The following is a 71,049-nucleotide window of genomic DNA, read 5'->3' as shown; positions in this document are numbered from 1 at the left end:
TTTGTTGCTGAGGGGTATGAAAAAAAATACCCCCCCGAACAACAAAAGTTTTACTGATGAAAAGCACAGGTGTGGACAGCACCTCGGCAGCGGGAGCTGCACTCCCAGCGAAAAAGCTGCCGCCCCTCGTTGGGGATGGCTTTATTTTGTCACGGGGAGAGTGCTTGCCCCCCACCCTCAGATTGCTACGGCCGTCAATGGAATTTGGGGAGAGACAACAGAATATAGGATTAACCCTATAAACAAGTTTTCATAAACTTTACAGCACCTCGTGCACTACTGGGGCTATAGAACAAAACACCCCCTTTCCCCCCCATATCTGAGCATTGTCCTTGTAGGGCCGAGTCCCTCCTGGCTGCCTGCACACAAGGTTTGGACACAGCTAACTTGGGAAATCGCTCCCTGGTGGTGATGTGTATAGTTATTTAATCTGCACATTTTCACTGGTCCGGGGCAGAGAAATGGACAGAACTCGTGCCTTCTGTTTGGCACCATGCCCTGCCCTCACTCCAGTTAGTGCTTTGGCTCAAGACCTTTGCAGAAGGAGAATTTTGCCCTACAAGCGGGTGACTGTCTAGCTCTAACTGTCTAGCTCTGAATTAGCCAGGCTGGGGAGCTCAGCTGCTGGAAAGTCCCCACAGTGAGAGTGTTACACTGAGAAACAGGAGCTACAGAATTCAGGATGTGATAGCAAACGGCAGCAGCCCTGGCAACAAAGCTCAGCAGCGACCCCTTGAAGAGAAGGAAAGAGATGACAGCCCTGGAAATCCACCCTGCTCGCAGACCAGGTGTTAGCTCCTCACCTCTGCTGTGGGGTGCAAGACTAGATAAAAGGGGCTCTAAGAGGATGTCTACACTGAAATTTGAGTCTGTCTACACTGTAATTAGACACCTGCAGCTGGCCCGTGCCAGATAATTCAGGCTCATAGGGCTTAGACTAAGGGGCTGTTTAACCGCAGTGTAGACATTAGGGCTCCTGGGCTCTAGGACCCTCCCACCTTGCAGGGTCCTAGAGCCTGGGCTCCTGCCTGAGCCCAAACATCTACAGCACAATTAAACAGCCCCAACTCAGCTGGCACGGGCCAGCTGCAGGTGTCGAATTGCAGTGTACACATAGCCTAAGAGACCACTAGGATGAGGAGCAGCAGCTGGGAGGGGAACAGAAGTGGCTGGAAGGCTAGTAAGACTATTTACTAATGTTTTAACTATAACGAAGCTCGGGTCGGCCCTGAGAGGGGTTTAGAAGCATCCAACTGCTACAGCTGTATCAGAGACTTTGTGGCAGGTGGAAAGTGCCCAGTCACGCTGGCAGCTGAAATCACCGTTCACGCTGAGGATATTTCACTCACACCTGCTTATTTGCTCGTGCTCATTAGCTGTGCTGGGTGATAAGACCCGTCCCTGCCGGGACTGATTTACCTGGTTCTGTTCAGAACTGCGCTGGAGGAGCTGGTGTGTCTTACGAGCAAATTCTACCTTCCCTCTATTACCTTGTTATTCCAGTATAGCCTATAATCAAGAACCAGTGTGTGTGTTTGTAACAATCTGCATTTAATAACCCGTGTAATTAGACAAGCTTTATTCGATGACGGGTGTATCCACACTCAGTATGTTCTAGTCCATTCCCTGTGTGTTCCTGTATTCCAAGTTTTTATTAAATCATGTAGCGGTAGTTTTATAGTTTAATAAAAACGGATTTGATCTGGATCAGGCATTTGTGTCTGTCTTTTCCAGACCTCATTCTAACACCAAACCACCAGGAAGGATGACCCCAGACCTCAATCAACCCTTCCCCCGTTCTGGAGTTTTTTGATTATTACCGTGTTGATTACCATGATTTCTTAACATCAGAAATGATTTCTTCTGAGGTGACAGAACCGTCAGGGCTGATAAAGGAATGAATCCCACATTGTGCCAAGCCTCTGTCCCAGCTAGCTACAGCTGCCTCTCCCCTCAGGTCACTACCTAAAGATCAGTGTCACATGTTTGAGCCTCAGAGAGACACAGTGGGTGAGGGAATATCGTTTCCTGTACCACCTTCTGGAGAAGGCATCGTGCACTGGCCTGCAGATTCCTCAGGCACAGCTCAGTCCCTTGGTGCATCTGGCTCAGGCCTGTCCCCGCACACTCCTGTTTGCAGGCCCCTCCTAAGCAGCCCCCTGCCCTGGCAATCACTGCACCCCTGCCTGCAACAGGCTGTTTCCAGCTAGCAATCCTTCCCTCCCCGCTCCTAAGCCGCCCAGCCTGGCTCCACAGCCGGTTCCCAGACAGCTGCCTCTGGCCTGCAGCTCCTGATCTCACACAGCCTCTGGCCCCCCCGAGCCAGGGCCCTGCTGCCCTCCGGCAGACCTGGCCTCCCTTTGCCGTGGGTTACGGAGCCCCGGGCGGGCTGGAGGTTGTGCTGCTGGTTACCGGCGCCCAGTAAGGAGCCGGCAGGTTTCTAACAGGGGCCTTTCGGGGAAGCCGCTCTGCCCCCATTTGTTTGTGAGCATTTCAGGCCATAAATACAAAATGGAACAGGGGATCGCTTTATCCTCCCCTGAGCTTAGGGAACTGCCTTTCTGTTCCTCTCCATCTGCCCCCATCTCCTGGCCCCACCTGCCCCCCACCGCCATATTTACATCCCTATCCCATATTCCCCTGCACTCTGCTGTCTCCCTCTTGCCCCCATCTCCCACCAAACTCCCCATTTCCTGCCCAGTTTCCAGACATGGAGCACAGGGCCCTGAGGGCAGCCTGGCTTCAGTCCCACTGGGAACACGGGCAGAGAGAGGCCATCTTTATTCGGGCCAGCCTCCCGGGCACCTGCTGTAAAGAACCATCTTGACTGAGTCAGCCTGTGGCTCGCGCCCCGTGGGAATCATGGGAGACAGACATTCTGAGCAAGGCGAGACCTGTGCAAGGTTGATGCCAACGACCACGAGAGCCTTAAAAATCAAATAAACTGTTCAACAGCCGCATAGCAACACTGAGCAGCCATGTTGGAAGGAGAATCCTGAAACCAAGTGAAATTGCAGGGGAGAGGGGTGTGACAAAGTGGGAATTTTGGTAATATTTTTTATGATTCCTTTGTGTGCCTCAGTTTACCTCTGAGCTTTGCATTGCTGTGCATGGAGTGTAAAGTGTTAAATAGCTGCGCTTGAGGCAGAGCAGGGGACATGAGGTGTGTGTGTCACCCCAATGGCGAGCAGCCAAGAGGAAGGAGGTTTTCCCCACCTCTCTGCAAGGAAGCAGAGCCAAGGCCCCTGTCATAAATATAAAGGGAAGGGTAAACACCTTTAAAATCCCTTCTGGCCAGAGGATAAACCCTTTCATCTGTAGAGGCTTAAGAAGCTAGGATAACCTCGCTGGCACCTGACCACAATGACCAATGAGGAGACAAGATACTTTCAAAAGCTACTTTCAAAAGCGGGAGGGAGAAAACAAAGCTCTCTTTGTCTGTGTGATGCTTTTGCCAGGGACAGAACAGGAATGGAGTCTTAGAACTTAGTAAGTAATCTAGCTAGATATGCGTTAGGTTATGATTTCTTTAAATGGCTGAGAAAATAAGCTGTGCTGAATGGAATGGATATTGCTGTCTGTGTGTCTTTTTGTAACTCAAGGTTTTGCCTAGAGGGATTCTCTATGTTTTGAAACTAATTACCCTGTAAGGTATTCACCATCCTGATTTTACAGAGGTGATTCTTTTTTACTGTTTCTTCTATTAAAATTCTTCTTTTCAAGAACTGAATGCTTTTTTCATTGTTCTTAAGATCCAAGGGTTTGGGTCTGTGGTCACCTTTGCAAATTGGTGAGGATTTTTACCAAACCTGCCCCAGGAAGTGGGGTGCAAGGGTTGGGAGGATTTTAGGGGGAAAGACATTTCCAAACAACGCTTTCCTAATAAAATAAACCCGGATAAACATTTGGTGGCAGTGGAAGTCCAAGGGCAAAGGGTAAAATAGTTTTTACCTGGGGGAAGTTTTAACCTAAGCTGGTAAAAGTAAGCTTAGGAGGTTTTCATGTAGGTCCCCACATCTGTACCCTAGAGCTCAGAGTGGGGAAGGAACCTTGACAGCCCCAGATGGAGAACAAAGGGGAGATGGGTTCATAGCTGACCTTTGGGGAGATACATGCATACGTGGGACTAGGGACACAGGGGCAGAGACAGGGAAAGAGCCAAGATGGCTTCGACGGCAGCATGACTCAGGAGAGCTCTGGCCAGTCTGAATCCATCTTAACCCCTGTCTCTCTGCTACCTAAGAATTCCAGAATGGGTGGGGACAGTGACCAATAAATTCTTACCGTGTTTGAAAAGGCTGGGGAAGAGCCAGAGGATGTGAAATCGAACAGGGCTTTGCTGATGAGAGGCTTAGAGGCTGCTTCCCCAGGCTTGCTCAGGACAGAACCCAGCATTAATCACTGGAAAGTGAAACACGCCCAGGGAAACATCACAGCGCTCCAGAGACCCACAGTGACTGTGGAGGGGCCGCAGACAACCCCTGAGCCCAAGGGAAAGGTGCCAACGGCCCCGACAAGCAACCCCAGCCAGAAATCCCTTTCGGCCTCTGACCGCAGGGGGGCTGTGGCCGCCAGCACCGAGCCGGTGAAACGCCCGCGAGCCCACGCTGCCGAGCGGCCGTTCACGTGCACCGAGTGCGGAAAGAGCTTCCAGCACCGGGGAAACCTCATCACTCACCTGCGGGTGCACACGGGCGAGAAGCCCTTCACCTGCACCGAGTGCGGCAAGAGCTTCAGCCAGAAGGGCGACCTGATGCGGCACCAGCGCATCCACACGGGCGAGAAGCCCTTCGAATGCAACGTGTGTGGGAAGAGCTTCTGCTCCAAGCAGACCTTCATCCTGCACCAGCGCATCCACACCGGGGAGAAGCCCTTCTCCTGCACCGAGTGCGGCAAGTGCTTCAACCGCAAGGCCAACTTCATCACCCACCAGAAGATCCACCGCGGGGAGCGCCCCTTCGTCTGCGCCGAGTGCGGCAAGGGCTTCTGCGCCAAGAAGACCTTCATCCTGCACCAGAAGATCCACATCGGGGACCGGCCCTTTGGCTGCTCCGAGTGCGGCAAGAGCTTCAGCCGCAACGGGGATCTGACCCGGCACCAGCGCATCCACACTGGGGAGCGGCCCTTCGCCTGCGCCGACTGCGGCAAGTGCTTCAGCCACAACGGGGAGCTGATCAAGCACCAGCGCATCCACACCGGGGAGAAGCCCTTCACCTGCACCGAGTGCGGCAAGAGCTTCAACCGCAAGGGCACCCTTATCACCCACCAGCGCATCCACACCGGGGAGCGCCCCTTCGTCTGCGCCGAGTGCGGCAAGACCTTCAACCTGAAGACCACGCTGATGAAGCACAAGCGGATCCACACGGGGGAGCGGCCCTTCACCTGCGTGGAGTGTGGCAAGAGCTTCAAGTACAAGGGCAACCTGCGGACCCACCACCTCACCCACACGGTGGAGCGGGTCTACCCCTGCACCGAGTGCGGGAAGATCTTCAGCCACAAGAAGGAGCTGACGGTGCACCAGGCCGTCCACACGGAGGAGAGACTCTTGTCCTGCTACGGAGACGGGGAGTCGTTCAACCCCTTCCTCCAGATGCACCCGCTTCTGCTGTCTGTGCCCCAAGCCAAATGCCTCTGGAAGCCTTAACGCAGTGTACATAAGGAGGGAGTTAGAGACATGCTACGTCCCCTGAGCAGGAGCAGAGGAGGAGCAATGCTGTAATTTAGGATTTGGACATGCCGTGGTGCTGATGAAATAACAGGCTCCCTGGCACAAGGAGCTCCCAGGCTGAAGGCCTGCGCTGACGAACCAACCGTGCATCCCTAAGGAAAACACAACTGCACATTCCCTGCACAACGCAGCTCGAATTCCAATGAAAACAAGGGCCCGAGTCTTGCCCTGAAGGATGCCAACACTGTAGTACTAATCCCATTTGCTGGGTTGGACGTAACCCCCAGAGGTGCTAGAGAACGTCTGGCAGGAGGGACGGGAGATTTCTGGGAAGGGATCTGGCTTATGGAGCAGCGCTTGGAGGGCGTTGGGAATGACATGGCCCGGGTTGACCGATGTGGGGTCTTCATCTTACTACTGAAAGGAGCGGAGGGTGCTAGCAGGACTCTCCTGCCCGTTCCTGTGTGGAGCAAACACGGGAGCGTCGTGCTCATTGGGATAGTTCTGGCGAAGACCAGTGGTTTCTCAGGGCGGGGGGTGCTGTGCTGTGTGGTGTTGTTAGGTCAGGCCCAGTGGGTACTGGGGGGCGGGCGAGACTTTGCTACTGCGCTGTAGTTATGGCTTATGCCAGCAGCTCCTCAGTGGAGCTACTGGACAGACCTGACGGACAGCGCCTGTTCCAGCCGGGCCGGTGACAGTCTGGGAAATGAAAGAAAACCTCAGTCGAGTGTGGACTTGAGGACTCCAGGTGCAATGCCCTGGAGCAATAATTACTGTAGTGCTCTTTCCTCTCTGTTCTCTTACTGACTATTTACCCACCAGGAGTGTGCGCCGGGCTTCACAACTGCGTACGGCCTGATCCCTGACCTGAGAAGTGACCATCTCACTGAGACCACCTAGAGGTCTGACAGAGATTCACAGAGTCCTAGGGCTGGGAGGGACCTCAGGAGGTCGTCTAGTCCCGTCCCCTGCACTCCCAGCAGGACTAAGTATTATCTAGACCATCCCTGGCAGGTGTTTGTCCAACCTGCTCTTAAAACCCTCCAGTGACAGAGACTGGTTAGAGCTGGAAAAGACCGATTGGTCATTTTGCCCATTCCTAGCCAATGCAGGGTCGGGCTCTACTCTGTATTTTCTAGGAATATGTCCAGCCTGTTAACCCTCTCCAGCGATGGGTCGCCCCTCGCTCCCTTGTGAGGTCCGTGCACAGTCTAATAGACACTGACTACTTCTCATCTTGTGTGAAAGGGACTTGGGTTTAGTTGCTAGTTTGTAGTTAGGCAAAGGGTCATTTTAACGTTAAAATTTGTCGTTCTCCGTGTGGATAGCCTAGAATCCTAGTTGTTAGATTTGGAAAAGAACTAATAAGTCTTCTAATAAACTCTAGTACTTCTCCCTGGCACTGCACGCCTGTTCCCTCCAGTGCTTGGTCCGTCTAACTGTACGTGTCCCAAACTCTGGGGTGTCACCTCTCTGGGGGGGTGGTTCCACAGCCTGAAACGTCTCCCCCTTAGGAAGTTTTTTTCTGACATTCAGCTTTAATCCTTGATTTCGTCCAGTCATCCCCACCTTGAATTACTGTAAAATTCTCTCTCCCGTGCCCGCCCCCCCGTGTTTCCCACGGATTGTTATCGGGTCCCGTCAGGTCACTGCTCAGTGAAGCTGGACCTACTTGTCTCTTTTGCTCATTCCTCACCAGTCAATCCCTTGTGCCCCCAGATCACATTGTGGCTGTTCTCTGAACGGGCCATCGGTATTTTTCCAGCTCTCCTGAGGAGCCCTGAACAGCATGCCGTCTCCAGTGGGGTTATCCCAAGGCAGAGAGATGGGGGCTGTCACCCCTTTGCTCCGTTACACAAAGCCTCTGTGTATTGGCCTTTTCAGGTGCCAGGATGGACTGGAAGCTCCTGTCTAATCTGCTGCTGTCCACTGTCTTCCCCCAGGTCCCGATCAGTGTTTCCTGCTTCCTGGATTCTTTCCTTCCCACTGACTCTCTGCAGGGCAGATGCTGCTTCCCTAATAACATGCTCTTACTGCCTCTGCTAGGTGATTCGTGAAGAAATGGCATAAATCAGGAGCTCCCAGTAACACAGCCGTGGCACCCGCTGAGCACCTGCTCCCAGCTCCGTCCCGTGGCCTGTTGTTATTACTCTTGGCTAACACGTCTGCAGCCAGCGTTCAGTCCGTGGGATGGTCTCTGCTGACGCTGGGTCAGCCGGGACAGTACGTTTTGATGAGATGCTCTGTCAAGTGCTTTACTCACAACCAAGTGCGTCTTATCTCGCGCTTTCCCTCCACCCGCTAACTGTCCGAACAAGCAATCCGGGCACTGCCTTCTGCTGCTCCCTGCCCCAGGCACCTTCTGGGGGCGGGAACGAAGACACCCTGGCTCTCCCTGCTCCAGCCTGTGCTGTGCTGTGCTTTTCCCACCGTGGCCGAGAGGGGCTCGGGGCTGGAGTGCTTGAGAAAACGGAGCGTCCGTGGGGTTGGTCTGCCAGGTTCCGGATGAAGAACTGACCGAGAACCACAGCAAGTAGGAGGGGATGGGATGTGGAGACAGAGTCCCCTGTTGGGTCCACTCTTCCCCCACCCCCAAACCCAAATCCCTCTGTTGTTAAAGGAGCCCGGGGGGCAGGCGCTATGCGAACATTTCACGATCCAGCCATTTCACATCAACTTGTGATTTACAGACACCGCGTGAAGGGCGTTGGTTTGGGCCAAGTGAGTGACTGGGGGAAAATGGCAGCCAAAGGGACTGGCCGGAGTCAGGGTGGAATGATTGGTGCGTTGGTCCAGGAGACCAAAATCCCCCATGGGGGAAAGGAGAACAAGGGGGATTTCTATAGGGCTGAAGTGGTGTCTAGGCCTGGTCTGGCTCTGTATCGGGTTGTGCTCACCACCCACGGTGCCTCCTACCGGTTGCTATGGGAATTCGCTCTGTCCAGCAGGGCACCCTCCTCTTGTAGTGTCTCACTCCCGTCACTGCTTCTCCACCATCTCCGCTGTCTGGGACTCCCGAACTGTGGCGTCCTCTTCAGGGCACGGCCCTCCGGCTGTGCCCCAACTCCGTTGTCTCCCCGCTTCCAGGGAGCCCGCAGTCCTTTGCCCAGCTTCTCGCCGCAATGGACTAGAGCGCCTAGTCCAGCCCCTTGCTCAGGGGCAAACTGCAGTCCTTTGGCCGGCCACTTCCCTCAGCGGCCAGTGGGGCAAAAGGGGGCGCCCAGGCCTGCCCACTACTCTGGGCCCCAACCCACGGACCCTCTCGCTGGCAGCTGCTCATGGCCTCTCCTTCCCCTCTGCCGCTACCTGCTTTCCCTGGGCCACTTCTCCATAGCCCCAGCACCTACTCGGCCCCTGTGTCAAGGACGCGGTCTGGGAGCCAGCCGGGCTGGAGCTCCACTTGCTCCCCCGACCCTGCCCAGCACGGCTCTGTCGCACGCACTTCTCTCTATGGGCAGCCAGGCCCACTCCCTCAAGCTCCAGGAGAGACTGAGCTCCTCGCTGCCCTGCAGCCCTTCTTATAGGACCCAGCCTGGCCCTGATTGGCTGCTTCTAAGCCTTCCTCTGGTTGGCTGGGTTCTGCACAGCCACTCCAAGGGCTGCTATTAACCCTTTGCCAGCCAGTGAGGGGCTGCTGCCCCGTCACAGGCTCCTCTGCACAGGGTGAATTTCACCCCTCACTAAATCATATTTTCAGGACCCTTCTTTTCTAGCGGGTGCTGAGAGCCGGGGTCCAATAGTTAAAGTCTCTGAAATAATTTGCTAGGAAGCAGCTTGTTCCCATCTCCCTTGTGAAAGGAATTTCCTCTGGTCCCAGCTCAGGGTACCCCACAAATGCCTTCAAAGTTATTCACCCAGCTAAACTGAGGACGAGTTAGCAAGGGGTGAAACTCCTCTTTGCAGATGCTGCCATCGCTAAAGGAGTTTTGGCTGCTAGAATCTCATCTGTGACTCAGAGTCTGAAGAGAGGTTGGATGACGATAAACCAGGCAGGAGCTGTGGGTCTGGACCTGCCAGATTTATAAAGGGAGTGGCTAGTTCTTTACTAATATGGTTATTTTGTTGCCTATTGACTCATTTATTTGTAACTTCCTTTTGGGCTGTTTGGACAGAATTCTTCACTGACCTCTTCTGCATGACCTTGCTAGCGATAGAAAGCAAATTAATCGGTGTGTGTGGTGTATATTCTGCAAATGTATTTGTATGTAAAATTACTCTTCTGCCATTGGTTATTGGTCTCCAATCCTGGGCTTTCTGGTGTCAAATGGGAAAATTCCCCTTGGGGTCAGGACAGGGCCCACTGATGGTATTTATAATTCTTATGCAAAAATCTTCCCCTCTGACGATTCTTATTGTGACAATAGGGTCACTGTGCTGAGAGGTTGTGTAGCCTAGAACAGTGGTTCTCAAACTTATTTGATTGGGCAGATCATTTATGAAGATATGGAACAAAACCGGCCCCAGGACTGACCCTTGGGGCACTCCACTTGATACCGGCTGCCAACTAGACATGGAGCCATTGATCACTACCCGTTGAGCCCGACAATCTAGCCAGCTTTCTATCCACCTTATAGTCCATTCCTCCAGCCCATACTTCTTTAACTTGCTGGCAAGAATACTGTGGGAGACCGTGTCAAAAGCTTTGCTAAAGTCAAGGAACAACACGTCCACTGCTTTCCCTTCATCCACAGAACCAGTTATCTCGTCATAGAAGGCAATTAGATTAGTCAGGCATGACTTGCCCTTGGTGAATCCATGCTGACTGTTCCTGATCACTTTCCTCTCCTTTAAGTGCTTCAGGATTGATTCCTTGAGGACCTGCTCCATGATTTTTCCGGGGACTGAGGTGAGGCTGACTGGCCTGTAGTTCCCAGGATCCTCCTTCTTCCCTTTTTTAAAGATGGGCACTACATTAGCCTTTTTCCAGTCATCCGGGACGTCCCCCGTTCGCCACGAGTTTTCAAAGATAATGGCCAGTGGCTCTGCAATCACAGCCGCCAATTCCTTCAGCACTCTGGGATGCAACTCGTCCGGCCCCATGGACTTGTGTACGTCCAGCTTTTCTAAATAGTCCCTAACCACCTCTTTCTCCACAGAGGGCTGGCCATCTCCTCCCCATGCTGTGATGCCCAGCGCAGCAGTCTGGGAGCTGACCTTGTTCGTGAAGACAGAGGTTATCGTCAGTCTCTCACAATGCCGTCTTTCCTCTCTAGCTCACTAGGAAACTTTTTTCCCTCCCTTCCTCTCCGGTGTGGGGCGGCTACAGTGACCCTGCTGCCGCGCCCTGCAGGCTGGCTTGCTGGGCTCCTGCTCCAGCTGGGCAGGATGTGGCGCCCACCAGCTCTGCTCTCGGCCCCCAGGAGCGTAGAAGGCTCACACGCAAGTCCCTCCACCGGTGCCCGGTGAGCTCCCAAGAGCAGTCTAAGGTTTTGAGCCTAATCAAGGCTCCCCCATGAGAGCTGCGCTCCCCGGGGACAAGGCAGATGGCAAGGCCTGTGAGCGCTGGGGATAAAGCGTCTCAGCGGCGGGGACCCGGCTGTGGCACACGCTCAGAGAGGAGCCCCGGAGAATCCCGAGTCTGACCAGCTTCAGCTAACGCTGTAAAATCTTCTCCTTCAGAAAGCCCCTTGCACTGTAAGACCAGCACTCACAGCACTGGCCCCGCATGCTGCCCCCAGCCCCCAGCCAGAAAAGGAAATTAATAAAATCTAACATCCCCGCCCAGAGGTTTTACCCCAAAAAGGGAGAAATGTCGGAGACGCCATGAAACCCACCAGGGACTTTGCTATTGATCGTGTGTGGAAGGTGCTCAGATACAGCGGGGATGGGCAGCAGCATAGAACCATGACATCAATACACAGAGTAATGCTCGCAACCTCCGGCCCTGTTTTATGCTCCTGTGGCTTTAAAAATTAAAAATATTTTAAAAGGCGGCTTGTGAATGTTCCAATTTCAGGCACATGATGGCGCTGCCCCTCCCAGCTGCCTTCTCGCAGCACAGCACTCATAAGGGAGGGGACTACAGAGGTCCTGGTTTGGGCCCCGCTCAGACAGGAGGTCTGTGAGCGTCAGTCCCTGTAAAAAGAAAAGGAGGACTTGTGGCACCTTAGAGACTAACCAATTTATTAGAGCATAAGCTTTCGTGAGCTACAGCTCACTTCTTCAGATGCATATCGTGGAAACTGCAGCAGGCTTTATATATACACAGAGAATATGAAACAATACCTATTCCCACCCCACTGTCCTGCTGGTAATAGCTTATCTAAAGTGATTTCCAGCACAAATCCAGGTTTTTTCACCCTCCACCCCCCCACACAAATTCACTCTCCTGCTGGTGATAGCCCATCCAAAGTGATAACTCTTTACACAATGTGCATGACAATTAAGCTGGGCTATTTCCTGCATAAATCCAGGTTCTCACATCCCCCCCACCCCCATACACACACAAACTCACTCTCCTGCTGGTAATAGCTCATCCAAACTGACCACTCTTCAAGTTAAAATCCAAGTTAAACCAGAACATCTGGGGGGGGGGGGGTAGGAAAAAACAAGAGGAAACAGGCTACCTTGCATAATGACTTAGCCACTCCAAGTCTCTATTTAAGCCTAAATTAATAGTATCCAATTTGCAAATGAATTCCAATTCAGCAGTTTCTCGCTGGAGTCTGGATTTGAAGTTTTTTTGTTTTAAGATAGCGACCTTCATGTCTGTGATCGCGTGACCAGAGAGATTGAAGTGTTCTCCGACTGGTTTATGAATGTTATAATTCTTGACATCTGATTTGTGTCCATTTATTCTTTTACGTAGAGACTGTCCAGTTTGACCAATGTACATGGCAGAGGGGCATTGCTGGCACATGATGGCATATATCACATTGGTGGATGTGCAGGTGAACGAGCCTCTGATAGTGTGGCTGATGTTATTAGGCCCTGTGATGGTGTCCCCTGAATAGATATGTGGGCACAGTTGGCAACGGGCTTTGTTGCAAGGATAAGTTCCTGGGTTAGTGGTTCTGTTGTGTGGTATGTGGTTGTTGGTGAGTATTTGCTTCAGGTTGCGGGGCTGTCTGTAGGCAAGGACTGGCCTGTCTCCCAAGATTTGTGAGAGTGTTGGGTCATCCTTTAGGATAGGTTGTAGATCCTTAATAATGCGTTGGAGGGGTTTTAGTTGGGGGCTGAAGGTGACGGCTAGTGGCGTTCTGTTATTTTCTTTGTTAGGCCTGTCCTGTAGTAGGTAACTTCTGGGAACTCTTCTGGCTCTATCAATCTGTTTCTTTACTTCTGCAGGTGGGTATTGTAGTTGTAAGAAAGCTTGACAGAGATCTTGTAGGTGTTTGTCTCTGTCTGAGGGGTTGGAGCAAATGCGGTTGTATCGCAGAGCTTGGCTGTAGACGATGGATCGTGTGGTGTGGTCAGGGTGAAAGCTGGAGGCATGCAGGTAGGAATAGCGGTCAGTAGGTTTCCGGTATAGGGTGGTGTTTATGTGACCATTGTTTATTAGCACTGTAGTGTCCAGGAAGTGGATCTCTTGTGTGGACTGGACCAGGCTGAGGTTGGTGGTGGGATGGAAATTGTTGAAATCATGGTGGAATTCCTCAAGGGCTTCTTTTCCATGGGTCCAGATGATGAAGATGTCATCAATATAGCGCAAGTAGAGTAGGGGCTTTAGGGGACGAGAGCTGAGGAAGCGTTGTTCTAAATCAGCCATAAAAATGTTGGCATACTGTGGGGCCATGCGGGTACCCATAGCAGTGCCGCTGATCTGAAGGTATACATTGTCCCCAAATGTGAAGTAGTTATGGGTAAGGACAAAGTCACAAAGTTCAGCCACCAGGTTAGCCGTGACATTATCGGGGATAGACAGAGACAAACACCTACAAGATCTCTGTCAAGCTTTCTTACAACTACAATACCCACCTGCAGAAGTAAAGAAACAGATTGATAGAGCCAGAAGAGTTCCCAGAAGTTACCTACTACAGGACAGGCCTAACAAAGAAAATAACAGAACGCCACTAGCCGTCACCTTCAGCCCCCAACTAAAACCCCTCCAACGCATTATTAAGGATCTACAACCTATCCTAAAGGATGACCCAACACTCTCACAAATCTTGGGAGACAGGCCAGTCCTTGCCTACAGACAGCCCCGCAACCTGAAGCAAATACTCACCAACAACCACATACCACACAACAGAACCACTAACCCAGGAACTTATCCTTGCAACAAAGCCCGTTGCCAATTGTGCCCACATATCTATTCAGGGGACACCATCACAGGGCCTAATAACATCAGCCACACTATCAGAGGCTCGTTCACCTGCACATCCACCAATGTGATATATGCCATCATGTGCCAGCAATGCCCCTCTGCCATGTACATTGGTCAAACTGGACAGTCTCTACGTAAAAGAATAAATGGACACAAATCAGATGTCAAGAATTATAACATTCATAAACCAGTCGGAGAACACTTCAATCTCTCTGGTCACGCGATCACAGACATGAAGGTCGCTATCTTAAAACAAAAAAACTTCAAATCCAGACTCCAGCGAGAAACTGCTGAATTGGAATTCATTTGCAAATTGGATACTATTAATTTAGGCTTAAATAGAGACTTGGAGTGGCTAAGTCATTTTGCAAGGTAGCCTGTTTCCTCTTGTTTTTTCCTACCCCCCCCCCCAGATGTTCTGGTTTAACTTGGATTTTAACTTGAAGAGTGGTCAGTTTGGATGAGCTATTACCAGCAGGAGAGTGAGTTTGTGTGTGTATGGGGGTGGGGGGGATGTGAGAACCTGGATTTATGCAGGAAATAGCCCAGCTTAATTGTCATGCACATTGTGTAAAGAGTTATCACTTTGGATGGGCTATCACCAGCAGGAGAGTGAATTTGTGTGGGGGGGTGGAGGGTGAAAAAACCTGGATTTGTGCTGGAAATCACTTTAGATAAGCTATTACCAGCAGGACAGTGGGGTGGGAGGAGGTATTGTTTCATATTCTCTGTGTATATATAAAGCCTGCTGCAGTTTCCACGATATGCATCTGAAGAAGTGAGCTGTAGCTCACGAAAGCTTATGCTCTAATAAATTGGTTAGTCTCTAAGGTGCCACAAGTCCTCCTTTTCTTTTTGCGAATACAGACTAACACGGCTGTTACTCTGAGTCCCTGTAAAGACAGCATGTGACGGAGCAGGAGACAGCATCAGCCCAGAAGCAAGACCGGTGGAGGGAGAAGGAAAAGCAGGGAAGAGGGAGATCTCTCTCTAAGATACACGCCGAATCCACTGGAGTTGCACTGACAAGGCTTCCCCTGGCTGGCAACGCCCCTTGCAAGGGGTGTTTCTCACTGCAGAGGGGTCCCCAGGCGAAACCTAGTGCAGGCTCAACCTGCGTTAATTTGGGGTGGATTTCCCACGGTGAGCCCAGTGGCCAATGTGGATCCTGAAGGCTCCGCACATGCGCTAGGCCAGCCTCTTGCCTCGGTAAGAGCATTAGATCATCTAGTCTGACCTTCTGCATGGCACAGGCCAGTTACCCCTGTGCTGAGCCCAATAACTTGCTTTGGCTGAAGCGTTTTCCAGAAAGGCTCCAGTCTGGATGTGAAGACATCAGGAGATGGAGAATTCACTCCCTAGGAGTTTGTTGCAATGGCTAATCACCCTCACTGTTAAATTTCTCATTTGAATTTGTCTGGCTTCAGCTTCCAGCCATTGGTTCTTGCTGGGACTTTCTCCATTAGATTAAAGAGCTCTTTACTACCGGTATTTGCTCTCTAGGAAGGAATTTACACACTATAATCAAGTCACCTCTCAATCTCCTTTCTGATAAACTAAACAGATTGCATTCTTTACATCTCTCCCTGAAAGCCATTTTCTCCAGCCCTCGGGTCCTTTTGGTGGCTTTTTGCTGCACCCTCTCCAACGAATGTCAGTGTTAAATATCAATCAATTAATCAATACCAGGATTGAAAACATGAACCTGTCCTACGACAGCTCATGGACTAGCTCCTCGAGCACAGAGGCTGCTGCAGACTCATTAACCGCCACTGGCCTGTGGACTGCGCGCTGACCATCGGGGGAGAAGGGGGGAGAGACTTCTCTTTCGGTTGACAGACTCTGAGGAAGGCAGAAAGTAGGGGAGACATTTCAGGGATGCGGGGCCTGTGCAGTGACTGGGAATGCACTGAACAGTGGCTGCTGAGCAGCCTTCGAGCAGGCTAGGCTAGGGACGGGCCAAGAACATCTTGTTCATAAATCTGCAGCCTGTCATCCCAGTCAAAGGGAGGTGGAAACAGTGTCAGAGGCTCCATGCAGACCTCCCTGGGGCTCCAGGGGAACTGGTGCTGTGTTGGGGATGGGTTTCCTCCCCTCTTCCCCCATCCCTAGAATTCACCCTGGTAGGACACCTCACAGAAAGGGGTTTCCAGGCTGGTCCCATGCTGGTTTGTTGGCAGTGTCTGTACTGGTCAGCAGATCTCTGGGTGGTGCTGCAGCACTGTTGTGTCTGGGGCTGCCCTCCAGTGGTTCCAGTCACACCGAGAGGCTAGGAGTCCCCTGGGGGTGATGGGTCATCGTGTGCCATCACCAAGGATTGCCAGCGTCCTACGAGGTTCTGTCCCATCCCCCCTGCTGCTCCGTGTGCAGGCGAGACCTCCTGGCAAGATCATTTCCAAGCATGGGGCAGAGCATCACTCCGCTGCTGATCCATAATTGTCTTTCTTGTCCCGTGGACCCTGCGTGTTTGGTCTGTTTGTTGGAAGAGGCTGGATGCTGCTGCTGGAGCCACCTCTTGCTCAGCCCTAGGAGGTCAGAAGTCTCACTCCGCGGCTGGGTAGAGTCCATTGCTGGAAGGCTGCTCGCTTCCCTCCTGTCCCTGGTTATTAAGGGGATTCACCGGGGGCAGCGAGCCTGGTGACGAACAGCGATGTCTCTTCCAGCCTTGCCCACACAAAACAGGAGGGGGAGGTGGTGCCGTGCCTTTTTTTGCCTTTGAGCCCAGTGGTTCGAGCACTCCCTGGGATGTGGGAGATGCGTGTTTAATTCCCCACTCTGACTGAGCGGGAGAAGTCCTACAGAGCCCCCCGGTGAGAGACCGTGCACACACTGACCAGCCAAGAGTTGTGGGTAGACTGTGGGCGGGCACCTGTTCGATTCTGTCATCTGTCTGTGGGATTCCAATTATACTTCAATAGACGGGATAGGATTATGCGTGGAAGGGAGTGTTCAATTACTGTGGCGAGGTTAATGACCTACATGACTATTTCCTTGACTTTACGTCTTCATTCCAGTCTTTTGCTGAAAAACTGTGTTAATTTCTTTTTGCAACAAATTGGTCTTTGACTCCTTTAAAGCATAAGAATTTGTAATGCCCTAAAGGTCATAGAGCTGGATATTCGTTCAGGGCCTGATTCAAAGCCCAGCTGAGTCCACTGAAATCTTCTCGCTGACTTCAACAGGCTTTGCCTCCGGCTCCTATTCACCTGACCACTCAGTGGAGAAATAGCACCTGGAGTATCCAGTGCAGTTCTGTAGGCCAACGTCTTTCTGCAGGAAGAAGCAGCAGCCGTGAGCTAAGAAGCAGGGAGTCACGTCCCATCTAAACTGCACCAAAACAATATGATATCGGGTTGTTAAGACACATTTCTGCCCTAATCGCACCAACAGCGACCACACAGACAAATCTTAAGATGTGCAAAGGGAACTTCGCAAGGTAACCCTCTGTCTGGCAACACCGCTTACCAGCACTTTCGGTTGAAAAGATACCATCGATTACTTTTGTCTGTGCTTCCATTTGCTTCCCTATCGTTATCACTGTCTGGTCTTTCATCTGTTTGTGTCAAAATTTAAATCAACTCAGGTGGTGGGGTCTGATTGGCTAAAAAATTGTTTCATAGTGGGCTAGGTTGGGTGAAAAATACAGTTTTGTAATGCATTAGTTTAAAATGACTGGTTACTGTAGAGCTAAGTTTTAACTATATAAACTGGGGTCCAAAAGGAAGTTCTTTGGGAACCAACTCCAGGACCCAGCCCCGAGATCAGAGCTGCCAGACCTCAAAACCCTGCCAACCACACCGTGCGGAAGCTGGAGTCCCCCAGATGACCTGATCCCGACTGGCCAGCAGGAAGATTCTGTCTTCTTGGGAGTGGGGAGCACTGTAGGCTTAGCGTGTGCTGTCTGGTTTTGGTGATTGTTAATAGAGGCTCAGGATATTACTGTATAAGGCTCTTTCACTGGGGAAAGGCCCTGCAGATCCTCAAAAGATGATGCCCTGAGCCCTAGGAAAATTAAATTATGTAAATTAACCAGGTGACATCCTGAGCCCAGGGCTGGCCTTAGGGAAAATGGCACCCTGGGAGAACTTGTATTTTGGCAACCCCCACAACAGCCCTGGCCCCCCAGGCTTCTCACCCCTATCACCTCCGGGCCCCACTGCCTCCTCCCATTGCTAAATTTGCATTGAAAGATGCGCCAGAGCTCAGCCCTGGCACAAATGAAGCACTGGCTGGGCGGCCGGATCCCGGAGGGTGCTGGCCGGGTGCCCCGCTCCGAGGGCAATGTCACCGCCCGCGGCAGCGCAGAAGTCAGGGTGGCCTGGTGTCTGGTGTGTTGCCTTCCTTACTGCTGCGACTGTGGCTTGTGTAAGGTGACCAGACAGCAAATATGAAAAATCGGGACAGGGGTGGGGGGTAATAGGAGCCTATATGAGAAAAAGCCCCGAATATTGGGACTGTCCCTATGAAATCGGTCACCCTGGTCTTGTGGTGCCTGGCACTAGGCCTGCGGTTCAAGGCAGACTTGGTGTTGTCATACGGGGGCTGCATGTTGCCACAGGAGTGAGTGTGTGTGTCTGTGTGTGTGCTGGGGGGAGTGTGCATTAGAGGCCGTGCACTGTCTCTTTAAGCAGAGCACTCACTAGTCTCACTAGCCGCCAGCAGCTCCCACTCCTGCCCCAGAGGCAGCCGCACAAACCCTTCAGCGGAGGCAGGGAACCCGGGCAGGGGGATGGGGCACCCTGACATCAGGAGGCTCCCGGGAGCAGCTTGGCCGGGGGGGCTCCAGGGGGAGAGGGGGCAAGGAAAGGGCAGGGGCAGCGGGTTGCAGACGGCTGCCAAGTGGGTGGAGGGAGGGACAGGACACCCCTGCTCCGGAAACCCCCACTCAGCAAGGTGCGCCCCGGGTGGTCGCCCAGCCCGCCGACCCCTAGGGCCAACCCTGCCTCAGCCCGAGGAGCTGGGTGAGGGCAGGTGCCTTTGGCCCCGAGCCCGAGCAATCGGGTCAGGACGGGGGGTTAAGTGAAGCGGGTGAGGCCCGGAGGCCAAGGAAGGGGAAAGGCGGGTGCCTGGGGTGTGCGGGGAACAGTCCCAGGAGACCCGCACGCTAAGGCCGGAGATTTACCATCCGCCCAAGGGGCAGGAAGGATCCAGGGACCTATGGTGGGTCCCACTCGGGCAGGGGGAAGAATCCGGCTTCGCACCCTTGGGGTTGGAGGCTCCTGGAGAGGCCTGAAGTACTGAGGCCTCACACAGCGCCGCTGCGGGGAGTCTAAGGGTTTTAATTTCCCTGCTGTTTGATATCGACGTTCAAATCCTCAGGCTCAGCATAAAGGCCGTTTATTAAGCAATGAAGCTTTTTTAACCAACTTCCTCACTTCTCCTCACCCCCCACCCCCAATTCCCCTTTCTAACATTTAGTTACAGGGTTTGGTAGGATTCTTTCAGTGAGGAGGTTGAAGTTAATTATATAGGGATAAGTTTCATTACAACTCATTGACAGTGGCACCCATTGCGGGGCTGGGTGCCTCCAATCACTCAAGAATTAGTGGGAGGCAACATGGCCTAGTGGGTAAAGCACTAGACTGGGACTCAGGAGGCCTAGATTCCGTTCCCCGGTTTGCTGGTGGATGACCCTGGGCAAGCCACCTCACCCCTCCAGGCCTCAGGGATACTCCTCTCCTTGGTAGGGCGCTTCAAGATCTCCTAATAGAAGCACTGGATCAGAGGTAGGATGTGCTGTGACGCGGATGGTCCTTGTTCCAAGGTGCTCCCAGTCTAAGGACAGACAAGCAGAGTGAGGCCGGGAGAAGAGGAACAACAGTGGGCGACTTACATGCAATCCCCTCAATTCACTGTAAGTAGCACAGCAGGAATGGAGTTTTTAAAAGTCCTTAAATGTTGACAAGCTCGGGTCTTTGCAGATGAGCTCCGGGAGGTTGTATCATGCATTCGGTAGCTGACTTGGAGGTGACTGCGAGAAGCTGACAGATGGGTGTCCATTCAACAGGCCCAGCCCCTGTACTTGTCTCATACACCCAAAAAGAGAACAAAGGAGGCAAGGTGGCCCATGAAGAAGAGAATAAGCTTCAAATGCAACATCACTGTGGGTCTCCATAACCTCAGACACTCTCACGTCACTGTGTACCGAGCACACCTCTCCACCATGTACAGCAGACGTAAGAGTCAGGCTCTGACAAGGCAATGCCCAGAGGGTCACCTTGAGGGATAGGTGAAGCTGGGTACTCAGAGGGCCCATAGGAGCGGCCGGTTTGTATAATTTTTGGTGGTGCCCAGAATGGATCCAAGTCCCGCCCCCCAAACCAGCTTAAAGCTCTGGGAGGGAGCTTGGGTGCTGGTTGCAGGCTCTGGGCTGGGGCAGGGGGTTGGGGTGCAGGAGCGGGTGTGGGGTGCAGGCTCTGGGAGGGAGTTTGGGTGCAGGAGGGGGTTTGGGGTGCAGACTCTGGGAGGGAGTTTGGGTGCTGGGTGCTGGCTCTGGGCTGGGACAGGGGGTTGGGGTGCAGGTGGGGCACAGGGGTGCACAGGGACGGCAGGTGGGGGTGGGGGAGGCACTGGGGCAGTAGACAGGGCTGGGGGATGCTCTGGGGAGGGGGTGCAGGGGCTGCAGGCCGAGCCAGGGAAGAGGCGTGGTCCCAAACATTGGTGGAGCCGGACTCCCGGGCCCTGAATTTGCTGGAGCTCAGGCACCAGGGGCCCCTACAACTCGCCACCCTGAGTAACCATGAACAGAGCTGCGCTTGCCAGGTTGTCTCCTGGGTTCTTGTTTTCTGAGAACTGATCTGAGAAGACAACTCTGGTAAACCAGCTCCAAGCTAAAACAACGAGGAGTCCTTGTGGCACCTTAGAGACTACCAAATTTATTTGGGCATAAGCTTTCGTGAGCTAAAAAGCTTATGCCTAAATAAATTTGTTAGTCTCGAAGGTGCCACAAGGACTCCTCGTTGTTTTTGCTGATAGAGACTAACACGGTTACCACTCTGAAACCTGTCACCATGCAAAGCTCCAAGCTGTTTTCCTGTAAATGGAGTTCACTGACCAAGCAATTCCTAAAGGCCCTGGGCTTGACCCCATATAGAAAGTGCAATGGAAAACAGTTTAATTGTGTAAGATAGAATCCGAAACTGGATTATAAATAGAGGAAACCATGTAAAAGTTCCACTTTTCTGTGAAAGCCCCACAGCTCCGGTGGACGGCGTGCAGGCCGCAGGGACCAGCAGCCCGTGAAGGAAGAATACACGTCGGGTCTCCGAGCTGAATTAACAGCAGCAAGGTACCGTGTTGTGTGTGAGTTTGAAAGAGGGGCTTGTAACAGTTGTGAAAGCATTGAAAATTCTCATCCGTGGTTTGTTAAGAGCAGTGGGCGTTTTTACAGCCCCAGTGTTCTGGGCACTTCACACTATGGCCAAGGTTGTCAAAAGTGACTCGTGGAGTCGGGGGCCCGGCTTGACACAGCTCAGAGGCGCCTGACTCTCAGAATGTGCTGAGCACCCACCCCTGGAAATCAGGCCCCTTGAAGGGTCTCCAGTTGGGCACCTGAAAACTGAGGCACCCACAGTCACTAGCCACTTTTGAAAATCTTGGGCTAGAAATAAAACAACATGGTCCCACCTCAGATAGATCCAGGCTGAGCTGAGAATGACGTGAGGAATACGGGTACCCAACTGTGGGGAGGGAGGGGGAAGGTTACAGCCACACAGACACCTGCACATCCTGGGGACTTACTCTGAACTTTTTATTATTTATCTTTTATCAGAATCGAGGCCTCACTGTTTTAGGTGCTGCACAAACACATAAGACATCTGTGTATGTACGCACACACACAGAGTCCCTGCCACAAGCAGCTTAGTTTTATTTTTTTTTTAATTAAATAATAATAATCAATGTTGTTCACTGGCTCCTGGTGGGAATCCTGGAGGGAAACGTGGGGACTGGGTGAGGACTCGGTGAGCTCGCTGGACAGGGCATTCCCAGAGTGGAGGGTATCACGGGAGCAGGCATGGAGCTGGTTTGGCAGAAGCAGATGAATGGGCACCGAGCCTGGCATTCCTGGTGCTGCAGAGGGGATGGCAGGTGACGTGATGAGGGACGAAGTCAGGGGTGCAGAGAGGGCTGGCATTATGCAGGGCTGTGGAGGTGAGGACAAGAAGTTTGAACCACGTGCAGTGAAGTAGGGAAGAGCCAGTGGGGAGATCGAAAGAGGGAGTCGTCTGGTCAGAATGACAGGCTGGGAAGATGATTTTCGCAGCAGCATCTTGCACTGGGGAGCTGTGATGTGGGTATCCGGGAGGCCAGAGACGGGGAGGTTGCAGTAATTCACGTTGGAGATGATCCAGGAGGACAAGAGGTTTAGCGGTCAGGCTGGAGAGGAAAGGTTGGCTCTTACAGACATTGTGGAGGCAGGAGCAGCAGGATTTGTCCATGGTCTGGGGGTGAGATCCAGAGGAGCTGTCTGGGGAGAGGCTGAAACGTAGGACTGGGCAGTGAGAGGACGCAGAGAGCCAGAGCCAGAGAGAGAGCGAGAGATGAAACCAAGGAAGCAGGATACAGGGAGATGACGCACGTAACAGGCTGGACTCTGCTCAGTGACTCTGATTTCCTGTCACCCGGCCCCTTGTGAAGTGAATTACACCAGTGTACTTTGGGGTGTGAAGCACTTTCGTTCCTGCTGGGCAACGCTTTCCATCCACTTTGCACTGGCGTAGGTGACAAGGTGCAGGGCAATGGGGCTCAGGCCCACAGAATTTGGATTGAACGTGGTAACAGGCCAGAAGTCAGTGAGGGGAAGTGAGGAGGACAGAATGCGCTTGGAGAGGGAGTGACTTTAGCAGCAGCATTTGTGATAGACAGGAGGGGAATGAGGTGAAAGCAGGGAAGCTGGAGATTTTGATACAGTAGAAGATATTGATACAGCCCCTTGGATAATACCCCTGTCAAGCTTCCTCCCCCACTCTGAACTATAGGGTACAGATGTGGGGACCTGCATGAAAACCTCCTAAGCTTACTTTTACCAGCTTAGGTTAAAACTTCCCCAAGGTACAAATTAATTTTATCCTTTGTCCTTGGAATATCCACTGCTAGCACCAAACTCTAACTGGGTTTACTGGGAAACGTAGTTTGGACACGTCTTTCCCCCCAAAATCCTCCCAACCCTTGCACCCCACTTCCTGGGAAAGGTTTGGTAAAAATCCTCACCAATTTGCTTAGGTGACCACAGACCCAAACCCTTGGATCTGAGAACAATGAAAAAGCATTCAGTTTTCTTACAAGAAGACTTTTAATAGAAATAGAAGGAAATAGAAGTAAAGGAATCACCTCTGTAAAATCAGGATGATAGATACCTTACAGGGTAATTAGATTCAAAACATAGAGAATCCCTCTAGGCAAAACCTTAAGTTACAAAAAAGATACACAGACAGAAATAGTTATTCTATTCAGCACAGTTCTTTTCTCAGCCCTTTAAACAAATCATAATCTAACACGTACCTAGCTAGATTACTTACTAAAAGTTCTAAGACTCCATTCCTGGTCTATCCCCGGCCAAAGCAGCCTACCCACAGACACACACCCTTTGTTTCTCTCCCTCCTCCCAGCTTTTGAAAGTATCTTGTCCCTCATTGGTCATTTTGGTCAGGTGCCAGCGAGGTTACCTTTACCTTCTTAACCCTTTACAGGTGAGAGGATTTTTCCTCTGGCCAGGAGGGATTTTAAAGGGGTTTACCCTTCCCTTTATATTTATGACAACCCCCACCTCAGAGAGCCCCTAGGCCCCCTCTCCAAGACCCCAGCACAGAGGGGTATCGGGGTGTTCTGGGGTGCGCCAGGGGCTGGAGGAGACATGGCAGGGGCATTCTTACATCTCTGCAATGGCCCAGAGGAAGCACTGAGGCAGGGCACAAGTTAAGGCACCCCTGAGCATACGAGCCACCCCCCTGCACCAGCCGCCGTGCCAGTGTGGGATGAGTCTGGCCACGGGCTGCAGCTGAGAGGGTGGCAAAGAGAGGGTTAATCTGTATTGATGTTATACAGGGAATAGTGACAAGACACAGCACGAGCCTGGATGTGAAACATTCTGATATCGCGGTGTGACATTCTGGGGATCCCCCAGAGCAGTCAGGGGGTCTGTCACCATCTGCCTGTGACCGTGGGTCCCTTAATCCTGTGTGGCTCTGGCTCGGAGCCCTGGCACCAGCATCCAGCCCACAGGCAGAAAGGTCTCACCCTGGCTTCCAGCAGCCTCGTTATCCCTGCAGGGTGACCCCACCAGCCCTTCCAGTCCCAAGCATCCCCAAATCCGCCTACCCCGAGTTCTTCACTGCCAGACCTTTTCCCCTCTAGTTCCTCACCCCAAAGGCTTGAAACCAGCCCCCCAGTTCTCAGTTCACTTTGGGACACACTCCACACCGTTTGCACACTAGAGACCCATCATTTGTCTCTCCTGGGTTGTACAATGCGAGGTGCTGGGGGTTAGTCTTGTCTGGCTGGGGAGGCAGCTCCTCCCTGCCTGGCTGGCCACCACCCTGCTGGGAGCGGGAGATGAAGCTTTAGGAACCAGCTCCAGACTCTACATACACGATACATAAATCCCTAAGCACAGCCTGGATCCATCTCGCACAGTGATCAGTAAGTTGAGAACATCACAGGCTTTCAGAAAAGAGCTCACTCAACATAATTATACACAATAGCATTGTACACAATCCTTTGAGTCCATTGCCTGTTCTTAGGGGTTCAGACCCCCTGTTCTGCCCTTGGGGTGTCTGGACCCCGTGACACATGGCAAAGGGGGCAGCATTTGAACCTAGATTTTAGTGGGGCAGTAGCTCCACGACAGTCAAGGTTGAAACTCTCCTCCTGTGTAGCAGTCTAAAATCCCCCTGCACACTCAACTGCCTTGAAAATTGCTGTGATACCAACAATTTTTTGCACATAGGTGGGGAGGGGGGGGTGCTTAACTTCATCAGTCTCAGCTGATGACACCTGTCAGGATAGACCTCAACCAGAGGAGCATCCCTGAGGGAACCAGGACGCAAACTAAAACAGAGATTTATTTGTCAAAATCAGCGCTATGAACGGCCCCCGAAACGAAGTGGAAGTGAGGTTGAGGCTGTGGAACAGACGTCCAATAGGAATAGTGGGGGCAGACGGACTAGTTTTAAGAAGGAGCTTGGTAAGTTTAGGAACGGGACGATATGACGGGGCTGCCTACGGTATCAGAGGACTGGACTCAACCCAGGAGGTTCCTTCCAGCCCTATGTCTTATTGTTCCCGAATCAAACCACAGCTTAATAATACCAACTAATTATACTTCCCTGAATGCTCATATATAAGGCTATGATTTCATCATGGTAAAGGCCACGGACCAGTCAAGGGCAATAAAAAAAAGTCACAGCCTGTGATCTGTCCGTGACTTTACTAAAAATGCCCCTCACTAAATCTTAGGTGCTGGGGGAGGAGGGGTGCTCCAGGGGAGGCTGCTGCTGGGGGGGGTGCTCCGACAGTCACTGCTGCTCCTGGGGGGGTGGCGGCCAGTAGCCCCACCGCCGCTGCTGCTCCTCCAGGCGGGGGGGGAACCCGGGGCCCCACCGCTGCTGCTCCTGGACTGCTGCTCCGTGGCAGGGCCCGGGATCAGTTGTCTGGGGCCGCCGAAGCAGTGGCCAGAGTGGCTGGCCCCGGGGTCACCCAGGTGCTGGGGCAGCCCTAGGGTCAGCTACACCAGCCGCTGCAGCTGCAGAAGTCATGGAGGTCCTGGAAAGTCATGGACTCTGTGACTTCCAGGACCTCCATGAAAGACTCACAGACTTACTCATATATAAGCTAACAATCACATTTTCATCCTGCTCAATAAATATCAGTTGACAATTCCTAATACTAGACAAATAATTTCCTAAATCATTTGAAATCTCTCAGCTACAATTGTGGGGTACGGCATTTTGGAAAGAGGGCACAGCTGTCCCGTGCGCATGCTAGGAGTATGGCTTACGTAGTGCGCAGCTACTAGTGTGCGTCAACTCAGTGCCAACGTACCCCCATGTGGACAAGGCCTGAGTTCATACATTCGCTGAGATTAAACTTTAAAACAACCCTCTGTAGGGCACATATCAAGAGGAGGCTGGTGTGATGGATTCTGGGGTAAACGTGTAACAGGAAGACAGTTGGTGGGTGGCTTGCGGTTCTGTAAGTGTAGGTAAGAGACATGAAATGGAGCCGTTCCCTTTAACGCTCCTCTGGGAATGGTCTCGGAGAGGGAGATTTCCTTATGCTATATCTATTGGCAGATGTTCCTGCTCTATTCCAAGGTGCAAGGCCTGAAAGGTGTACGATTTTATTTAGACTTTAAAGTAGGGGTGGGCAAACTTTTTGGCCTGAGGGCCACATCGGGGAATACAAATTGTATGGCGAGCCATGAATGCACACAAAATTGGGGTTGGGGTGCGGGAGGGGGGTGTCCCTTCTCTGGCTCATATGCGTGGAGCGGCCCCCGACTGTCGGAGCGGGGCCATGTGGCTGCTTCCGGGAGCTCAAGCAGCCCCCAACCCGGCACCCCGGCTGGAGCGCCAGAGCAGAGCAAGCCCCAGACCCTGCTCCCCAGCAGGAGCTCATGGGCCAGCTTACAACGGCTCGACCCGCGGGCCATAGTTTGCCCACCCCTGCTTCAGAGGCATGCTCTGGCTTGCGTTAAGTAAGGGCTGTTGCCTCTCTTCTTAACCATTGGGCAGCAGGTATTTATGGCTCCCTGGCTGCAATTTAGCCCCCTATCAGGACATCCAGCTTGCTGGCATGTCACAGCGTTCTTTCAATACGTCTGGGATCTTACATGAGAGCAGCAAAATACAACAGTTGTTTTGCTTTGTGGCTTACATCTCTCTAAATTGCATCAAATTATAACTATTTCCCATTCTTCCTAATAGGAACAATTCCTTTGAAATATAAAATTTAGAATTCATAATCTGAGGCAAGAAAAGGGAGAGGTAAATCTCTGAGTGACTTTCTTCCTCTCCTGTCCCCTGTGGAGACTAGAAGATCCATCATTCTTTTAAAACCAAGGCAATGTTCGGAAAAAGCTTTGAAGACTGAAGCCAGTGACTCGATTCTAAATCTGCTCCCCAGAAACTTAAGTGTAACCCCAGTTCTTTCTTGCAGGTCAGACAGAGGAGAGAGCATCTGGGTGTGGAACAATGGCCGGATCAGATGACACCATTGCGATGCCGGCTCTGGGCCGCCCTTTCCAGCTGGGGATGCTGTACGACTGCCGCAGTGACTCCCTCATCCCAGGTAATTGTCACCCGGGGGGAGCCCGGGGCCCAACTTAGCGTTTCAGGAAAAAGAAGCATTTGGCACCTGTTTCTTTTAGGAACATTTGGGTTTGGGATTTGAGTTGGGGAAAAAACAAAGGGCATCCAAACCTGCCCGGGTACTGTCCTGCTGACCCTCCTTACAGCACTGGCTGCACTAGGAGAAAGGAGAAACTTTCCATCCACTCCCCTGCCACTGCGATATCTCTGCAGCCCCACCCGCATGGCAGTCGGCCTAGGAAAGGGGGACAGTGCCCCCGAGCTGGCTCATCCCCCCATTTCCACATGGGAGGGGTGAGGTCCCGGTGAGAAGGGTCCTCTCTACACACAGATCTTCGGGGCATGAGGGGACCCATTAGAAGGAAACACTTCAGCTATTCACACACATCACTGTGACCCATATGAACTGTCCCCACCCCGGAAAAGGCCTGGCATCGCTGTGGACAGCTCAGTGAAAACACCCACTCTGTGTCCAGTGGCAGGCCAAGCCGTGAACAGGGTGCTCGGGTGCCCGAGGAACAGCATGGAAAATGCCACCAGACCTATTCCAATGGCATTATATAAATCAACGGGCCACACTCCCCTGGAATGTGTGCTCCGTGCTGGCCGTCCCATCACAAAGAGGGTATCACAGAAATCGAGGCAGTTCGGACAATGATGATAAAAATTACTAGAAACCTGGGGAGAATTTCACAGGAAAAGACAAAACAAAATATTTCATATAGAGACAAGAATAAGCTGGAGGTGAAACAGGGATACAGAAGAATGAAAGGGCTAGAGAAGGTAAATAGGAAAGGGCTAGAGAAGGTAAATAGGAAAGGGCTAGAGAAGGTAAATAGGAATGGGCTAGAGAAGGTAAATAGGAATGGGCTAGAGAAGGTAAAGAAGAAGTACCTATTTACTCTCTCATAGAAAAATAACAAGGGGACACTCAAAATTAAAATACAACTAGTTTAAACTCGATAAAGGAAATACATTTTAAAGCAACATAATTAGCATGAGGAACTCACCCCACCAGACATCACTGAATCATAGAAATTTAGGGCTGGAAGGGCCCTTAAGGGGACACCTAGTCCAGCTACCTGCATTGAGGCAGGAATAAGTGCACCAGGGCCATCTCTGAGAGGTATTTGTCTAACCTGTTCTTTAAAACCTACAATGATGGTATCAAGAACATAAGACCGGCCCTACTGGGTCAGACCAAAGGTCCATCAAGCCCAGTATCCTGTCCTCTGACAGTGGCCAACGGCAGGTCCCCCAAAGGGAATGAACAGACAGGTTATCATCAAGTGATCCATCCCCTGTCACCCAATCGCAACTTCTGGCAAACAGAGGCTAGGGACACTATTTTCTGCACATCCTGGCTAATAGTCACTGATGGACCTATCTTCCATGAATCTATCTAGCTCCCTTTTGAACCCCATCATAGGATTGGCCTTCACAACACCCTCTGGCAAGGAGTTCCAGAGGTTGACAATGCATTGCGTGAAAAAATTCTTTCTTGTGTTTGTTTTAAACCTGCTACCTATTAATTTCATTTGATGACCCCTTGTTCTTGTATTATGAGAAGGAGTAAATAACACTTCTTTATTTACTTTATCTATACCTCTCATGATTTTATAGACTTCTGTCATATTCCCCCTTAGTTGCCTCTTTTCCAAGCTGAAAAGTCCCAGTCTTATTAATCTCTCTTATACAGAAGCCATTTTATACCCCTAATCATTTTTGTTGCCCTTTTCTGAACCTTTTCCAATTCCAATATATCTTTTTGAGATAGGGTGACCACATCTGCACGCAGTATTCAAGGTGTGGGCGAACCATAGATTTATATAGAGGCAATAGGATATTTTCTGTCTTATTATCTATCCCTTTCTTAATTCTTCCCAGCATTCTGTTAGCTTTTTTGACTGCCGCTGCACATTAAGTGGATGTTTTCAGAGAACTATCCATACTGACTCCAAGATCTCTTTCTTGAGTGGTAACAGCTAATTTAGACCCCTTCATTTCATACGTAGAGTTGGGATTATGTTTTCCAATGTGCATTATTTTGCATTTATCAACTTTAAATTTCATCTGCCATTTTGTTGCCCAGTCACCCTGTTTTGAGAGATCCTTTTGTAGCTCTTCGCAGTCTGCCTGGGACTTAACTATCTTGAGTAGTTTTGTATCATCTGCAAATTTTGCCACCACACTGTTTACCCCTTTTTTCAGATTGTTTATGAATATGTTAAATAGGACTGGGCCCAGTACATATCCCTGGGGGACACCACTATTTACCTCTCTCCATTCTGAAAACTGACCATTTATTCCTACCCTTTGTTTCCTATCTTTTAACCAGTTACCAATCCATGGGAAAACCTTCCCTCTTATCCCATAACTGCTTATTTTGCTTAAGAGCCTTTGGTGAGGGACCTTGTCAAAGGCTTTCTGAAAATCTAAGTACACTATATCCACTCGATCCCCCTGTCCACATGCTTGTTGACCCCCTCAGAGAATTCTAGTAGATTGGTGAGGCATGATTTCTCTTTACAAAAACCATGTTAGCTATTTCCCAACAAATTATGTTCATCTATGCGTCTGACAATTTTGTTCTTTACGATAGTTTCAACCAATTTGCCCAGTACTGAAGTGACATTTATTGGCCTGTAGTTACCAGGGTCACCTCTGGAGCCCTTTTTAAAAACTGGCATCACATTAGCTCTCCTCCAGTCATTTGGTACAGAAGCTGATTTAAATGATAGGTTACAGACTACAGTTAGTAGTCCTGCAATTTCACATTTGAGTTCCTTCAGAACTCTTGGGTGAATACCATCAGGTCCTGGAGATTTATTACTGTTTAGTTTATCAATTTGTTCCAAAACCTCCTCTAATGACACCTCAATTTGGGACAGTTCTTCAGATCTCAGAGTAACAGCCGTGTTAGTCTGTATTCGCAAAAAGAAAAGGAGGACTTGTGGCACCTTAGAGACTAACCAATTTATTTGAGCGTGAGCTTCTGTAGCTCACGAAAGCTCATGCTCAAATAAATTGGTTAGTCTCTAAGGTGCCACAAGTCCTCCTTTTCTTTCTTCAGATCTGTCACCTAAAAAGAATGGCTGAGGTTTGGGAATCTCCCTCACATCCTCAACAGTGCAGACCGATGCAAAGAATTCATTTAGTTTCTCAAGGCTGAATCCCAACTCTGTCACTCCGAGTGCAGAGTGGGGCACGCAAGGATTTTAAAAATTAATACTGGCCACTCCAGGCTTGTTTTAAACTCCCAAGGTTACAGCTTCTCTCTGACCTTGGCTTGGTAAATGCTGCCACCAACCAAATGCAAAAAACACCCAACCCCTTTCAAGCTAGGAAGGAACACTTGGGAATTCCTCCCTATGGGGTGCCCTCAAGCCCTTTCACCCCAGCTGAGAAACAGTCTGGGAACAGCTGAGAAAGAAAAAGGAAATTAGCTGTGGCTACCAGCTAATCAAACAACATGCATAAACCTCTTAGCACACCAAAACTCCAATTCTGTTCTTAAAAAAGGAAATTTTATTAAAAATAAAAAGAAAGAAAATGCATCTGGAATTTAGGCTTCTGCTAGATTTTAAAAGAGCAATTCCAAAAATCAAGCACCCAAAATAGCTTTCTTGTGGGTTTAGCTTAAAGGTTACAAGCAAACAAAAGCATCTGGGGTTATGACAGAGGAGTCCACAAGCCAATAAGAAATAAAATAAATAACCCTATCATAGAATCATAGAATATCAGGGTTGGAAGGGACCCCAGAAGGTCATCTAGTCCAACCCCCTGCTCGAAGCAGGACCAATTCCCAGTTAAATCATCCCAGCCAGGGCTTTGTCAAGCCTGACCTTAAAAACCTCTAAGGAAGGAGATTCTACCACCTCCCTAGGTAACGCATTCCAGTGTTTCACCACCCTCTTAGTGAAAAAGTTTTTCCTAATATCCAATCTAAACCTCCCCCACTAATCTAACTAATCCCACTGCAACTTGAGACCATTACTCCTCGTTCTGTCATCTGCTACCATTGAGAACAGTCTAGAGCCATCCTCTTTGGAACCCCCTTTCAGGTACTTGAAAGCAGCTATCAAATCCCCCCTCATTCTTCTCTTCTGCAGGCTAAACAATCCCAGCTCCCTCAGCCTCTCCTCATAAGTCATGTGTTCCAGACCCCTAATCATTTTTGTTGCCCTTCGCTGGACTCTCTCCAATTTATCCACATCCTTCTTGTAGTGTGGGGCCCAAAACTGGACACAGTACTCCAGATGAGGCCTCACCAATGTCGAATAGAGGGGAACGATCACGTCCCTCGATCTGCTCGCTATGCCCCTACTTATACATCCCAAAATGCCATTGGCCTTCTTGGCAACAAGGGCACACTGCTGACTCATATCCAGCTTCTCGTCCACTGTCACCCCTAGGTCCTTTTCCGCAGAACTGCTGCCTAGCCATTCGGTCCCTAGTCTGTAGCGGTGCATTGGATTCTTCCATCCTAAGTGCAGGACCCTGCACTTATCCTTATTGAACCTCATCAGATTTCTTTTGGCCCAATCCTCCAATTTGTCTAGGTCCCTCTGTATCCTATCCCTCCCCTCCAGCGTATCTACCACTCCTCCCAGTTTAGTATTATCCGCAAATTTGCTGAGAGTGCAATCCACACCATCCTCCAGATCATTTATAAAGATATTGAACAAAACCGGCCCCAGGACCGACCCTTGGGGCACTCCACTTGATACCGGCTGCCAACTAGACATGGACCCATTGATCACTACCCGTTGAGCCCGACAATCTAGCCAGCTTTCTACCCACCTTATAGTGCATTCATCCAGCCCATACTTCCTTAACTTGCTGACAAGAATACTGTGGGAGACCGTGTCAAAAGCTTTGCTAAAGTCAAGAAACAATACATCCACTGCTTTCCCTTCATCCACAGAACCAATAATCTCATCATAAAAGGCAATTAGATTAGTCAGGCATGACCTTCCCTTGGTGAATCCATGCTGGCTGTTCCTGATCACTTTCCTCTCATGCAAGTGCTTCAGGATTGATTCTTTGAGGACCTGCTCCATGATTTTTCCAGGGACTGAAGTGAGGCTGACTGGCCTGTAGTTCCCAGGATCCTCCTTCTTCCCTTTTTTAAAGATTGGCACTACATTAGCCTTTTTCCAGTGATCCGGGACTTCCCTGGTTCGCCACGAGTTTTCAAAGATAATGGCCAATGGCTCTGCAATCACAGCCGCCAATTCCTTCAGCACTCTCGGATGCAACCTAATCGCATCTGGCTAAACACTCTGATCTGTTTACACATTGGAGTTCAGATAAGTCATTCTAGGCATGATCCGATGACTTATAATCTGGGGTGAGCTGAATTCGCGCCGGTTCGCGCGAACCGGGTGTTAAATTTTGAACCTGTTTTAGAACCGGCTGTTAACCCGCTTCCCTGCAGGGGGCGCTGAGGCTTTGCTGGGCTCCGGCCGGGAAGTGATGTGATTCCTCCTCTGGCCACTGGGGGCGCTGCGCTGCGGGAGCGACGTGGGCTGCCCCCCCATCCCTGGGACTCCCTCTGCTGGGCCGGGGCTGCGTCCTGCTGCTCGGGCTGCTCCCCGTGAGCCCCCACCACCCTGCCCGCAGCCGGCCCCGCCGCACGCACCCCCTGCCCTGCCCGCAGCCAGCCCGTCTCCAGCCACCCCTGCACCCTCTGCCCTGCCCGCAGCCAGCCCCTGTCTCCAGTCAGTCCCTGCACCCCCCTACCCTGCCTGCAGCCAGCCCCTACCTCCAGTCAGTCCCTGCCGTACCCCCTGCCTGCAGCCAGCCCCTGTCTCCAGCCACCCCCACACCCCTTGCCCTGCCCGCAGCCAGCCCCTGCCGCACCCTCTGCCCTGTTTCCAGCCAACCTCTGCCGCACGCACCCCCTGCCCTGCCTGCAGCCAGCCCCTGTCCCCAGCCAGTCCCTGCCGCACCCCCTGCCCACAGCCAGCCCGTCTCCAGCCACCCCCACATCCCCTGCCCTGCCTGCAGCCAGCCCCTGCCGCACCCTCTGCCCTGTATCCAGCCAACCTCTGCCGCACGCACCCGCTCCCCTGCCTGCAGCCAGCCCCTGTCTCCAGCCACCCTCACACCCCCTGCCCTGCCCGCAGCCAGGCCCTGCCACCTGCACCCCCTGTCCTGCCCGCAGCCTGTCCCTGTCTCCAGCCAGCCCCACACCCCCTTGCCTCCAGCCAACCCTGCACCCTCCTGTCTCCAGCCAGCTCCGCACCGCCTGCCCTGCCCACAGCCAGCCCCGCACCCTCCTGTCTCCAGCCAGCTCTGCTGCCCCCTGCCCCTGCCCTGCCCGCAGCCAGCCTGGCCCCCCTGCCTCCAGCTAGCCCTGCCCCATGCCCCTGTCTGCAGCTGTCCCCATGTCCACTGGTGCCCTGCAGTTCCCAGGGCAGTAACCCTGCACACCTGCTTCAATGAGTGGGGAAGGGAGCAGCTGGGACCCACACTTGTGCACACCCTAGGGTGACCAGACAGCAAGTGTGAAAAATCAGGACAGGGGTTGGGGGGTAATAGGAGCCTATATAAAAAAAAGACCCCAAAACCAGGACTGTCCCTATAAAATTGGGACATCTGGTCACCCTAGCACATGCCCAGGGCATGGCGGGGACCCACACCTGTGAAACGGAGGTAATTGCTAGGTCAGGCCCATCTTTTTAAAAAAGAACTTTCGGCAGGGTTAACATACATCCCTATTTTCCCAGACAGGTCAGGCCTTTTTGTTCTTAAATCGCCATCCGGGAGGAATTCCTCCCAGGAAAATACAGACCTATGGTAACCCTGTTGGTACAAAAAATACATACTGAGGCACATCCCTCAGGGAACAGGTTGTTAAGATTTTGGCAGCTCATCACTGCTTATAATCATACCTGGCTTAGCTGCTTACAACATGGCTGCTCTGTCCCTCCAGAGAACAACAGACAAAGGCAAACTTTCTTTTCCAATTTTAAAAAGTTCTAGCCTTCCCATTGGCTCTTTTGGTCAGGTGCCCACTTTTTTTTCTTTACCTGGGGGACTTTTAACCCTTTACAGGTAAAGCAAGTAAAGAACAGCTATCAAGAGGGATTTTACAGCTAACTGATTGGCTGGGTGTCCATCAAAGGGAGCTACCCCCACTTTATTTATCACAGATGGGGATTCCACAACCTCCCTTGGAAGTCTATTCCAGTGCTTAATTATCCTTACAATTAGAAAGTTTTCCTAATAACTAACTTAAACCTCCCTTGCTGCAGATAAAGCCAATTACTTTTTGGCCTCCCTTCAGCGGACATGGAGAACAACTGATCACTGTCCTCACTGTCAACAGCCCTTAACAGATTTGAAAACCATTATCAGCTCTGCTCTCAGTCTTCTTCTCTTAAGACTAAACATACCCACTGTTTCTAATCTATCTTCTATAGGGCAGGTTTTCTAAACCCTTTATCAGTTTTCGCAAAAAGAAAAGGAGTACTTGTGGCACCTTAGAGACTAACCAATTTATTTGAGCATGAGCTTTCGTGAGCTACAGCTCACTTCATCAGATGTTTACCGTGGAAACTGCAGCAGACTTTATATACACACAGAAATCATGAAACAATACCTCCTCCCACCCCACTGTCCTGCTGGTAATAGCTTATCTAAAGTGATCAACAGGTGGGCCATTTCCAGCACAAATCCAGGTTTTCTCACCCTCCACCCCCCCACACAAATTCACTCTCCTGCTGGTGCTAGCCCATCCAAAGTGACAACTCTTTACATAATCAAGTCGGGCTATTTCCTGCATAGATCAAGGTTTTCTCACATCCGAGAAAACCTTGATCTATGCAGGAAATAGCCCGACTTGATTATGTAAAGAGTTGTCACTTTGGATGGGCTAGCACCAGCAGGAGAGTGAATTTGTGTGGGGGGGTGGAGGGTGAGAAAACCTGGATTTGTGCTGGAAATGGCCCACCTGTTGATCACTTTAGATAAGCTATTACCAGCAGGACAGTGGGGTGGGAGGAGGTATTGTTTCATGATTTCTGTGTGTATATAAAGTCTGCTGCAGTTTCCACGGTAAACATCTGATGAAGTGAGCTGTAGCTCACGAAAGCTCATGCTCAAATAAATTGGTTAGTCTCTAAGGTGCCACAAGTACTCCTTTTCTTTTTGCGAATACAGACTAACACGGCTGTTCCTCTGAAATTTATCAGTTTTGTTGCTCTTCCCTCACCCTTCTAGTTTGTCCAGATTTTTCTTGCAGTGTGGCGCCCCAAACTGGACACAATACTCCAGCTCAGGCCTTTCCAGTGCTGAGAAGAGCAGGACAACTACCTCCCACACCACAATTATATTAGCCTTTTGCACAACTGCATCCCATGGTTGTCTCATATTCAATTTGTGATCCGCTATAATCCCCAGGTCCTTTTCCGCAGTACTACTGCCTAGCCAGTTATTCCCCATTTTGTAACGGTGCATTTGATTTTTCCTTCCTAAGTGTAGTACTTTGCACTTGTCTTTATTGAATTTCATCTTGTTGATTTCAGACCAATTATCCAATTGATCAGATCATTTCTAATAGAAGTCAGAGTAGCAGCCCTGTTAGTCTGTATCCGCAAAAAGAAAAGGAGGACGTGTGGCACCTTAGAGACTAACCAATTTATTTGAGCATGAGCTTTCGTGAGCTACAGCTCACTTCATCGGATGCATCCCTGTAGCTCATGAAAGCTCATGCTCAAATAAATTGGTTAGTCTCTAAGGTGCCACAAGTCCTCCTTTTCTAATAGAAGTGACATTTCAATCATAAATATAGCACTTGCTTCCTGGGACAGTGTACTCCTGAGGGGGGAGTGAACTCAGTCATTCTGGAGAGGGATATATGAAAAAAAACAGAAAAGATCACATCTTCCAAAGTCCTGTAAGAAGCCGGGGGCAAGGGAAGGTTGTTAGGGTGTAGTTCAGCCTTGACTTGGCACATTTGTATGTTACCAGGTCAGTTTACTTGATGTCCTTCACTCGTTATTTTTCAATCTCAGAAATGAGACACAATTAAAGGATGGATAGATTCTGTGTCCTGTGCATCTATCAGTTACGTTACCATGTGTCTGTCTCTACTATTCCAGGGATCACGCTGTGGGGCCTGGAACAGCTTCGCAAGGATGTAAACACAAAACCACAACCCAAGACTGAATTTGAGATCATCGCATCCGACACCATTGAAGAGAAGGCCAATGCCCTCAATGTCACAGCCTCGCTGAAGGCCAGTTTCCTGGGGGGGCTGGTTGAAGTAATTGGATCTGCCAAATACTTAAATGACACCAAAAAATCCAAACAACAGGCCCGAATTACTCTCCAGTACTCTGCCACAACAAACTTTGAACAACTAACTATGAACCATTTAGGACCAGAGAATGTTTCTTATCCTGCTGTATTTGACCAAGGCACCGCCACCCATGTGGTCACGGCTGTGCTGTACGGGGCTCAGGCTTTCTTCGTGTTTGATCGGGAAGTTTCTTCTTCTGAGAATGTACGTGAGATAGAGGGAAAGCTCCAGATTGCAATTAAAAAGATACCCATGTTTTCCATAGAAGGGGAAGGAGCTGTCAAAATGGATGAAAGTGAAAAATTAAATGCTGCAAAATTTAACTGCAGGTTCCATGGTGATTTTGCTCTTGAGAGAAATCCAACTAATTTCGAAGATGCCATGCAAATATACTCCACCCTCCCCAAGCTGCTGGGTGCCCAGGGGGAGAAGGCCGTACCAGTGAGAGTCTGGCTGTACCCGCTGACCAAGCTGGATTCCAGAGCTGCTCGGCTGGTGCGTGAGATCAGCTTTTCACTGATTTCTGATGCTCAGACTGCTCTGGAGGAACTGGCAGAAGTAAACATGCAATGCAATGACATGGTGAAGAGTCCGATCGTCACAAGCTTCCCCGAAATCAAGCTGAAAATCCAGCAGTTCAGAGATCTGTGTAAGCAACACAGACAGACTTTCCAGAAACAGCTAGCAGGACTCTTACCATTAATCCGTGGAGGTGGAAAAGAGGAAGGGGGCCTGGTGGATATTTTGTCATGTAAAAACCAGTCACCGTTCAATACCCAGAGCCTCAGTGAATTTCTGGATACAAAGGAGAAAGAGATGAATTATGTGAATTCCTACCTTAGGATCCTAAGCAATGTAAAAGTGGTGTCCTCTCAGAATGAACTAGATGAAATAGTACTCAACCCTGAGCTTGACTTCATTGTCTCTTTTACATTCACCTCACTGCATGAAGAGGAGCCATATTTATCAGTTTTAAAACAGTGGCTTCAGACCCAGTATATAAAGGAAACTCATGATCCTGCAGCAGCCAGTTCTGTTGCTGAGAAACCAAAATCCAAAATGTGGTTTGAGGAACAAGAAATTAATAGAAAAGCTCGAAAATCTGCAAAGTCCCTTTCACGTTTTGTCAATGTCAACAAATCTAACGGGAAGATTCGGTTCATTGTGTCCTCTGTTCCAGACAAGGACAATCCAGGCACTTCCATTTACCTGTATGAGGAGGGAGAGCTGATCAGCACCAACTTTGAGGCTCCATCAAAGCCTCTTCCTCCCCTGATTGATGGAATCAAACATGACCGTGTGCAGCTCAAGTTTAACCCAGCAGCCTATGGAAGGGCTGAGATATCCGGCTATCGGGCAGAGTACAGAATTGTAGGACAGGAGAACTGGACGGCTGTGAATGTAAATAACACGCAAGAGACATTCACAGTAACAGGGCTACGTGCAAACACCGAGTACCAGTTCTGATACGCTGCAGTGAGCAAACCAGGGCTCAGCGAGAGCAGCGATGTGAGTAATCCTGTGAAGACTCTCCCTCCTACCAGCCCGCCTGGGAAGCCCGTAACAGTTATTGTAGATTCATCTGCCATCGCCCTCACCTGGGAGAGTCCAAGTGTCATTGGAGATGGAGTCAGAATAAGGCAGTATAAGGTGGAATATAAAGTAGAGGCAGGAGATACAAGTCAGGAGGGGAAAGACAAATGGCTGGAACGAAGGACAGAAAAGAGAACCGAGTTCTATAGCATTGATGGACTGAGTCCTGAGACACCCTACAGAGTCCGGGTTTCGGCTGTGTGTGCGGATGGGGCTGTGAGTGACCCAAGCGAAGAGACTTGCATCTCAACCCTAAAGAAAGGTAACATTTAAATATATTTGCATATTTCTTCCCACCCCAAACACAGGACTCTGGAGTAGTTCATTCAGGTAAAACTATATTTATCTTTGGAAGAAAAATTGAGATGTCCCAAGTGTATAATGTAGGCGTGACTTCAGAATCAAACTATTTCTTGCAATTTAATATCTGAACTGGAGTAATGCATACAGGGCCCAACCCAACCACCGGGATCTGCTGGGGACTGTACAAATGATACTGAGCTGCCAGGTCTGGTCAAGTTAAGGTACCAACTAGCTTTCTGTGAAAAGCTTCATTCTTCTAAGTGCTCTAAAATTGTCATGGTTACATGGATTGCCTTGAAATTTGATATGCCTCAGGGGGCACTGGCTAGGGTCAGTGATCCAAATCTGAGATCATTTGACCAAGGGGTTCCTGGGATACAATCTCCTCTCCCTCCCGCCCCCCCAACTCCCTAAAAAAACCATAGTTTTTAAAGGTTGACATATTCTACCACCGTGGTTTTGCCCAGACCTGGGGATCAAGCCCTGGCTCTGATCCTGCCACAAGGGTCTCACTGACTGGAGGATAACACGCAGAGAGTGAACGGCACCCACTAGGCCTCTGGGGGGAGCAACATTCAGAACATTATTGGACAGATAGTACTGCTCATGAACTAAGGGGATCATACTGAGCACAGAGGAGCCAAGAGACTCTGGAGGTGGAGAGTTTCCACTGTAGCTGGATAGGGCTCTGTAGATAGGGCAATTTCCTGCAATATCACTGAAAGATCTTATTGTACTAACTGTATGTACTGCTGTGGGCCAGGATTGTGTATAACCTCTCTAGTTAGGAGATGTGATGGATGTAAGACGTGGCGGTTCAAAAGGCTGTATTGAAAATGTGCCAGACAAGTATGGACTTTTGGGACAATAAATATTAAGTGGATTTTCTGGGGAGTCCCTAGGGCGAGGTTAATGCAAATTACTTACCTCTGGTCAATGCAAAAACCCAGCTTTTTGAAGTTAAGCTCTGAGGGGAGGGTTTTTTCTGTTGATTACCTGTTACAGAAGGCGAAGATCAAAGGCCAGAGTTGGATAAAGATATGGCTGATCTGCCCAGCCATTGCTCTGGTTCTGGATCTAAACTTCTAACCCCGGAGAATACCCAGATGTGGGGTTTGAAGGACTAAAAGCTTCTAGAGCTGTAGATTGGATTTGGGGGGACGGGGAAATCTCAGGTCAGCTTTCGAGCTTTATTGTTTTAATATTTATTCTCTGTCATGCTTTTACCTAAAAGAAGAAACGTGGTTGCTTAGAAGGAGCTGTGTGGAAACATATAGCTGTGGGCAATGCACTGCTCGTTGTCTTCAGAGAGAAAGCAAAGCGCAGGCCCTGGCCTGTTTACACAGTCTGGCTTGCTGGGGATATCCCAGGGTGAGGCGGGGAGCTGTGCAGCCTTAAAAGCCCATACAGGGGCCGGGGAGAGAGGGGGACACACACACACACACGCGCGCAGAGGGCCACAGTCGCCCAGATCACCTCCTATCCCAATCACAGATCTTCCAAGATGGTTCAATTTATTCCTCCACCCTTCAGTACAGCAACACCTACCACAGGGATTACAGCTGCAGTGCATGGAGATAATTCCCAGAGGCCATTGCCAGCTCCAGAGGGCAGAGTTAAGGTTGCGAAGGTGTTTACCTAAACTCGCTATCTCCTGGCATTCACAAGATTCAGTTTTGCTGAACTGACTTTCTTGAGGGGTGCAAGGTCTCACCAGGCATCTTAATGCTGCGTTAGTGAAGTATTTTTGCCATGTTATCTCTCTCTCTGTGTCGATAGTTAGCTGTATAAAGAGCAGCACCGACTGGCATACATATATGTTACACAGTATTGTTCCGAAGTGGCTGAGTGCAGGGGGGAAGATTCTGAGGCTCAGGTCTGGCCCAGCCGATCCTTTCGCTCTGTCATTGACCCATGTGTGCCGATAACGCTCTGATTCTGTCTCTCCCCAGCGAATGTGACTCTGGATCCAGACACGGCACATCCTGAGCTCGTCCTGTCTGATGATCGAAGAACCATGAGCCGGGGCCCCGAGAGCCAGATGTTGCCTTACAAACCGGAGAGATTTGATTATTTGCTGAGTGTGCTGGGCTCTGAGGGCTTCACCTCGGGGAAACATTCCTGGCAGGTGAAGGTGGAGGGAGGAGTAGCCGGAGACTGGGCTGTGGGGGTAGCTAGACAGTCTGTGCTGAGGAAGGAAGAGGTTGGCTTTACCCCCGAGAATGGGGTCTGGGTGGTGCAGAAATGGGGCAATGCCAGAGACTATCGGGCTCAAACCTCCCCTGTCACCCGCCTGTCCTTGAGTAGAGAACCCAGCAGGATCCGGGTCTCTCTGGACTATGAAGGGGGGTTGGTGGCATTTAATTATGCTGATGATCTGGCCCCGATCTTCACTTTCCCACAGGCTTCTTTCAATGGGGAGAAAATCTTCCCTTTCTTCTGGGTCTGGGGTGGAGGATTCCAGCTGAGCATCCATCCCTGAGACTCAGGGTAGCCCGGGGCCCTGTCAGTACCATACAGAGCAGGCTAGACCCATCTCACGGTCCTGCAGTGACTGCCCAGTCTGCTTGTTCTCATGCTGTATGGTTCTGTAGGATTATATCCGTGAACAGGGTCAGAATGGGCACCAGGAGCTCCTCCCTTTGAGCCCTGTGCCGGTCTTGGCCAGAATCCCCCGTGGTGCTCACTGTCTGAAAGGGGCAAAGTAAAACCAGGGCTCTCGCCCGGCATCTCCACCCCCTCTTCCTGTCAGGGCACAAGGCTGGCAGCTCACTGCACTGTCTCCAGGTCCTCATCAGGGGGCTTCCAGCTGAGACACGGACAACTGCTCCACTCGCAGCATGGGCCCTTTGCACAGTCTGAGGGGGCAAAGGCAGAACCCTGCCCCAGGATCAGCCCCTACCATTGTGCTAAAATGATTACTCACATCTTCTCTCTGAGTTGCTCAGAGGTGTTTCTATCCTACTGTAAACATGTCATTCTCTTGCAGTAAGGAATGCAAAGTCTTTTAGCAGCAGAAATTATGAAATAAAATCCTACTTTATGCTTTCAGACCATTGTCAGATTGTGTGTTAGGTATATCTTACAATGAAATGTGTTGCTTTATGCCAGAGCTAATCAAAATTTGACATTTCAGAAAACAAACAAATTCCTTCACCAGGAGTAGCAGGCAGATCGTTCCCATGGCTATTGCCAGCACCAAGGGGCAGAGTTATGGTTGCATGGGATTTATCTGTATTTCCTGGTTTTCAGAGGTCTGAGGTTTGCTGAACCTGATGTCCTGGAAGGACACGAGAGACCACCGCATATGTTGTATTTTGTACTACATTGAATATTCGTTAAACGATAAGTGTTTTCTTTTTTCGTTGACTCCATCACGATAGTTTTCAGGGTGCCCACCCAGGTAACTGATAGAAGTTCTGATTATTGCAGATTCAATATGGATCTCATAGTTTTGGGGTTCAGAGTGTGAATCCTTGTGGGATTTATTGTAGCACTGTTCAAACTACAATGACGTTACATCTCTCTCTCCTGCTGATCCCACATCGTTGTGGAGGATCTTCAGCGGCTAGCGTTAGAAGAGCTATCGGAATAATCCACTCAGTCCATTATTCCTATAGTAGGCACCCTTTACTAGACGGGCCTCTGAACTGTCTCTCTGTAGTGTCCAGTCCTCTCCCGGAACACACACAAGTTATTAAGTTCATTGCTCTTTTAAAGAGTCAATACACGCAGCTCATTAATTTCACTGGGGTTTGACAAACACTCACTTTAATCACAGCACTGACCTGGTTTATAATAAAGGTAAAACAAGTTTCGTAAACAAAAGTCATAGATTTAAGTGATATCAAGTGTAAGGTGTAAAGATAGGAAGGGTGATGAACAAACAGAAGTAATAATACGCTTTCTAATAGCTAAGACCTAACTTAACAAGCTACAGACATTGTTCGAGGCACTTTCCTCTCCAGTATTCCTTTCCCAGCAACGGCTGACTAGCTTTTTGTCAGGATGCTCACAGAATCCAAGGTGCTGGTTTTCCTTGTCTCTGGTGAAGGACCACTTAGGGGTTTGCTCCACTTCTCTTTATAGTCCACTCTACCTTGGCAATATATTGTTCTGAAACGTAGCTCCAGATACAGGTCCTTCTCCCTGCTGGGTGTGGATGCTGTGCTGCCAGGAGTGGATTCCATGCTGTCTTCTCCCGCACTGGAGATTTTTCCAGTGCAAAGGATCTTGTCATGCAACCTCTGATACAACTGAATAGCCCATTGAATTTGCCCACATCTGGGAATTTTTAGGCCTAACACATTTTCCAAGCTAAAGCTGGTTGCAACATTACTGTATCATCTTGGATGGTGCATGGCTTCTGCTGCTGCAGGCAGCCACAATCTGCCCGCTGCTCAAGAGATACCACTCCTGAACCCAGCATTCCCATAGGCTGGGGAAACCCCATTATCTGGCCCACTCCCCGTGCCCATTTTCTTCATCTGTTGCTGGGGCCAGAAACCATTCTTGGTCCTCACAGCTCCCCACTCTGGATCTGAACGGGCTCCCAGCTCCTTCTCCCCTCAGCACCTCAGCTCAGATCAGTGATATAAAAGAGAGGTGAACCCACAGTGCAGGACTCCTCTGTCTATTACCTCTCTGGTGCTTTGACACAAGGAGCTTCGGGACGCCTCCTCCGCCAGCCCCGTGGCAAGGGGACAGCAGCTACCTCTGCGGGGGGCAATCTGCTCTACGGAGGGACACCGCCAAATAAAAATTGCATCTGCTCACTCCAGCTCTGCTGACTATACGACACGTTCTGTGGTGTGAACAGAGGAACAGCATCACCCAGGCAGATCCAGGCAGAGCTTCTGCCAGACACTCGTACAGCATCGCCCTCTGCAGAAAGGAGCAAAGATCGTTTTCCCTGACCCCTGATCAAGAAACCAAAAGTCCTGGCTCCAGACCTGAGCCAGAAACCCACCCCAAACAAAGCACACGTTTTCTCCGCTCTTTCCACATCAGAGACCTGCAAACAGCTTGCCTTTCGCAGGACATAGAGTCCTGGGACTGCAGCCAGGAGTTTTCAAGCAAGTAAGATGGATAGATGAGATGAGGCCAGGCTGTCATCCATAAGCAGCACCCCATCTCCTCCTTTGCACATACAATGCTCAGTGCAGAGACACGCCCCTGGGGTTTCAGGTTTGTGACGTATCCCACAGCATGGCAGCAACTTTGTCTGACACCTCACAAAGCTAGAGAAATAGAAACCAAAAGGGTCTCAACCAATCATGCCGGAACCCGGGGGGCCATGTTGCCCCCCAAACTGCAAGCCTTGGGCAGGTGCGAAGTGGCACCGGTAGGGCCTGCACTCCACAGCGGAGGTGCTGCTCTGCTCCTGCCCAAGGCTTGCAGTTTGGGGGGGGCAACATTCTCCCCTATCCCCCAAATTACACCCTTTCTAAAAAGTGGGGGGCATGACCCCCAGCCTCCCCGGCTGGCACTGGTGGGCCCCCCACCCCCACCACTTCTACAAAGGTTCCAGAATCCTTGGTTTTAGGAGGCTTATTCCTTCACCCTCTCACTTCCCTGGTCCTTCTCGCATGAATGGAGAGCAGCAATCCCTGAAGTCCAAAGGTGCAAACAATCCAATGTTTATTGGGGTGAATTTCCAGCAAGCATGAGTCCAGTTTCCTTCCTTAGTGTCCCCGTTCCCAGCTCTGACCCCACAGAGCCTTACCTGTGTCCCTGTTCCCATTTCCCGCTTTAGCCAAACATGATTCCCATTCCCCCCCCCCCCACTTCCTGATTGACTGCGGACTATATAGTAAAACTTGAGTTCTGCTTTGCTATACCTTAACCAATCATTTCCCTGAAATTTAACTAACCAATTGTAACATGATTATTTAACCAATTAGATCCCACACCTTAATTAGTTTACACCCAGCAAAATTAATTACACAGCAGACAGAAACAATCCCAGAAATAGACAGAGATTATACAGACAAACAATAGCAAAGTGGGAACTATAATGACAAAACAATACAGAAGTGACGATTTCCCATCCCAGCTATTGATAGGTGAGTTCTTGCCAGACAGGAGGCTACCAAACTAAGTTTCCTTTTACATCTTCTAGGCACTTCCCTTTCTCTGGAGGCGATAGGCACTATCAGGACAGGATTGTATCCTAAGAGCCCAATGGCACCTGATTTCAATGGGACTAGTTTGGGATGTGAGGAGGGGACCGGTCGCTTCCCAGCTTATGGCTGCCTCTGCTGCTTAGCCAGAGGCCTGAGCCTAAGCACAGGGCCTCCGACTGTCACAGTGAGAGAAGGCCCTTGCACCGGCCGACAGTGATTTTGATTCTTTCTTTTATACCTCTAGAACTAGCCAAGTGATAAGAAGACACCTAAATGCTTACAGTACAGGCCTTTACAGACAGGCCTGAATATCTAGATCCTAATACTTGGTCTCAACTCAAGCCTTTGCTCGGCATCGGTTACTAGCGGCTGTCAAACAGTCCGTAGCTAATAGTGGGGGGGGGGATTACTAGAGGTACGTTCAGATTTTGACAAACAGCCAATATTGAGGACGCTGAAGCCAGAGAAGGGAATTTGCACTGACCACTGGATCAGCTTTCTCCTGCCCCACAAAGACTCTCCAGCAATGCAGCCTGTAATGGGGGTCTGGCCCTTTAAGGCTAGAGGACGGAGTTACTCATTCCATGTGTCCAGGGAAAAGCGGAAGGAGGCCTGGAAGCAGCCCCTGGGAGAGAGGCCGCTGGTCCTGGGGAAAAGTCTGTGTCTGGGAGATCAAGGTACAGAAAAACCCAGAGCACAGTTCCTGCAAAGGCCTGGGACCACGAACCCTGTAGAGTGGGTGGGGCAAAGCTCCCCCTCTCCCAGCTGCCCCAGACAGGTGTTTGGGGTAATTGGACACAACTGGGAAGGGTCAAGGAGTGGTCAGGTGATTGGGGCGGGTGACTCAAAAGGAAGCTCCAAGTGGGGGGGCCTCTCACATTCTGGGAATACCCGACATTCCAGTAGTTCTGGGAACGGTGTGTGCCCACCCCCGCCTGGGTGACCCTGCCCCCGCTGGCATGACCTCGCACTCACCATCACACCGCATGGGGGCACCATTTTGAAGAGCTCGCTGCCCCACCCCAGCCGGTGTGACCTCGCCCGCACTGTGCAGGTAAGGTCATGGCAGCAGGGGTGGGGCGGTGTGATCTTCACAATGGCATCCCCTGTCTGGTCCCAGACAAAACCACCTCTGGCTTTGTCTCTGTACCGCACAGGGGACAAACCTCAGAAAAGCAGAACTGGCCAGTTTATAACCAGAGCAATGGCCTGCTTAGCTCCAAGCGCAGTCAGAGAGAGCTGCCGAGCCAGCTGCTGGGGGAGAGAAGTCACCCAGCACAGAGCCTCGGCAAGGAGGACTGGGCAACCCCTATACTTGAGGAGCGAGTTATGGGCCGGGGAGGCAAGAACTTAAAGCCACAGTCCCAGGGAGGGCTGAGATCCTCGACGTGAGGGGTGAGCAAAGGCTGGGGAGGCCAGGACTGAATGCAGAACACACAGCCCCAGCAAGGAGAGCTGTGAAACACCTGAGCCGGAGGGGAGAGTCTAGAAGCTGGGGGGGCCTGGACTGGGAACACACGTGCCCCACGTTGGGGTGGGAGCAGGGGCTGTGCAATCTCTGAAATGAAAAGGGGAGCTCAGTGGTATTGTTTTAAAGACTCTGGGTGTACGTGAATTATTTTGGGACACAGAGGGAAATTGAGGCAGGGTGCCTGGGGGGCCACCCCTGGCCATGTGGGGAGCACCCTGGGATTGCACTTGGCTACACACCCCTTAGTGGAGAAATACAAAGTCAGCAGCTCTCCACCCACAGGACAAAGAGTCGAGGATCTGTTGTATCATTAACAGTGTATGTTAGGCTCTGCAGTTGAGACACTGGCCCTCTGCAACAAGCACCCTGTCACTCTCCGGTTATTGTCCGAGAATCTCTTATTCTTTCATAGTTTCACACGTGGTTGTTTGTACACAGTCTGGCCCAGTGTTAGCAGTGTGCTCTGGCTGCTCTGCACCCTTCTAGTGATGCCACAAACAGCCAAAACATGAGCTCAACCTGCCCGGTAACCTAGGTTCACAGCTGCTGGGCATTGGCAGAACCGTGCCGGGAACATACTGGTGAATATGACCCAATATAGATATCTACTCTTTTCTGTGTGGATGGCGGAGGGATGGGGGGGCATGGATGCAGGATGTTTGGATACCAGGTTATAGAATCATAGAATCATAGACTATCAGGGTTGGAAGGGACCACAGGAGGTCATCTAGTCCAACCCCCTGCTCAGAGCAGGACCAATCCCCAATTAAATCATCCCAGCCAGGGCTTTGTCAAGCCTGACCTTAAAAACCTCTAAGGAAGGAGGTTCCACCGCCTCCCTAGGTAACGCATTCCAGTGTTTCACCACCCTCTTAGTGAAAAAGTTTTTCCTAATATCCAATCTAAACCTCTCCCACTGCAACTTGAGACCATTACTCCTTGTCCTGTCCTCTTCTACCACTGAGAATAGTCGAGAACCATCCTCTCTGGAACCACCTCTCAGGTAGTTGAAAGCAGCTATCAAATCCCCCCTCATTCTTCTCTTCCACAGACTAAACAATCCCAGTTCCCTCAGACTCTCCTCATAAGTCATGTGTTCCAGACCCCTAATCATTTTTGTTGCCCTCCGCTGGACTCTCTCCAATTTATCCACATCCTTCTTGTAGTGTGGGGCCCAAAACTGGACACAGTACTCCAGATGAGGCCTCACCAATGTCGAATAGAGGGGATGATCACATCCCTCGGTCTGCTGGCTATGCCCCTACTTATACATCCCAAAATGCCATTGGCCTTCTTGGCAACAAGGGCACACTGCTGGCTCATATCCAGCTTCTCGTCCACTGTCACCCCTAGGTCCTTTTCCGCAGAACTGCTGCCGAGCCATTCGGTCCCTAGTCTGTAGCTGTGCATTGGGTTCTTCTGTCCTAAGTGCAGGACCCTGCACTTACCCTTATTGAACCTCATCAGATTTCTTTTGGCCCAATCCTCCAATTTGTCTAGGTCCCTCTGTATCCTATCCCTGCCCTCCAGGGTATCTACCACTCCTCCCAGTTTAGTATCATCTGCAAATTTGCTGAGAGTGCAATCCACACCATCCTCCAGATCATTTATGAAGATATTGAACAAAAGCGGCCCCAGGACCGACCCTTGGGGTACTCCACTTGATACCGGCTGCCAACTAGACATGGAGCCATTGATCACTACCCGTTGAGCCCGACAATCTAGCCAGCTTTCTACCCACCTTATAGTGCATTCATCCAGCCCATACTTCCTTAACTTGCTGACAAGAATACTGTGGGAGACTGTGTCAAAAGCTTTGCTCAAGTCAAGATACAATACATCCACTGCTTTTCCTTCATCCACAGAACCAGTAATCTCATCATAGAAGGCGATTAGATTAATCAGGCATGACCTTCCCTTGGTGAATCCATGCTGACTGTTCCTGATCACTTTCCTCTCCTCTAAGTGCTTCAGGATTGAGTCCTTGAGGACCTGCTCCATGATTTTTCCGGGGACTGAGGTGAGGCTGACTGGCCTGTAGTTCCCAGGATCCTCCTTCTTCCCTTTTTTAAAGATGGGCACTACATTAGCCTTTTTCCAGTCATCTGGGACTTCCCCCGTTCGCCACGAGTTTTCAAAGATAATGGCCAATGGCTCTGCAATCACAGCCGCCAATTCCTTTAGCACTCTCGGATGCAACTCGTCCGGCCCCATGGACTTGTGCATGTCCAGCTTTTCTAAATAGTCCCTAACCACCTCTATCTCCACAGAGGGCTGGCCACCTACTCCCCATGCTGTGCTGCCCAGCGCAGCAGTCTGGGAGCTGACCTTGTTCGTGAAGACAGAGGTTATCGTCAGTCTCTCACAATGCCGTCTTTCCTCTCTAGCTCACTAGGAAACTTTTTTCCCTCCCTTCCTCTCCGGTGTGGGGCAGCTACAGTGACCCTGCTGCCGTGCCCTGCGAGTGTCAGTCCCTGTAAAGACAGCATGTGACGGAGCAGGAGACAGCATCAGCCCAGGAGCAAGGTGGGCGGAGGGCATGTTCAGCCCCCATCCCTGGCTGAGAGTGGGGCGGAGCCGCTTCTCGTTCGGCTGAAGCCGGACGCTCCATGTCGCTGCTCTGTGCAGCGCGGCAGCTGCCGAGAGAGCCCGGCGGGAGAGGCTGCTGCGGCGGCCCACTCCCTGCCCAGGCGTGGCTGCCAGGGATGGGCTGAGCATGCCCGGGGGGAGCCCAGCTCGCTCAGCCCCTGTCCCAGGCAGCCAGACCCGGTTGGGGGGGCTGCCGTCGCAGCCTCTCCCGCCGGGCTCTCTCAGGCAGCTGCCGCGCTGCACAGAGCAGCGACATGGAGCGTCCTGCGTGAGCAGGGTGACCAGATGTCCCGATTTTACAGGGACAGTGCCAATATTTGGGGCTCTCTCTTATATAGGCTCCTATCACCCCCCACCCCCATCCTGATTTTTCTCACTTGCTGTCTGGTCACCCTGGGCATGAGAAGTGGCTGGTCCCACCCCTTCTGCTCCCTGCCCTGGCTGGCTGCTAGGGACAGGGGCAGAGCATGCTGGGGCCAGGCACGGCCGGAGAAGGAGAGAGCCCCTCTCCCTCTCCCTCTCCCTCTCCCTCGACAGGCTGAGCAGTAAGCTGGAGGGGCACTTGAGCCCACATGCCCCCCGTACGGGTCACTTCTGGGTGGTCATGGCTACTGGTCAGTCAGATACCAGGGCCTAGGGTCAGGACTAGGCTGCCCCCAGTGAAGTAAGGCAGGATAAGTCTGGGAACGAGCAGGAACCGCTCCCACACTGCTGCTGGGCTGAAGAGCCAGTCTGCTGCCTCTTCCAGCCAACCAGGTGGGGTAGCCCATCAGGCAGCCTACTACAGCCCAGCTGTGCTCCTTAGGTTGCCAGGAGACTAGCTTTCCTGCAGGCCCTGATTTCTGCCAGTGTGAACACCTCTGCAGCGGGGGTAGCACGGCCCTGTGAGGACATGGGGGAGCTGTGACTTGCTGGGTGTGTGACAGCAGTCGCAAAGCCTAAACTCTTGAATGCAGACAGGACCGGCTCTAGGCACCAGCAAACCAAGCACATGATTGGGGCAGCACATGTCCAGGGGCAGCCTTCCAGGAGGTTTGGTTTGGTTTGGTTTTTTGCTTGGGGCTGCAAAAATCCTGGAGCCGGCTCTGAATGCAGATAAAGCAAAAGAGAAGAGGAGTGAGCGGCTGGGGAATCTATTTGTTTGTTTTCATATTTAAACAATAATCCTCTCTCCCCACTGCAACCAAAGTCACAGGCTGCACTCTAGACAAGAATTCTGTTAAGCTGCACTTTGTTGGAGACGGTTATCGCTTGTTCCTAAAAAACACGCTGATTATGTTGCTAGCACAGCACAGTGTTCACATGCAGCTCTGTGAAAGGGGGAGCAGGGGACACCTTCCCCCAGGAAGGGGCTTGAAAATACCTGTTAGCTGGAGCAAACGAGTCATTCCAAAAGGCCAAAAAGGTGGGGGGGGGGGGGGGCTATAGCAGGGTGGCTACCCCACTCCTAAAATAGCCCTGGAGAGGGCTGTGGCTGGGGAGGGCTGATTGGGGAAGCAGCCGCAGCTGGGCCACGTCTCAATCAGGCCCCAGCTGGCCTGTATAAAAAGGCTGGGAGAGAGTAGGGCCTGCCTGCCTGCCAGACAGACAGGGTACTGAGGGTGGTGCCGTGCTGGGGAAGGAGCAGGTTGAGCGGGGGCGCTCTAGGCTGGCAACTCCCCAGGCTGTAGGGTCTGGTCCAAGGCCCATAGAGGTACTAGGAGGCAGAGGAAGGCAACAGGTCCGAACCCCCTTGCTTATGATGAGTGGCCTTTACACGGCAGTCTGCCCCAGGGCGCGGGGGCTTGGTGATGACTGGCAGTAGCCCAGACTGAGGCAAGGTGGGGATAGTGGGTTGGGGGTTCCCCAGGAAGGGGAGACCCAGAGGCAGAGTGTGGGAGTACTGCCAGGGGGCAGCACCCCAGAGAAAGGGGCACCGGGGTCGGTGAGGGACACGGGGGCCAGAGCTGTGGCGGATCACTGGTCTGCAGAGAGTGGTCCATGCTGGAAAAGAGCTAATTCCCAATGACCAGCAGGAGGCGCTGCAGGGGTGAGGCGCCGCACGCTTGCAGGGGCTCTTTACAAGCATTTTATAAGCCCTAGTGACAAGTCAGATGTGGGAGAGAGGATTTAGTAAGAGAGGAGATGGTTCTATCTGAGCCAGGGAAATAATTCCCGCACACGCACCCTTCAATAGGGTGCCCCCACAAGAGACGCTTCAAGCCTAAAGGAACAGAGAGAAGATAGAAAAAGGGAACGGTGGGTGGGTGAGAAAGGTGCTCCTTGCCTGATGCAGTGGTAAGTGAGCAAGTGTTGATTATTGTCAGATTCAGGTTAGAATTATGGCTCTTTCCTCCAGCAGGCAGTTCTTGGCCTATCTGAGATCTGGCTAGAAAAGTGGATCAGAGACAAAGTCCAGATGTCAGATGAAGTTTCCTCTTCTCTCCAGCAGAGACAGTGTCTCTAGAACAGACTATGATACTTTGTTAAATTCTAAGGAACACCCTGGCTTGAGGTTCTTCAGACTTAGATTGGGTGGAGATTAAGAAAAGAGAATTGACAACAAAGCACAGGTGACAAAAATCCCACCTCCCTCCATCTGGATTTTATATATGTACAGTTATAGAAATTATCCAGTCTGTCCATAGGGAGTGTGAATGGTCTTGGAACATGCCAGAAGTTAATTTCTTAAAATAAAATCATAGAATCATAGAATATCGGGGTTGGAAGGAACCCCAGAAGGTCATCTAGTCCAACCCCCTGCTCGAAGCAGGACCAATTCCCAGTTAAATCATCCCAGCCAGGGCTTTGTCAAGCCTGACCTTAAAAACCTCTAAGGAAGGAGATTCTACCACCTCCCTAGGTAACGCATTCCAGTGTTTCACCACCCTCTTAGTGAAAAAGTTTTTCCTAATATCCAATCTAAACCTCCCCCACTGCAACTTGAGACCATTACTCCTCATTCTGTCATCTGCTACCATTGAGAACAGTCTAGAGCCATCCTCTCTGGAACCCCCTTTCAGGTAGCTGAAAGCAGCTATCAAATCCCCCCTCATTCTTCTCTTCTGCAGGCTAAACAATCCCAGCTCCCTCAGCCTCTCCTCATAACTCATGTGTCCCAGACCCCTAATCATTTTTGTTGCCCTTCGCTGGACTCTCTCCAATTTATCCACATCCTTCTTGAAGTGTGGGGCCCAAAACTGGACACAGTACTCCAGATGAGGCCTCACCAATGTCGAATACAGGGGAACGATCACGTCCCTCGATCTGCTCGCCAAGCCCCTACTTATACATCCCAAAATGCCATTGGCCTTCTTGGCAACAAGGGCACACTGCTGGCTCATATCCAGCTTCTCGTCCACTGTCACCCCTAGGTCCTTTTCCACAGAACTGCTGCCTAGCCATTCGGTCCCTAGTCTGTAGCTGTGCATTGGGTTCTTCCATCCTAAGTGCAGGACCCTGCACTTATCCTTATTGAACCTCATCAGATTTCTTTTGGCCCAATCCTCCAATTTGTCTAGGTCCTTCTGTATCCTATCCCTCCCCTCAAGCGTATCTACCACTCCTCCCAGTTTAGTATCATCTGCAAATTTGCTGAGAGTGCAATCCACACCATCCTCCAGATCATTTATGAAGATATTGAACAAAACCGGCCCCAGGACCGACCCTTGGGGCACTCCACTTGATACTGGCTGCCAACTAGACATGGAGCCATTGATCACTACCCGTTGAGCCCGACAATCTAGCCAGCTTTCTACCCACCTTATAGTGCAAAGTTCAGACAAGTTGTGACCAGGTGCCTAGAATGGATCACCACTGACAATGCCACCTCCAGGCAGACTGCAAGAAATAGGGCAGACGCCCCCCCAAAACTGGTGGTTTATTACAATTAGATTCTCCAGACCGGTAACAAAAGAGCTTCTGCAGTACCACACTGGTTAACAGGAAGCCAAACGCAGTCCCCCTTAGGCATTCCAGCCCTTGATTCCCATCCAGACAAATTGGTCTTCTACAGTGAGAGTTTACTGAAAACCTAGTTCATCATACATAAGGTTCTACTAATCCCAAAGGATCAGACACTTATCCCGAGATTAATATATCTTTCAGTTCTTACCCAAATACCACACTGCCAGCCAATTGTTAGTAAACTAACTAAGAATTTATTAATAAAAGAAAACAATGGAGTTCCAAATAGTTAAAAGTCATATACGTACAAATGCAAAAGTGGATGGGAACCTGGGAGGCAGTGACCATGAGATGGTCGAGTTCAGGATCCTGACACAAGGAAGAAAGGAAAGCAGCAGAATACGGACCCTGGACTTCAGAAAAGCAGACTTCGACTCCCTCAGGGAACTGATGGGCAAGATCCCCTGGGAGAATAACATGAGGGGGAAAGGAGTCCAGGAGAGCTGGCTGTATTTTAAAGAATCCTTCTTGAGGTTACAGGGACAAACCATCCCGATGTGTAGAAAGAATAGTAAATATGGCAGGCGACCAGCTTGGCTTCACAGTGAAATCCTTGCTGATCTTAAACACAAAAAAGAGGCTTACAAGAAGTGGAAGATTGGACAAATGACCAGAGATGAGTATATAAATATTTTTCAGGCATGTAAGAATGAAATCAGGAAAGCTAAATCACACCTGGAGTTGCAGCTAGCGAGGGATGTTAAGAGTAACAAGAAAGGTTTCTTCAGGTATGTTGGCAATAAGAAGAAAGCCAAGGAAAGTGTGGGCCCCTTACTGAATGAGGGAGGCAACCTAGTGACAGAGGATGTGGAAAAAACTAATGTACTCAAATGCTTTTTTTTGCCTCTGTCTTCACGATCAAGGTCAGCTCTCAGACTACTGTACTGGGCAGCACAGCATGGGGAGGAGGTGGCCAGCCCTCTGTGGAGAAAGAAGTGGTTCGGGACTATTTAGAAAAGCTGGACAAGCACTAGTCCATGGGGCCGGATGCGCTGCATCTGAGAGTGCTAAAGGAATTGGCGGATGTGATTGCAGAGCCAATGGCCATTATCTTTGAAAACTCGTGGCGATCGGGGGAAGTCCCGGAAGACTGGAAAAAGGCTAATGTAGTGCCAATCTTTAAAAAAGGGAAGAAGGAGGATCCTGGGAACAACAGGCCAGTCAGCCTCACCTCAGTCCCCGGAAAAATCATGGAGCAGGTCCTCAAGGAATCAATTCTGAAGCACTTAGACGAGAGGAAAGTGATCAGGAACAGTCAGCATGGATTCACCAAGGGAAAGTCATGCCGGACTAATCTAATCTTCTATGATGAGATAACTGGCTCTGTGGATGAAGGGAAAGCAGTGGATGTATTGTTTCTTGACTTGAGCAAAGCTTTTGACACGGTCTCCCACAGTATTCTTGTCAGCAAGTTAAAGAAGTATGGGCTGGATGAATGGACGATAAGGTGGATAGAAAGTTGGCTAGATTGTCGGGCTCAACGGGGAGTGATCAATGGCTCCATGTCTAGTTGGCAGCCGGTATCTAGCGGAGTGCCCCACGGGTTGGTCCTGGGGCCGATTTTGTTCAATATCTTCATTAACGATCTGGAGGATGGTGTGGATTGCACCCTCAGCAAGTTTGCGGATGACACTAAACTGGGAGGAGTGGTAGATACGCTGGAGGGTAGGGATAGGATACAGAGGGACCTAGACAAATTGGAGGATTGGGCCAAAAGAAATCTGATGAGGTTCAACAAGGACAAGTGCAGAGTCCTGCAGTTAGGACGGAAGAATCCAATGCACGGCTACAGACTAGGGACCGAATGGCTCGGCAGCAGTTCTGCAGAGAAGGACCTATGGGTGACAGTGGACGAGAAGCTGGATATGAGTCAACAATGTGCCCTTGTTGCCAAGAAGGCCAATGGCATTTTGGGGTGTATAAGTAGGGGCATTGCCAGCAGATCGAGGGACGTGATTGTTCCCCTCTATTCGACACTGGTGAGGCCTCATCTGGAGTACTGTGTCCAGTTTTGGGCCCCACACTACAAGAAGGATGTGGAGAAATTGGAGAGAGTCCAGCGAAGGGGAACAAAAATGATTGGGGTCTGGAACAAATGACTTATGAGGAGAGGCTGAGGGAACTGGGATTGTTTAGTCTGCAGAAGAGAAGAATGAGGGGCGATTTGATAGCTGCTTTTAACTACCTGAAAGGTGGATCCAAAGAGGATGGATCTAGACTATTCTCAGTGATAGCAGATGACAGGACAAGGAGTAATGGTCTCAAGTTGCAGTGGAGGAGATTTAGGTTGGATATTAGGAAAAACTTTTTCACTAGGAGGTTAGTGAAACACTGGAATGCGTTACCTAGGGAGGTGGTGGAATCCCCTTCCTTAGAAGTTTTTAATGTCAGGCTTGACAAAGCCCTGGCTGGGATTATTTACTTGGGATTGGTCCTGCTCTGGGAAGGGGGTTTGACTAGATGGCCTCCAGAGGTCCCTTCCAACTGTGTTATTCTATGATTCTATGATTCTATGAAATGGTTGCAAAGTCCTTATATCAGGTTTGTAGCAGTGATGGAATAAACTGCTGGTTGGAAAATGTCTTTCTGGGAACTTCCAAAAGATTGGAAGGTCCTCAGTCCATTGTTCAAAGTACTCCTTTTAGATGTAAATCCACAGTCCAGAGAAGTGGAGCAGGGAAGAGGCAAAGTGGAGATGTCTCAGGTTCTTTTATATCCTTTGCCATGTGCATGGAAATGTACTGTCCCAAACAAAGCCCATGGCCCCTGTGCGTGGAAAGTTACTGACAAAGATGGAGTCTGAGGTCACATGTCCACATCACATTGTCCTTATATGTTTTGCTGAATCACAGAGGTAGCCATTGGCTCCTTGCTGCCTGAGGTATCTTCAATAAAGGCTATCTGAAGAGTTGATTCTTCTGCATGGCTTATCAACACTTAAATGGTTCATCAACACGGGGCTGGCAAGAGTGGCTGTAAAACTACCTTATGGGTGTCACCCCAAGAACAAACATATTTGAGGTACAAATACATAGCCAATATCCATAACTTCAGATACAATGATGATACATGGATTTGACCAGGATAATCACAGTTGACAGATTGTAACTTTTCCATTGACACCTTACATGATATACTTTGTATAAGATTTGTTGCAATTGTATAACAGTGTTGATAATATTGGTTATGGATAATCACTGAGCCCCCTGATCTACCAGCCTGGGCTCCCTCTCACACTGTGCTGCTGTGACAAGCTGCAAAGCCCTCCAGCCTGCACTTTCACCAGCATTCGCACAGGTAGGGACACACCCAGCTGCAGTTACACACAGGCTCTCTAACCACCAGCTTCCCAGCCTACGACCCCAGAGCAGTACCGGCCTGCCCTGGTCAAATCTGGCCACCACACAGGTTTAGTACCCAGTCCGCCTCTCCCTCAATGTGAAGAGAACAATGCACACTTGTGGTAACTAAGCAGAGATTCTCCCCAAGCACTCCAGTCAAAGCTCACTGGTTTAGATTAAAACAAAAATAAGTTTATTAACTACAAAAGATAGATTTTAAGTGATAATAAGGGATAGCAAACAGATCAAAGCAGATTACCAAGCAAATAAACAAAAAACGCAAACTAAGTTTAATATACTAAATAGATTGGATATGAATTTGCAGATTCTCACTCTAGAGATGATACAAGCAGGCAGCAGATTCTTAAGGGGCAAACTGCACTTGCTTTACAGCTTGGAGTCCCAGGTGTTTCATACACAGGCTAGAAATTCCTTTAGCCTGGGTTCAGAACATCCCCCGGTTCAGTCTTTGTTCCTCGGGTCTTTCCAGGAGTCTCTTGTGTGGGGAGTGAAGAAGAATCGATAATATCACTCCCTGCCTTATATAGCTTTAGTATACGGCAGGAACCCTTTGTTTCAAAGCTTGGTTCCCAGACTGGTCTTTGGAAAAATACTGACATCCCAAGATGGAGTCCAGCATCACGTGGCCTGGTCACATGTCCTTGTAGGGTCATAGCAGCCATTACTTACAGGGTGTCTGGAGTGTTCTCAGGAAGGCTCACCAGGTAGGAGATCAGCTTCTCCTAAATCCTATTCTCTTTCCTAATGGCCATTACCCTGAAGAGGCCCTTCCCCACCAGCTATCTAGACTGAAAGCATCTTATCTAGTGGGTGTTACCTAGGTGTACCTACATTTGAAATACAGATACACAGTCAATATTCATAACTTCAGATACAAAAATGATACATGCATACAAATAGGATAGTCATATTCAGCAAATCATAACTTTTCTAATGATACCTCACATGACTTATCTTGTACAAAATGCATCATAATTATGCTATAATCCTATCATAATAATATCACAGTGAAGAATATAGGGTGCAGTGTCAGAGTCATGACACCACTTTCCTGGCCCTATCCCTGTATCTCACGTGCCCACTCAACAGGCCCAGCCACTGTACTTGTCTCATACACACAAAAAGAGAACAAAGGAGGGAATGTGGCCCATGAAGAAGAGAATAAGCTTCAAATGCAAGATTGCTGTGGGTCTTTATAGCCTCAGATACTCTCACATCACTGAGTACTAAGCACACCTCTCCACCACATACAGCAGACATAAGAGTCAGGCTCTGACAAGGCAATGCCCTGAGCTCAACATTCCTCCCAGAGGGTCACTTGAGGGACAGGTGAAGCTGGGTACCAGAGAGCCCCTAATACTTCAGGTCACCCCACACACACAGGCAGGGAGTAACCATGAACAGAGCTGTGCTTGCCAGATTGTCTCCTGGGTTCTCTTTTTCTGAGAACTGATCTGAGAAAACAACCAAGCAAATTCTAAAGTCCACAGATGTGGACTCATATAGAAAGTGCAATGGAAAACAGTTTAACTGTGTAAGATAGAATCCGAAACTGGATTATAAACAGATGAAACCATATAAAAGTTCCACTTTTCTGTGAAAGCCCCACAGCTCCGGTGGACGGCGTGCAGCCTGCAGGGATGACCAGACTCTGAAGGAAGAATACACGTTGGATCTCTGAGCGGAATTAGCAGCCCCAAGGTACCGTGTTGTGTGTGAGTTTGAAACTTGGGTACAACATTTGAAAGAGGGGCTTGTAACAGTTGTGAAAGCATTGAAAATTCTCATCAGTGGTTTGTCAACAGCAGTGGGTGTTTTTACAGCCCCAACGTTCTGGGCACCTCACACTATGGCCAAGATTGTCAAAAGTGGGTTTGGGGGCCCAGCTTGACACAGCTCAAAGGCGCCTGACTCTCAGAATGTGCTGAGCACCCACCCCTGGAAATCAGGCCCCTTGAAGGGTCTCCAGTTGGGCACCTGAAAACTGAGGCACCCACAGTCACTAGCCACTTTTGAAAATCTTGGGCTAGAAATAGAACGACATGGTCCCACCTCAGATAGATCCAGGCTGAGCTGAGAATGACGTGAGGAATACGGGTACCCACCAGTAGGGAGGAATGGGGAACAGAAGGAGGAAGGTTACAGCCATAGAGCCCAGTTGGTGACGCAGTAACAGACACCTGCACGTCTTGGGAACTTAATCTGAACTTTTTATTTTTTATCTTTGATCGTGATTGAGGCCTCACTGTGTTAGGTGCTACACAGCCACATTGGACGTCCCTGTGTGCACACACACAAACACACACACAGACACAGCTTAGTCTTGTTTTTTTTTACTTAAATCATAATCAGTAATGTTGTTCACTGACTTCTTGTGGGAATCATGGAAGGAAACGTGAGAAGAGGGTGAGGACTCGGTGAACTGGATGGACAGGGCATTCCCAGAGTGGAAGGCACCACCAAGCACAAAGCTGGTTTGGCAGAAGCAGATGAATGGGCACTGAGACTGACATTACCGGTGCTGCAGAGGGGATGGCAGGTGCACTGGAATGCGTTACCTAGGGAGGTGGTGGAATCTCCTTCCCTAGAAGTTTTTAAGGTCAGGCTTGACAAAGCCCTGGCTGGGATGATTTAGTCGGGGATTGGTCCTGCTTTGAGCAGAGGGTTGGACTAGATGACCTCCTGCGGTCCCTTCCAACTCTGATATTCTATGATTCTATGATCCTGTGACGTGATAAGGGACTAAGGGGTGCAGACTGGGTATGAGGTGAGGACAAGAAGTTTGAACCACGTGCAGTGAAGTAGGGAAGAGCCAGTGGGGAGATCGAAAGAGGGAGTCGTCTGGTCAGAATGACAGGCTGGGAAGATTATTTTCGCAGCAGCGTCTTGCACTGGGGAGCTGTGATGTGGGTATCCGGGAGGCCAGAGAGGGGGAGGTTGCAGTAATTCACATTGAAGATGATCCAGGAGGACAAGAGGTTTAGCCGTGCCACTGCTGGGATGAGTCTGGCCACGGGCTGCAGCTGAGAGGGTGGCAAAGAGAGGGTTAATCTGTATTGATGTTATATAGGGAACAGTGACAAGACACAGTGCGCGCCGGGATGTGAAGCATCTGATATCGCGGTGTGACATTCTGGGGATCCCCCAGAGCAGTCAGGGGGTCTGTCACCATCTGCCTGTGACCGTGGGTCCCTTAATCCTGTGTGGCTCTGGCTCGGAGCCCTGGCACCAGCATCCAGCCCACAGGCAGAAAGGTCTCACCCTGGCTTCCAGCAGCCTCGTTATCCCTGCAGGGTGACCCCACCAGCCCTTCCAGTCCCAAGCATCCCCAAATCCGCCTACCCCGAGTTCTTCACTACCAGACCTGGGGACTTTTCCACTCTGGTTCCTCACCCCAAAGGCCTGAAGCCAGCCCCCCAGTTCTCAGTTCACTTTGGGACACACTCCACACCGTTTGCACACTAGAGACCCATCATTTGTCTCTCCTGGGTTGTACAATGCGAGGTGCTGGGGGTTAGTCTTGTCTGGCTGGGGAGGCAGCTCCTCCCTGCCTGGCTGGCCACCACCCTGCTGGGAGTGGGAGGTGAAGCTTTAGGAACCAGCTCCAGACTCTACATACACGATACATAAATCCCTAAGCACAGCCTGGATCCATCTCGCACAGTGATCAGTAAATAGAGAACATCACAGGCTTTCAGAAAAGAGCTCACTCAACATTATTATACACAATAGCATTGTACAGTTAATTAGTTAATTCCATTGCTTATTCTTTGGGGTTCAGACCCCCTGTTCTGCCCTTGGGGTGTCTGGACCCTGAGTGGGGGCAGCATATGAACCTAGATTTCAGTGGGGCAGTAGCTGCATGGTAGTTAAGGTTGAGACTCGTACTGGTTAATAGCAGATTTTTCTAAGTGCTCTAAAATCCCCCTGCACACTCAATTGCCTGGAAAATTGCTGCGATACCAATTTTTTTTTACAGTTCTTAGAACTCTTTTGTGCACAGAACTGGGGCTCAGACTATTGCTCTAATGCACCCCAAACTAATATCCTGCAGTCAGGTTTCAACTCAGATAACACCTGGCGCCCACTTCCCCTCTGGGGAGGCAGGATTCTGAAAGCCAGCTCTCCAAGGTGGCTCAAGCCTGGCTGATGAGCGAGAGAGTGAGCTGTGGCAGGCGCAGCTGAGTGAAAAGCGCGCTGAGCCCATCCCTTGTAGAGCACTTCAGGGGAACGTGCTACAGACATCGAACTGTGGGCCCTACCCACCAATTATACGCTGCAGTCTGGCTCTCCGCACGCTTCAGGGCATGCCGGTTCTTGCTGTTCTGTCGGCTCCGGGTGATGGCTGCAGGGCAGCTGCTTTTCAAACTTTTGCCCCGGGGGCAGATCTTTTTCATTAAGAACGGATATTTCAGAATGCCCTAAAATCCATGAGCACGCTCAGATTGGTTTGAAAACCACAGCGGCTCATCAGGGCCAGGGGCAGACTCAGTGGTGTGAAGCCTTGGAAACAAGCAGAGAGAACCAGAGGTCCTGGTGATGTCAAGGAATTTTGACGTGATTGGAATAACAGAGACTTGGTGGGATAACTCACATGACTGGAGTACTGTCATGGATGGGTATAAACTGTTCAGGAAGGACAGGCAGGGCAGAAAAGGTGGGGGAGTAGCACTGTATGTAAGGAAGCAGTATGACTGCTCAGAGCTCCGGTACGAAACTGCAGAAAAACCTGAGTGTCTCTGGATTAAGTTTAGAAGTGTGTGCAACAAGGGTGATGTCGTGGTGGGAGTCTGCTATAGACCACCGGACCAGGGGGATGAGGTGGACGAGGCTTTCTTCCGGCAGCTTGCAGAAGCTACTAGATCGCATGCCCTGGTTCTCATCGGTGACTTTAATTTTCATAGAATCATAGAATCATAGAATATCAGGGTTGGAAGGGACCCCAGAAGGTCATCTAGTCCAACCCCCTGCTCAAAGCAGGACCAATTCCCAGTTAAATAATCCCAGCCAGGGCTTTGTCAAGCCTGACCTTAAAAACCTCTAAGGAAGGAGATTCTACCACCTCCCTAGGTAACGCGTTCCAGTGTTTCACCACCCTCTTAGTGAAAAAGTTTTTCCTAATATCCAATCTAAACCTCCCCCACTGCAACTTGAGACCATTACTCCTCGTTCTGTCATCTGCTACCATTGAGAACAGTCTAGAGCCATCCTCTTTGGAACCCCCTTTCAGGTAGTTGAAAGCAGCTATCAAATCCCCCCTCATTCTTCTCTTCTGCAGGCTAAACAATCCCAGCTCCCTCAGCCTCTCCTCATAAGTCATGTGTTCCAGTCCCCTAATCATTTTTGTTGCCCTTTGCTGGACTCTCTCCAATTTATCCACATCCTTCTTGAAGTGTGGGGCCCAAAACTGGACACAGTACTCCAGATGAGGCCTCACCAATGTCGAATAGAGGGGAACGATCACGTCCCTCGATCTGCTCGCTATGCCCCTACTTATACATCCCAAAATGCCATTGGCCTTCTTGGCAACAAGGGCACACTGCTGACTCATATCCAGCTTCTCGTCCACTGTCACCCCTAGGTCCTTTTCCGCAGAAAAGATACCTTTTCCTGATATCTGCTGAGAGAGCAATACAGCGGAGCATAGACAATCCAGGAAGTTTTTGGAAAGCGTAGGGGACAATTTCCTGGTGCAAGTGCTAGAGGAGCCAACTAGGGGGGGAGCTTTTCTTGACCTGCTGCTCACAAACCGGGAAGAATTAGTAGGGGAAGCAAAAGTGGATGAGAATCTGGGAGGCAGTGACCATGAGTTGGTCGAGTTCAGGATCCTGACACAGGGAAGAAAGGTAAGCAGCAGGATTCGGACCCTGGACTTCAGGAAAGCAGACTTCGACTCCCTCAGGGAACGGATGGCCAGGATCCCCTGGGGGACTAACATGAAGGGGAAAGGAGTCCAGGAGAGCTGGCTGTATTTCAAGGTATCCCTGTTGAGGTTACAGGGACAAACCATCCCGATGTGTCGAAAGAATAGTAAATATGGTAGGCGATCAGCTTGGCTTAACGGTGAAATCCTAGTGGATCTTAAACATAAAAAAGAAGCTTACAAGAAGTGGAAGGTTGGACATATGACCAGGGAAGAGTATAAAAATATTGCTCAGGCATGTAGGAATGAAATCAGGAGGGCCAAATCGCACCTGGAGCTGCAGCTAGCAAGAGATGTCAAGAGTAACAAGAAGGGTTTCTTCAGGTATGTTGGCAACAAGAAGAAAGCCAAGGAAAGTGTGGGCCCCTTAATGAATGAGGGAGGCAACCTAGTGACAGAGGATGTGGAAAAAGCTAATGTACTCAATGCTTTTTTTGCCTCTGTCTTCACGAACAAGGTCAGCTTCCAGACTGCTGCGCTGGGCATCACAACATGGGGAAGAGATGGCCAGCCCTCTGTGGAGAAAGAGGTGGTTAGGGACTATTTAGAAAAGCTGGACGTGCACAAATCCATGGGGCCGGACGAGTTGCATCCGAGAGTGCTAAAGGAATTGGAGGCTGTGATTGCAGAGCCATTGGCCATTATCTTTGAAAACTCGTGGCGAACGGGGGAAGTCCCAGATGACTGGGAAAAGGCTAATGTAGTGCCAATCTTTAAAAAAGGGAAGAAGGAGGATCCTGGGAACTACAGGCCAGTCAGCCTCACCTCAGTCCCCGGAAAAATCATGGAGCAGGTCTTCAAAGAATCAATCCTGAAGCACTTACATGAGAGGAAAGTGATCAGGAACAGTCAGCATGGATTCACCAAGGGAAGGTCATGCCTGACTAATCTAATTGCCTTCTATGATGAGATTACTGGTTCTGTGGATGAAGGGAAAGCAGTGGATGTATTGTTTCTTGACTTGAGCAAAGCTTTTGACACGGTCTCCCACAGTATTCTTGTCAGCAAGTTAAAGAAGTATGGGCTGGATGAATGCACTGTAAGGTGGGTAGAAAGTTGGCTAGATTGTCGGGCTCAATGGGTAGTGATCAATGGCTCCATGTCTAGTTGGCAGCCGGTGTCAAGTGGAGTGCCCCAGGGGTCGGTCCTGGGGCCGCTTTTGTTCAAGATCTTCATAAATGATCTGGAGGATGGTGTGGATTGCACTCTCAGCAAATTTGCGGATGATACTAAACTGGGAGGAGTGGTAGATACGCTGGAGGGCAGGGATAGGATACAGAGGGACCTAGACAAATTGGAGGATTGGGCCAAAAGAAATCTGATGAGGTTCAACAAGGATAAGTGCAGGGTCCTGCACTTAGGACGGAAGAACCCAATGCACAGCTACAGACTAGGGACCGAATGGCTAGGCAGCAGTTCTGCGGAAAAGGACCTAGGGGTGACAGTGGACGAGAAGCTGGATATGAGTCAGCAGTGTGCCCTTGTTGCCAAGAAGGCCAATGGCATTTTGGGATGTATAAGTAGGGGCATAGCGAGCAGATCAAGGGACGTGATCATCCCCCTCTATTCGACATTGGTGAGGCCTCATCTGGAGTACTGTGTCCAGTTTTGGGCCCCACACTAGAAGAAGGATGTGGATAAATTGGAGAGAGTCCAGCGAAGGGGAACAAAAATGATTAGGGGACTGGAACACATGACTTATGAGGAGAGTCTGAGGGAAATGGGATTGTTTAGTCTTCAGAAGAGAAGAATGAGGGGGGATTTGATAGCTGCTTTCAACTACCTGAGAGGTGGTTCCAGAGAAGATGGTTCTAGACTATTCTCAGTGGTAGAAGAGGACAGGACAAGGAGTAATGGTCTCAAGTTGCAGTGGGGGAGGTTTAGGTTGGATATTAGGAAAAACTTTTTCACTCGGAGGGTGGTGAAACACTGGAATGCGTTACCTAGGGAGGTGGTGGAATCTCCTTCCTTAGAAGTTTTTAAGGTCAGGCTTGACAAAGCCCTGGCTGGGATGATTTAATTGGGGATGGGTCCTGCTTTGAGCAGGGGGTTGGACTAGATGACCTCCTGAGGTCCCTTCCAACCCTGATATTCTATGATTCTATTATTCTAATTTGGGGTGGTTTGAAAAAGGGCTTCCTCAGATATAGCCACATAGTAATTAGCTGAATTTAATATTCAAATTGCTGTAAAACCCATGTGGAGAGGGAAATTGTCCTCGGAATGGGTGTGCCACAACTGGAAATGCGGGAGTGTTAGTGATACAAAGTTGGGGTGGTTTGATCAAGGGACTCACAAGATACAGTTTTCTCCCTTCTCAAAATGAGCTGCTAATAAAAATGTCAGATGCTTGTATCTTTTTAGAGGTAATGCTACAGAAAAATAAGGCTCTTACCTTCCTAATGGTTTATATCACTGGATTGCCCCTGAGCTCAGCTACTGAATTGTACAAAGGACCAGGTTAGAAATATTTAAAATCAGAGGCAGCGCTAGGGGCGGCTTGCAGGACCTATAGCAACCCCCGTAGCCACCCCACAGCAGCTGCTGCTCTCCAGCCACCCAGCTCTGAAGGCGGAGTGGAGAGCGCGGTGGCTGCTGGCTGAGTGCTCAGTTCTAGCAGCAGCAAAGAAGTAAGCTGGGGCAGGGGGGTCAGGGAGCCCAACAACAGCCCATGTCCCAGCCCACCAGGCAGGCCACCCAGGGCAGGGAGAGGGGCCAGGGCTCCCCACGGTGGCCTGGATTGACCTGCTCTGGGCTGGGCTCCTGCACCCTGTGCCCTGCAGTCACAGCTCCCCAAGGCCTCTGTTGGCCCCAGAGCCAGGTCCCCCCAGAAGGCTCTTACTGGCTGTGAGCAGCAAATGCCCTACACTGCCCAGCTCCGGCTTCCGGCCTCCAACCTGGCCAGAGCGTGGGGCCTTGGGGGAAGGGAGAGGAGGAGGCAGGGCCGGCACTTACCTGAGGAGGAGCAGGGGACAGGGCCATGTAGAGGAGAGGGGTGGGGCCTTGAGGCGAGGGGGGGGCACAGCCCCTGCAATTTTCTGTCTAGCCCACCTCAGTCCCCTCACCATCGGGAAGAGGCTGGTGCTGCCCCTGTTTAAAATATTATTGCCCTATGAAGCTTTGGCCCCTCTGCTTTCAGAGAGTTGGCACTGCTGCAAGCTATCCATTCCTCAGAGAACCTCCTTGAGCAGCCCTATTAATAATCAGCTGGCTCGGGGAACAAGTGCTGCTTTTTGACTCAAAGGGCCATGAGTTCAAAACTGGTCCTTGTGAGAGTTTCCTGCTGTGCGCACCGGGCCTTTGTGTGCTGGGGCCAAGGGGTTTCCCTTTGGCAGTGTGAGCGGTGTGTCTTCTTTTGAGGAAGTTCGGCACCTTACATGTGCACCCTTGCCACCTCCCCAGGGACAGTCTGATGGGCAGTGCTGTGTAGGCAATACGAAGCCCAGTGGGAGGTGCAGGTATTGATAAATTGGGTAGTCAGTTGCTTAATCACACATACCAGATAATATCAGCAAGGTTTATTGCTAGAAGTCAATAATAGAACACATGCTTCCCAGAGGAGACCCATGGGCCCCTCCCCAGGTCACAGGGGGAGGGCAAGGGCCCAGCATAGCACCCAGGGGTGAGTGTGGATGGAATGAGATGAGTATCTGTGCTGCTAACCACTCCCACCCTGGGAGTTTGTTTAGACACAGCGGGAAGCAGGGTGATTAAGATAACAGAAGGCTTGTCATTAAATTAAATTAAGGATCCTTAGATGATCCTGAAAGCATTGCCAGGCACTCCAGTTAAAAGATAGGAAACAAAGGGGAGGAATAAACGGCCAGTTTTCACAATGGAGAAAGGTAAATGTTGGTGTCCCTTAGGGGGTCTGCACTGGGACAACTGCTTGTTCAACATATTCATAAAAGATCTGGAAAAAGAGGTAATCAGTGAGGTGGCAAAATGTGCAGACGATACAAAATTACTCAGGATAGTTAAGTCCAAAGCAGACTGCGAAGAGCTACAAAAGGATCTCTCAAAACGTGCAGGACTTGGCAACAAAATGGCAGATGAAATTCAATGTTAAATGCAAAGTAATGCACGTGGAAAAATATAATCCCAACTATCCATACAAAATGATGGTGCCTAAATTCAGTGGTAGCCATGCTAGTCTGTATCAGCAAAATAAAACGAGGAGTCTTTGTGGCACCTTAGAGACTAACAAATTTATTTGGGCATAAGCTTTCGTGGGCTAAAACCCACTTCATCAGATGTATGAAGTAAAAAAAACAGGAGCAGATATAAATACATGAAAGGATGGGGGTTGCTTTACCAAGTGTGAGGTCAGTCTAACAAGATAAATCAATTAACAGCAGGACAGCAAGGGAGGAAAAATAACTTCTGAAGTGGTATGAGAGTGGCCCATTATAGACAGTTGACAAGAAGGTGTGAGTAACAGTAGGGAGAAATAAGTATTGGGGTGTGAAGAAGTGGGACTGTTCTTGATGTTTCCTCTGGGTAGTGTGGGGGTGCCTCAGTTTCCCCTAGGCAGTTCTTGGGTATCTAGGTGGTGGGGTAAGGGTGTACGATCGTTGCAGAGCCCTAGAGGGCATGTGTGTGCAGGGGTCTGGACACAGAGAATGGCCAACACCCTGTTTCCTGGCCACTAATGGCCTGGCCCTTCCTCCCTGCAAGGTGAGAGCTGAAGGGTTGGAGAACAAAGGAATCAGGTGACCTACTGGCCCGGGAAAGGGACAAAGCCCAGAGGAGGGGGGGCTGGAGAGAGTTTCAGTTTGGGGCTGGCTGGAGACATGGAGTGAAGTACAGACGGGGTTGTCTGGCTCACTGCCCCCCAGAATGGGCCCGGCTGAGGGGTCCTGTTCTCTGCACCTACAAGCTCTGTGTTAGACCATGTTCCTGTCGTCTAATAAACCTTCTGTTTTACTGGCTGGCTGAGAGTCCCGTCTGATGCGGAGTTGGGGGGCAGGACCCTCTGGCTTCCCCAGGACCCCGCCTGGGCAGACTCGCTGTTGGAAGCGCACGGAGGGGCAGAGGATGCTGAATGCTCCGAGGTCAGACCCAGGAAGGTGGAAGCTGGGTGAGCTGTGTGTCCTGCAGACAGGCTGCTCGCAGAAAGGAGACTTCCCCAGAGTCCCGACTGGCTTCGTAGGGAGCAGTTCCAGAGCATTGCCCGGGGACTCCGTGACATGGGGAAGTTAAATTTAGGTTTTGTAATGACCCAACCACTCCCAGTCTCAATTCAGGCCTAATCTGATGGTATCTAGTTTGCAAATTAATTCCAGTTCTGCAGCTTCATGTTGGAGTCTGTTTTTGAAGTTTTTTTGTACCCATCAAGAAAGAGATCTTGGAATCATTTGCATAAGAATCCTTCTCACTGTGTCTGGATCATCCCGAACTCACTCTCCAGCTTCAGAAGACCTAAAACTTATCTCCAGTCATCAATGGAGAAGACCCAACTGTGACGAAGTGGGACTGTTCTTAATGTTTCCTCTGAATAGTGTGGGGGTGCCTTACTTTCCCCTAGGCAGTTCTTAAGTATCTAGGTGGTGGGGTAAGGGTGTATGATCATTGCAGAGCCCTAGAGGGCATGTGTGTGCAGGAGTGTGGACATAGAGAATGCCCGACACCCTGTTTCCTGGCAACTGTTGGCCTGGGCCCTTCCCCGCTGCAAGGTGAGAGCTAAAGGGTTGGAGAACAAAGGAATCAGGTGACCTCCTGGCCCGGGGAAAGGGACAAAGCCCAGAGGAGGAGGGGCTGGAGGGAGTTTCAGGTTGGGTCTGGCTGGGACATGGAGTGAAGGGCAGATGTGGTTGTCTGGCTCACTGCCCCCCAAAATGGACCCAGCTGAGGGGTCCTGTTCTCTGCACCTGCAAGCTCTGTGTTAGACCATGTTCCTGTCGTCTAATAAACCTTCTGTTTTACTGGCTGGCTGAGAGTCCCGTCTGACTGCGGAGTTGGGGGGCAGGACCCTCTGGCTTCCCCAGGACCCCGCCTGGGTGGACTCGCTGTGGGAAGCACACGGAGGGGCAGAGGAGGCTGAAGGCTCCGAGGTCAGACCCAGGAAGGTGGGAGCCGGGTGAGCTGTGTGTCCTGCAGACAGGCTGCTCCCAGAGAGGAGACTTCCCCAGAGTCCTGACTGGCTTCATGGGGAGCAGTTCCAGAGCATCGACCAGGGACTCCGTGACACCAACTGAATAGTGTAGCTGTCCTTAACATGCAGGCCACGCGGGTCACATGCCCTGCCCCCCATTTAGCTGGTGCCCGCCTTCGTGTCCCTCCCAATAGTTGCCCGTCGCTTCTCCTTGGGCAGGCTAGCTCTCCCTCCCGCCTCTTCCACCCATGGTCTCGCCCACACTCCACCCCAGGCCCTGCCCTCTGAGCCCAATTCACCATGTCCCTCCTCCCTCTCTGCTCATGCTCCCCCATCCCTCCTCCCACCAGAGCTCCACAATTCTCCCCCTGCTCCTCGATTCCCCTGTATTGCCCCATCCCCCTGGCAGGGCACTCATTGTCCCCACTCCTCCATCTCATCCTGCCCCCTGCATCTCCCTTCCCCTTCCCCTTCCCCTTCCCCTGCCTTAACACACCCAATTCCCCTTGAATCCCCTCTCGCCCACACCCCCGACCAGCTGATGTGCGGATTGTCCCTGCAAGAGGCGCACGGGGCTGCCCTGCTCCAGAGGACACAGGCTCCAGAATACCACTTTCCAAAGCAGTAGCAACTTTCCCTTTAGATTCAGAGCAAGGGGGTTTGGTAGAAGAAATTAAAGGCTCGTCAGCAAAACTCTGATACCTCGGAAGTAATCTCTTCCGTAGAGTCTCTTTCACCTAAGCCAATAAAGCCAGTCTCTTAACATACAAAGGGGAGCAGTAAAACTGTGTTTGAAAGGAACATTCTCGGTTTCTTGTTTTAAATGACACACGAAGGGTAACTGTGCGCAAATGTTGCACTTTGCTGTCCAAGCTGTTAGTGCGTCTGATCAAGCCAATATTGGCTTGTTATAAGCAGAGTTGGCTTATAGTTTCTGAGGGTTGCTTGTTGGCTTGTTTTGGGTTTCTCTGTCTTGTCTGGGTTACAGATTGTTGTAATAAGCCATAAATCCAGTGTCTTTGTTCAGTCCATGATTTCTACTTTCTAGCAAAGTTCACTAGCGGATTTGGATAATTTTTGGTTGTGCCCAGAACGGGTCCAAGTTCCACACACACCCACACACACACACCCACACACACACACCTGCCTAAGGCTCTGGGAAGGAGTTTGGGTGCAGGAGGGGGTTCGGGGTCTGGGAGGAAGATTGGGTACAGAAAGGGGTTTGGGGTCTGGGATGGGGCAGGGGGTTAGAGTGCAGGAGGGGGGCCAGGGCTTGGCCAGTGCTGGCTCCCAGAAGTGACCCACATACCCCTCCGGCAGCAGCTTGGCTCTCGGGGCAGGGGCAGCACGCAGAGACACACGCACACACCCAGGGGCCGCAGCGACGTGCCAGCCACTTCCAGGAGCGTTGCAGAGTAGGCGGCAGGAAGCCACCTTAGCCCTGCCCTGCTGCCGGTGGCCCCTGGGCCCTTTTAAATTGCTCAGGGGTGGCGGGGGGGGGGGGGGCCGGAGACACTCTGGGGAAGGCACAAGTGGCTGGGAGAGAGGCCTGGCCCTGAACATTGATAGAGCTGGGCCCCTGGGCCCTAAATGTTCCTGGAGCAGGGGCACCATGGGCCCATATAACTCGCCAGCCTGGCAAAGTTATGAATTTAAGCTCCCGGGCTTGTCTTGTGAAGGTGTTGTGCAGGTTTCCTTTGAGGATGAGGGCAGAGAAGTCAGATACAGAGGGATCATTTTGTGAAAAGTGTCCTCCCACAGGTGATGTTGTTTTTTCTCTATTATCATTTTCCTGTGTGAGTTCATTCGAGAGGGTAGAGATTGTCTGGTTTCACCCACATCCTGACAGAAGTCTTTCCTCAGCCCCCTCTTCTGGCCTTCTAACAACCCCCCCAATCTCTCCAAGCTCGCCATCAGAAGCCAGCTCCCCACAGACCAGGATTCACCCACTCGAAGCAGCACCAGACCCTGCCAGAGCAACAGAGGGAAAGTCCGATATTTTGATTTCAGTTTTCATCCTGAATCAGGACAAAGTCAAAATATCAAAAATTTTCACAGAATCTAAAGTTCCAAAAGATTTTGACTTAGAACATTCCCAGCTCAAAACGTTCCTTTTAGGTTTGTTGGACCAAATTGTAACATTTTGTTTCAGCTCAGCTCAACACTGAACGGCGACCGCCCTCATTACTGTGGTGTCTCGTGTCCCCATTCTCCCCTACGGCCGGGCTTCCCAGCAAACTACATCTCCCTTGGTGCACCGTGGCTATTCAGCCAGAGGGGAGATCACAGTGTATCATGGGAGATGTAGTCCAGCCAGGGAGTTGAGCCCATAGGGTTACTGGGGGCAGGAAGCACCAAAACAACAACTTCCCTGAGGCACTGGAGTAGCTCAGGTGGACCCAGACTAATGTCAAATTGACGCAAAACAAAATGTTTTGTTTGGGTCCCACAGCCTGAAATGTTTCAATTCAGGACGAGCAAAGCCAAAAAATAAATATTTTTGTTTCATTTTCCTGATGGAAAAATAATAAAAATTCAGCAAAATCAGTTTTTCTCACAGGAAGTTTCAGTTTTGCAGAAACCACATTTTCTATCTGGGGTGGGGTGTCCACCCCACACAAGGCCTGAAAGGAGTAAATTAGGCCAATTAAACTTAGGTTGTGCCTGGAGAAAACCTTGGGAGTGCTAAGGCCTAACTGCAGGTGAAGTCCAGCTGGGAGAGGAGCTGAGCGGGATCTATAAAGGGAGGAAGTTGGCCGGCTGGGAGAGAAGGAGGAGGCCAGAGGTTGCACGCGCTGATACAAGAGAGAAGAGCAGGAAGCTGTACCGTGACACAAGGAAGCCGTCCAGGGAAGGAGCAGCGAGGGGTGGGAAAGAAGAAGCCCAGAGCTGCTGACTTGAGGGTCTCTGGACAGGAATCTGGTGCAGAGGGCAAGTCCAGGTTACCCCACCAGCCACTGAGGGAGTGGCGCAGACCAAGCAGTGGGGAGCAGACTGCCAGGGACAGTTTTCCTTAAAGGATTTGGAATACCCTGGAATTTTAATGTGACTTGGCCGGAGGGCTAAGCCTGGACGAGGAAAGGGCTGCTGCTC

General features: G+C 50.6%; 1 protein-coding gene, 1 long non-coding RNA gene and 1 pseudogene across 2 annotated transcripts; all 3 read left to right on the top strand.

The window, feature by feature from the left end:
- The first annotated feature begins 4,342 nt into the window (after nt 1–4,342).
- On the top strand, nt 4,343–8,061 carry LOC144930183 (uncharacterized). The gene has a single exon (XM_078851352.1). The coding sequence runs from the start codon at nt 4,343–4,345 to the stop codon at nt 5,642–5,644; it is 1,302 nt and encodes a 433-aa protein (XP_078707478.1). The 3' UTR covers nt 5,645–8,061.
- Nucleotides 8,062–21,134: 13,073 nt separating this feature from the next.
- On the top strand, nt 21,135–36,431 carry LOC144930146 (uncharacterized). The gene is made up of 3 exons (XR_013635249.1): nt 21,135–21,222; nt 27,090–27,221; nt 36,352–36,431. It is a non-coding gene; the product is annotated as an uncharacterized LOC144930146 (long non-coding RNA).
- A 1,607-nt stretch (nt 36,432–38,038) lies between these two features.
- On the top strand, nt 38,039–41,498 carry LOC144930145 (E3 ubiquitin-protein ligase TRIM15 pseudogene; annotated as a pseudogene).
- The last annotated feature ends 29,551 nt before the right edge of the window (nt 41,499–71,049 follow it).

This window comes from Lepidochelys kempii, chromosome 2 (assembly GCF_965140285.1).
Source record: "Lepidochelys kempii isolate rLepKem1 chromosome 2, rLepKem1.hap1, whole genome shotgun sequence".
In the NCBI taxonomy this organism is placed as follows: Eukaryota; Metazoa; Chordata; order Testudines; family Cheloniidae; genus Lepidochelys; species Lepidochelys kempii.
This window is presented reverse-complemented; position numbering and strand designations above follow the sequence as displayed.

Excerpts from the sequence above, each read along its gene's own strand:
- LOC144930183 (XM_078851352.1), top strand. The coding sequence starts at position 4,343 with ATGAGAGGCTTAGAGGCTGCTTCCCCAGGCTTGCTCAGGACAGAACCC.